The 60,948-nt window shown below is 33.2% G+C and overlaps 1 protein-coding gene and 1 long non-coding RNA gene across 2 annotated transcripts; one reads left to right on the forward strand and one right to left on the reverse strand.

Annotated features, from left to right (window-relative positions):
* Positions 1-22,222: 22,222 nt before the first annotated feature.
* LOC145330017 (corticotropin-releasing factor-binding protein) lies at positions 22,223-54,440 on the reverse strand. The gene is made up of 14 exons (XM_080174548.1): positions 54,364-54,440; positions 45,901-45,977; positions 43,091-43,161; positions 38,683-38,732; positions 38,322-38,376; positions 30,579-30,616; positions 28,414-28,487; positions 27,631-27,747; positions 26,862-26,961; positions 26,128-26,191; positions 25,723-25,834; positions 23,764-23,877; positions 23,065-23,148; positions 22,223-22,339 (listed from the first exon to the last, which is right to left on the reverse strand). Exons 2-14 carry the CDS (start codon positions 45,973-45,975, stop codon positions 22,280-22,282), a joined length of 1,014 nt encoding a protein of 337 aa, XP_080030674.1. The 5' UTR covers positions 45,976-45,977; positions 54,364-54,440; the 3' UTR covers positions 22,223-22,279.
* On the forward strand, positions 28,990-30,313 carry LOC145330018 (uncharacterized). The gene is made up of 2 exons (XR_013883209.1): positions 28,990-29,187; positions 30,119-30,313. It is a non-coding gene; the product is annotated as an uncharacterized LOC145330018 (long non-coding RNA).
* Positions 54,441-60,948: the final 6,508 nt, after the last annotated feature.

The raw sequence follows: 60,948 nt of genomic DNA on the forward strand, positions 1-60,948 counted from the left end.
TCTGACACTCTACATTATTAATGTTCATTAAACTTTTTTCTACCGTTTCAGAGCCTTGCTTTTATAAATGTTGTCATCCTTGTCATCCTTTTAAAACTTAAATTTAAAACTGTAGAGGGTCACATTCCTTCCTTACCTTAATGCCCTACCTTCTATAATGAAGGGGCAATACAATTACAGAGGCTGTACAGGAGCCATAAAGGGCTTATGTTATATAAATTAAGGTAAAGGGCGATGAAGATGCTTTGTAGGGCCTATGTTATATAAATTAAGGTAAGAGGCTATTAAGGGGCGATGGAGAGGCTATGTAGGGGCTATGTTATATAAATTAGGGTAAGGGGCTATTTAGGGGCGATGGAGAGGCTATGTAGGGGCTATGTTATATATATTAAGGTAAGGATTATATAAATTAAGGTAATAGGCTATTAAGGGGCGATGGAGAGGCTATGTAGGGGCTTTGCTATATAAATAAGGTAAGGGGCTATTAAGGGGCGATGGAGAGGCTATGTAGGGCTATGTTATATAAATTAAGGTAAGGGGCTATTAAGGGGCGATGGAGAGGCTATGTAGAGGCTATGTTATATAAATTAAGGTAAGGGGCTATTAAGGGGCGATGGAGAGGCTATGTAGGGGCTATCTATAATACAAAGTAGCTTGATGTCTGTCCGTCTGTCCGTCTGACCGTCTGTCCGTCTGTCTGTCTGTCTGTCCCTTAAGATCTCGGTAACCACTGAACCGATTGGATTCTACTCTTCAGGGTATATACCTACTGGTCCTGTGGTGGTTTTAGGCTATTTTCTTGGGGGGTGGAACACCTCCAACCCCCCCAAAAAACAAAAAATCCCCCCCCTATTTTCACGTCTTGGGGCAAAGCCCCTAGAGGCTAGGGGCGAAGCCGCTAGTGTTATATAAATTAAGGTAAGGAGCTATCAAGGGGCGATGGAGAGGCTATGTAGGGGCTATGTTATATAAATTAAGGTAATGGGCTTTTAAGGGGCGATGGAGAGGCTATGTAGGGGCTATGTTATATAAATTAAGGTAAGGGACTATTAAGGGGCGATGGAGAGGCTATGTAGGAGCTTTGTTATATAAATAAAGGTAAGGGGCTATTAGGGGCGATGGAGAGGCTATGTAGGGGCTTTGTTATATAAATTAAGGTAAGGGGCTATTAAGGGGCGATGGAGAGGCTATGTAGGGGCTATGTTATATAAATTAAGGTAAGGAGCTATTAAGAGGCGATGGAGAGGCTATGTAGGGGCTTTTTTATATAAATTAAGGTAAGGGGCTATTAAGGGGCAATGGGGCGATGGAGGAGCGATGGAGGAGAGATGTAGGGGCCATCAAAGTACAATGTAATATAAATTTGTGGAAGGAGTGATGAAGGGGCGATGTAGGAGCGATGGAGGAGCGATGTAGCAGCGATGTAGGGGCCATCAAGTTGCAATGTTATATAAATTTGGAGAAGGAGCGATGGAGGAGCGATGTAGGAGCAATGTAGGAGCGATGTAGGGGCCATCAAGTTGCAATGTAATATCAATTTGGAGAAGGAGCGATGAAGGGGCGATGGAGGAGCGATGTAGGAGCGATGTAGGGGCCATCAAGTTGCAATGTAATATAAATTTGGAGAAGGAGCGATGAAGGGGCGATGTAGGAGCGATGAAGGAGCGATGTAGGAGCAATGTAGGGGCCATCACAGTACAATTTAATATAAATTTGGAGAAGGAGCGATGAAGGGGCGATGTAGGAGCGATGAAGGAGCGATGTAGCAGCAATGTAGGGGCCATCAAGTTGCAATGTAATATAAATTTGGAGAAGGAGCGATGAAGGGGCAATGGAGGAGCGATGAAGGAGCGATGTAGGAGCAATGTAGGGGCCATCACAGTACAATTTAATATAAATTTGGAGAAGGAGCGATGAAGGGGCGATGTAGGAGCGATGAAGGTGCGATGTAGGGGCCATCAAGTTGCAATGTAATATAAATTTGGAGAAGGAGCAATGAAGGGGCGATGGAGGAGCGATGTAGGAGCGATGGAGGAGCGATGTAGGGGCCATCAAGTTGCAATGTAATATAAATTTGGAGAAGGAGCGATGAAGGAGCGATGTAGCAGCGATGTAGGGGCCATCAAGTTGCAATGTAATATAAATTTGTAGAAGGAGCGATGAAGGGGCGATGTAGGAGTGATGTAGGGGCGATGTAGGAGCGATGTAGGGGCCATCACAGTACAATTTAATATAAATTTGGAGAAGGAGCGATGAAGGAGCGATGTAGGAGCGATGAAGGAGCGATGTAGCAGCGATGTAGGGGCCATCAAGTTGCAATGTAATATAAATTTGGAGAAGGAGCGATGAAGGGGCAATGTAGGAGCGATGAAGGAGCGATGTAGGAGCGATGTAGGAGCGATGTAGGGGCCATCACAGTACAATGTAATATAAATTTGAAGAAGGAGCGATGAAGGGGAGATGTAGGAGTGATGGAGGGGCGATGTAGGAGCGATGGAGGGGCGATGTAGGGGCCATCAAAGTACAATGTAATATAAATTTGAAGAAGGAGCGATGAAGGGGCGATGTAGGAGCGATGGAGGGGCGATGTAGGGGCCAACAAAGTACAATGTAATATAAATTTGGAGAAGGAGCGATGGAGGAGCAATGAAGGGGCGATGTAGGAGCGATGTAGGGGCCATCAAGGGACTAAGATATATATAATAGTGAAGGGGCCATGAAGAGGCGATATTTAATTAAATAGCCCCTTGGGATTAGAGGACATATCATCTCCTCTTTAGAAGGGGCGATATAGGAGCGATAAAGGATCATTTAATCGCCTCTTAGGGCAAGGGGCTATTAAATCGCTCCTTTCAAGGAGTCATAACATCGCCTCTTGTTATATGGGGCTATTAAATCGCCCCTTTCAACGAGCCATTACATCGCCCCATGTCATAAGAGGCGATCAATTAAAATCATCGCTCCATATGGAGGGATGTCGTGAAAAGGAGTATACCCGATTTTAGGCTATTTTTTATATTTTCCTAATTTTCCCCATATCTTTGGCGTTTATGGTCCGATTTTCAAAATTTTTTCAGTTAAAGATATGAAAATTAAATTTCCCGTCATTTGAAGAAAACAACAATGACGGTCAGACTGCCTTTTTGCAGGTTTTTGGCTATTTTTATATTTTTCACATTTTTCCCCTTATCTTTGGTGTTTATAGTCCGATTTTCGAAATTTTTTCAGTTAAAGATAGCAAAATTAAATTTCCTGTCGTTTGAAAAAAAACACCAATGACAGCCAGACTGCCTTTTTGCAGGTTTTTGGCTATGTTTATATTTTTCACATTTTTACCCATATCTTTGGTGTTTACTGTTTATGGTCCAATTTTCAAAAATTTTTCATTTTAAGATATTAAAATTAAATTTCTGGTGTTTTAAGTAAAGAAACAATGGCGGACAAACTGCCTTTAAGCAGTTTTTTGGCTATTTTTATTTGTTTGACATATTTCCCCATATCTTTGGTATTTTTGGTCCAATTTTTAAACTTTTTTGCATTAACAGTTTCAAAATATTTTTTCTCAATATTATGTGCATCTATATATAATTTACTTTAACCGTCTTTATCATACAAAATAAAACAAGGTTTCGTGTTTATTTTCTCCAATAAATCTATTCTTGATTTTAATAAATACACTTTAAATCTACTTCTACGTGTTTCCATCCACAATTTTTTGTGCTTTGCTACTTATGGATGTTGTCATCCTTGTTACATTTCATACACCAAAATTCGCTAATTTTCAAATAACTTAACCTGTTAACACCAAAGAATAAGGAAGTGGGGAAAACCACCCCCTTTCTCCAACCAATGGGGATTATTTTACCTCAACTAAAAAAATTGAGGGGTCCTTCAACTCCTGATTTTAATTTTATTTTTGGGGAGGAGGTTTATTTACCTCCCCCCTTCCAAGTTTTACGTTCTTAACCCAAACATCCAAAGCGCTATTAAAATTATCCACTAAAATCAGGGCTCGGCGGCCGCGTGTAAGCCTCAGTTAAATCGTCATATTATAACTTTAAAATTCACCTGGATGTCTTATCGTGTTCCTAAATAGACAATCCATTTTTTCGGAATTTTTTGCACATAAGCGGGCTTGAACTTAGGCTCATGCGCGGCTGCCGAGCCCTGAATAAAATTTAAGGTTTTGTGAAATGTCTATTGCAAAATATGAACACAGTAATAGTGTCTGACTGATTATGACGTAACAAAAAAAAATAGCCAATGAGAGGCCACTATAAATTTTACTATTGATCAATAACGGCCTCTCATTGGCTAATTTTTTTGTTACTTCAAAATCAGTCAGACACTATTACTGTGTTCGCAAAATATTAATTTAAAGAATAAATCAATCAAAAAAAATACATAATTTAATCAGAATTAGTTACTATCTATATTTTGGAATGGATGGGGAAAGGGACGGGGGAACGGGAGAGGGGAAGGGATGGGGGAAAAATTTTGCTAAATGTTCAAAATGCCCTCCCCCCCTAGACAAAGGGCTTCGCATGCCCCTGCACAAAAGCAGGTTTAAACTTAGGCTTATACGCGGCTGCCGAGCCCTGAATAAAATTTAGAGTTTTGTGAAATGTCTATCGCAAAATAATAATTTAAAGAATAAATCAATCAAAAAAATACATAATTTAATCAGAATCAGTTCTTATCAATAGTTTGTGTTATGATGTCATTAGAATAGTCGATCGACAATTTGTCATTAATGCAGGAGTCTAAAAGGACCGATAGATTGATGTTCATCCCCAATAATGATAAACAAAATTACCCCTACAGTAGAGTAGATTATAATTAGTGGATGAAACGTTTGGACACTTAACTTAATGAACCGCCCAATTAAAATTCAATAAAAGTCTCCAAAGTTGTTATGCAAATAAATAAGGAAACTTTATTATAAAACTTTGGGGAATAGTGTAATAAACAGTCCAATGTCCCATCCCTCTCTTCAGCAATGGCTACTTTTCAAAATGCTATATTGTCAACAAAAAATATTTCATTTGTTTCATTAGAATTATAGCATGTCGGTAATATGTCAGCCATGACCACTTTTATTCAATTTTATATAAATCAGTTTTTTTGGTATCCGTTAAAAACTTGCTAACCCCTTGAACCAATTTAAAGAATTCTCTACGGAGGTCCAATCCTTAGACGGTTTAAGTCTATTTTGATTTTGAATTAAAGTCTTGGGATGGGTTTATGCCAATTTTCTTCACTCCTCCCTTTGGATACATCCTCCTATATGCTAGGAATGTAGCCGATAGCAGTTAAGAAATGATACAATTTTATATCTTTAAGTTTTGACAGGGGTATGTCAAATTTAAAATTGCTGATTGATTTGAAGTCTCATGTGTAAACAACAAGGAATAACCATTTCCATAGAAACTCTGTCAACTCTTTTATGTAAGCAACACCACTCTACACCCCCTTTGTTAGCTTGTTACACCCCTTACATATCAAGGTGGATGCTAAATAAAAATTTACACCACATTAAAATATAGGAGTGTGTAAAAAATATATTCTTATCAGATAAGCATGAAAGAGTTGGTTGTCTGTTGGATGTTACTGTTACCTTACCTAATACCGTGGGTGTTTGGACAGAAAAGGAGACACTGGCTGCACTTGTTTGTTGGACCTGACGTTACATTTTCATGGGCGCTTACGAGGGACCTAAATAATTGTAGAGATATTTTGTATATTCTTAAAAGTACACTTGTAAAAATATAGGTTTTTTTTGGTCATTCAATTATTACACATTAAAGTTTGATTATCATACCGCCATTTTTGGCTTTAACATAAAATTTTCAATAGGATTCAAGTATTTTCATATTCTTATATTAGGAGATTAATATTTTTTGTGTTATTTTAAGTTATTTGATATGTTTTTCTTACTTTTAAAATAACAGTAACTATAAATTCTAAATACAGGCGAGTAAATTAAAAATCATGGATCTTAAGGGATAAGACAATGGACAATAAATTGATTTACATCACCTTTCATGATAAATAAAGCCTTTCTGTTGATCAAATTATTGGAACCTGCTAGTTTAAATCAACTTTTCAAGATTTTCAAATTTAAGTGAATAAATCTTTAAGAAAGTAACAAGGCTGGCAACATTCATAAAAAGCGAAGCAATAAAACGGTAGGACAAATGGACATTAACAATTGTATGTAGTGTCTGAACTGAATAATCAGAATATAAATGTATAAGAGTCAAGGCAAAATTGTAAGTAAATTTGTTGAAAAACTGCTTGATACAGGATAATGTTTATGGACATACTTACATTTTTAGGAATTGATTATATAGTTGCTTCGCTTATAACATTATACTTTGTCCCAGGAATCAACATACCAAAAATCAGATCAATCGGTTGATTAGAATACATTGAAATTTGTTGTTAAAAAAGTAAAAAAAAATCAATATGTTTATAATGAACATAAGGGCATTCTTGTAATGATTATAGAGTTGCTACGCTTTCTAAGTCGTACCTAACTATTAAAGGAATCACCATGCAAAGTTTGAAATCGATAGGACAATTCTAACATGCCTAAATTAACGAAAAAAGCTATCTCTCTGTGACGACCGGACGTACGGACCGACCATAATTATAGAAAAGCTTCGCTTTTAAAAGAGTATTTTAGATTAGTTAACAGAAGTATCACTGAAGAGTTTATGTTTTAGATAGAACCAGTGGCGTGCACCGTGATTCACCAGGGTTAGGGTGTGTGAAACAAGAAGCATTTCCAATATTAATTTTACGGAGGGCGCTGACACCTCCCTTCCGCACTTTTCACGTTGTGGAGATAAAAATAAGTTGCAGAAACAAATGAAAATTTTCTTAAACTTTTTTTATTCTGGTATTTTTTTGTCGCTAATTAAGCTCATCTTTGTCTGCTAGAAGACACAGTGGAAAGTGTGATGTGTGACGTCATAAAAATATGCATAAAAAGGAAGGATGAGAGGAGAAGTGGGAAAGGAAACCCCTAAAAAAAAGATTGATAATAAACTTTTTTTATGACGTGCACAGGGATTACCAAGGGTGGTAAGCGAAGCAAACACGAAATCGATGAGGGATTATACATACCCCCTTATTGGGTAAGAGGGTAGATACACCCCACTGTACCCCCATTCTGCAAACCATATGGAATCAAAAGTTTTCAAAATTAGAAGTGTAATTCAGTGCCCAAAGTCCAAGATAGCCAATACCTTTATACCTAAAAAAAAGTATATTTAAAATTTTCCAAATTGTTCTTGAAAATTTAGCTAAAATGTAGTCAAACTAAAAAGATTAAAAGGTCAGACAGGCTTTAATGGTCTCTCTATTATTATCCCATTCAAACAAAATTATATCAAGCTACTATTTTTCAAAATAATTTATAACATTTTAGTGTAAGATGTTTGTATGTGATTGTGCGTGTGTCTTTCTGATCGGTTCCTTGGATTTAAAGATATACGATAGAATGAGTTTTCCAGTATGGCTTTGAAATCGATTAATATTCGCTGAAAAATCATGTATCTTATCGTATTATGTCCAGTTTTCTACAAATATAAAAATGTAGAATCATAATATTAAATCGAGTTTTCGGCATCTCGGGGCTAACAAAACAGGCTTTAATCTTAAAATTGTACATTTTTATAACCGCGGAAAGCTGTTTATAATACACTGCAATAATTAACTATTATTGAATTGTTTAGCCATTGAAATATCCAGGGATATAATAGAATAAGACAATAGCTAATAAATTGATGTACATTCTCAATGATAATACATAAAATTATTCCTTCTGTAGATTACACTAAGTGTTTAAAACGTTAGGACACTCAACTTTATGACCCAACCAATCAATATAAATAAAAGTCCTAAAGTTATTATAAAACTTTGGGGACTACTGTATATAAATAAACAACCCAATTTCGCCTCAATTCATGTGAGCTATCAATGTCTTATATTTGGGAGTGGGGACAAAACACCTAATTTAAAAATGCCTAACTAAAAATGCCTAACTAAAAACACCTAAGTTTAAAAATACCTAATGTTAAAAACACCTACGTTAAAAACACCTAATTTATAAATGCCTAATTTATAAATGCCTAATTTAAAACGCCTAACTAAAAATGCCTAACTAAAAATACCTAATTTTAAAAATGTCTAATTTTAAAAACGCCTAATTTAAAAATACCTAATTCTAAACTATCTAAACGCCTAATTTAACAATGCCTAATTATAAAATATATATTTTTTTCACTAAAATACTTAAAATTTTGATAACATTAATCCAATTGGCTGAAGGATCTTGCTAGTCATTGAACCAATATGATTCATCTTTACAATGAAGCTTCCCGTAGTTCATGGTTTATAACGCTTTTGGGGAGGTTACCAAAACCTTCCAATGAAAAATAGCCCTTTCAAACCCCCCCCCCCCTCCTCCGTTTTTTTTATATTTCTTTAATCTTTCTTTATAAAACTAGAACTAAAATGGGGGATGGTCAGGTCAACTATCACCCCCCAAGAAAGCGACGCTACGGCTACTTAGGTTAGGGAAAAAACCAATAAAAATTCATTTTCTTTGTCCTCCAACCTTTGATTTTACTAATTAATTTATTTCTCATGAGTCATGTGAGGTGCCACAAACTAATCATAAAATTTTATTTTTAAAAGGGAAGCTTTTCTATAATTAGGGTCGGTCTGTCTGTACGTCCGTCCAGTTTTCTATTTCAAACTATATTTTGAAGTTTTAGAGGGGGGTTGTAACTCCCTCCCCCCCCCCCCCCCAGACTTATTGAATTCCCCTCCGCACTGCAATTGCTCCTAGAGGACTCTAGGGGGCGTAGCCGCTGGTTTAATATATTCACTAACAGTTTTAAGATATGCTTAAAATTAGGTTTTTTCAAATTAGGTATTTTAAAATTAGGTATTTTTAAACTTAGGTATTTATAGTTAGGTGTTTATAAAATTAGGCATTTTTAAAATTAGGTGTTTTGTCACATTAGGCATTTTTAAATTTAGGTATTTTTAAATTAGACATTTTTAAATTAGGTATTTATAAATTAGGTGTTTTGTCACATTAGACATTTATAAAATTAGGCATTTTTAAATTAGGTATTTTTAAATTAGGTGTTTTGTCCCCACTCCTTATATTTGTGTATGTGTATTGCTTTTGATTTAACAACCTATTGTGCTTTTGACATAATAGATTTGTAGGGGCATGTGAAGGAAACGAAGTTGCGGGTTTCGTCGTATTTTCACAGTAGCTTTTGAAAGATTATTTCAGGTTAAGTTATGATAGGTGATTGTCCCGCAGGTTTGGGCAATTGTCCCCGCAGGGTTAGGTCCCACCCTTCCCACCCCCGCAGGAAATAGAAATAAGAGAAAAGGTATTGTGAAAATATGACGAAACCTGAAACTTCGTTTCCTTCACATGACCCGATTTGTTAATATATTCAAAGGCAAATACATAAAAGAATTGCGTTTTGAACCAATGTGGTAAATTATAATAAACAAAACTACCCCATCTGTACATAATTATATTAATTGTTGGACAAACTTGAAAACGGGTAGTTTGTATAATCTAAAAAAGTCCCCAAAGTTTGAATCCAAATAATGTGGGGACGTGTCTATAAAACTTTGAGGAACTACATAATTTACAGTCTACTGTCCTATTCCTCATTGATATAATTTTGTAACTGAACAAACTACAACTTCTTTTGGATCTACTGCAGTTCACGGTAAAATATTGCTGGTAACGCAATTTTCCAAAAATCTATGAATTTTAAAGGCTGCTAGCTGCCAAACGGCTGAACGTACAGATCATACCCGCACACCATTTTTAGCGGCATAAGAAGGCCTACAAATAATCTGGAATGCACAGAGAAAGCTTCACTGAAGAAAAAACGCGTAAAATGGGTCTTTTTTTGCACATTTCTCTGCACTGCGAGACAATTATGCATTATTGATTTATGGCTATTCCAGATTATTTGTAGGCCTTCTTATGCCGCTTAAAACAGTGTGCGGGCATGATCGTTCAGCTTTTTGGCAGCTAGCAGCCTTTAAAATTCATAGATTTTTGGAAAATTGCGTTACCAGCTATATTTTACCGTGAACTGCAGTAGATCCCTTCTTTTTACTTTTTTTTTGCAAATGTTAAGCATTATGCGGATGTAAATACACACCCTGTGATGCCCAAATTTGTAAATTTTCGTTCAAAATTCTACAATTTTTATGGTGATCACTTACAGTTTGGATCAACATTGCTATTACATATGGATGTATATATGTACGTGGATATTATGACAGGGGAAAAATTGCCGTTAATTTGGACATTTATTGGTCAATTCGTTCATCCAGTATGAGGGGAGGGAATGTTGTCAAGGATGTGGAAGGGGGAATCGTTATTTTATCCTGCTGCGTGTTTCACTTTATTAGAGAACACGAAAATCTTGTGTAAGATCCAAGTAATAATATATTCATTGTATTACATTATATTATTTAGATGAGATTATAAACAAGGATGACAGTATGCAATTATACGAAGCTTAACATTGGACATTATTGTTATTTGTAGAGTAATTATGTAAAGAAAAACTTCGCTTAAAAATAAACTCTTTTTGTGTGTAAAAATCCATTATCTTGTGACTAACGTTTTTATCAATTAATGTTGCATTAATTGTTTTTAAAGAGACAAAAATGTGTTTTTTGAATCATTTCCTTTTCCTGTCCTTTGACCTTTAGTAATTACAGGGATCTTAAGGGATAAGACAATGGATGATAAGAATAAATACATCTCTAATGACCAATACTGCTAATGACGATACACAAAATTACCCATCCTGTAGATTAAAATTAGTGGTTGAAATGTTTGAACTTAATGAATCATCCAATCAAAATTCACTGAAGTCCCCAAAATTGTTAAACCAACGAATAAGAAGACGTTGTTATGAAACTTTTGGGACTAGTGTAATAAACAGCCCATTATCCCCCCTCTCTCTCTCTTTTTCTGGTAATTAAGTCTTGGTAGCGGGGCTTCCGTACATTTATTATGTTTTCATTTATCTGGTGCTTTCCTTCAACGTGCCTGTTGAGAATTGAAACCCCATCTTTAATTTTGAAATAAATCTAAAATGAGGGGATGGAAGGGTCTCCTTAAACCTAACCCAATAGCCATCATTCTCCTTTTTAAAAGCGAAGCTTTTCTATAATTAGGGTCAGTCCGTCTGTCCCTTCCTGATTAACTCTTTCCTTTCATTTAAATATGTTAAACTTTAATGTCCTAATGTATGACGATTCCTATGAAAATTAGGTACGATTTGGAAGCGTAGCAACTCTATAATCCTTACCAGGAAGTCACAAAAATAATGATTTTTTGACAACAAATTTTTGTTTGTTATGATGAATTCTTCGATAAATATATGTATACAATGCACATGCAGTTTAATTAATTATTTAAATTGTGTTTGGTGATATTATAAAAGCGATGAATCACCCAAGCCCCAAATAAGGCATTACTCACCCTCATCCCTAAAAGAAGCTTTATCGGGGCAAATACAAATTTTTATTTCCTCCCCCAGATGAATTCTTATGCACGACCCTAATTGCATATTTATTACACATATTTATTTTTAGGTCAAAGGTTTCGTGAATTTTACACTTTTTTTCTTCATTTTTAGTAGCGAAGCTACTCTATAATTTGAAATGTCCGTCTGTCCGTCTGTCCGTCTGTCCGTATGTCCGTATGTCCGTATGTCCGTCTGTCCGTCTTAGTTTGGGGGAAACGTAATTTTCTCGGCTCCTATAAAAGATAAAAGGCTGAAATTTTTTGACAACGTTCCCATTATCAAGGAGCACAATTAACTATAAAACATCAATGTCGATAGGACCGCTTTTTAGCAGGTTTTAGGCTATTTTTGTATTTTTCATATTTTTCTCCATATCTTTGGTGTTTATGGTCCGATTTCCAAATTTTTTTCAGTTATAGAATCAAAATTAAATTTCCTGTCGTTTTAAGAAAACAACTATGACGGTCAGACTGCCTTTAAGCAGGTTTTAGGCTATTTTTGTATTTTTCACATTTTTCTCCATATCTTTGGTGTTTATGGTCCGATTTCCAAAATTTTTTCAGTTATAGAATCAAAATTAAATTTCCTGTCGTTTCAAGAAAACAACTATGACGGTCAGACTGCCTTTAAACAGGTTTTAGGCTATTTTTTTATTTTTCACATTTTTCTCCATATCTTTGGTGTTTATGGCCCAATTTCCAAAGTTTTTCAGTTATAGATATCAAAATTAAATTTCCTTTCGTTTCAAGAACACATCAATGGCGGTCAGACTGCCTTTTTGCAGGTTTTGGGCTATTTTTATATTTTTCACATTTTTCTTCAAATCTTTGGTGTTTATGGTCCTTTTTTTTAAAATTTTTGTAGTTAAAAATATCAAAATTAAATTTCCCGTTGTTCTGAGCATCCAGTATGTAATTTACTTTGACCGTCAGTCTGTTAGTCATAGTACTGAAATATAAATAAATATTAAGAAATTAACAAATGTTGAAAAGGTTTCGTGATTTTTTCCTAATATGCATGCTTTTGTCAACTAATATCTAAATTCTTATTTAATTGTTTATGCTTCGCTACTTATGGATGTTGTCATCCTTGTTTGTTTATTTATATATGTAAGTATCAATAAACTCCTTTGTAATTTTATTATAAATATCATACATCTATCCTACTTTATTTCCTTTATCTAATTACTAGACTATGCCTCTAGACGTCTCTAGTGGCACTTTAAATGTTTAAATAATACGATACCCTGCAATGTTGAGAAGAAGTCAAATTTCTACGATACTTTGCAATGTTACGTAGGAGTCTCTATTCGAATAGAAAAAAAATTCGATTTATTGTGATTTCTCTTGGGAGGGTGGTGGTATTCTCCCCCAAAATAGTTATAAACCTTCACAGGACTTATGAGAAGATACCGTGTTAAGGAGAACCCGATCGGTTCAGCGGTTAACGAGATCCTTCGGTACAAGCACACAGAGAGACATCTTGTTACTTTAGTATAAGGATTTCAATTCATCTAAACATCTATCTAAATCTATTCATCGATTCATTAATCTATTCACCTACTATAAAACCTATTCATTCAATTGCCCATTTTGACTATTTAGCCTTCCTTACTCATTCGAATACAGATCCTCTAGATGCCATAAGGGTAGCCGCTAGTATATTATATACTATACTAGCAGCTTCGCCCCTAGCCTCTAGGCGCTTTGCCCCAAGAGGTTTAATCAACCTATTTTTTTATTATTTAGATTTAAAAAGAAAAAGTAAAAAAAAATTTTTAGGGGGGGATTTTTCATTTTTTGAGGGGTTTGGGGTGTCCCACCCCCAAAAAATAGCCAAAACCATAACAGGACCAGTAGGTATATTCCCTGAAGAGTAGAGCCCAATCGGTTTAGTGGTTACTGAGATCTTTAGCTTCAGACAGACAGACAGACGGACAGACAGACAAACAAACATCGTTGTACTTTGTATTATAGATTTCCAAAGTTTTTTTTGTCTGTAGCAAGATTTGGATAACCACTGAACCTATTGTGTTCTCCATTCTATGAAAGCTTCACATGAGTCTCAGCTTGGTTTTAGGCTATCCTAATTTTTTAATTGAGTCTTTGAAGTCTAGTTTTAGGCTATTTTACAGAGCCTCTAATTGCTAGGGGTGCAGTCACTAGTATTCTATATCATAAGAGGAAAAGGAAGATTGAGTTTCAACTAAAAAAAAGATTTATAATTAGCCGCTTCTGTGTTCATGTTAAAATTAGAGAAAAAAAACTTTTGATGGTTAACATACAATGCAGCAGGAAAAAAAACAGCACATGTATTTGGGATATTTATTGACCATAATAATCCTTATACTAAAGTATCAGGATGTCTGTTTGTTTGTCTGTTTGTCTTTGTGTCTGTGTGTTTGTACTGAAGGATCTCGCTAATCGCTGAACCGATCGGGTTCTCCTAAACAGGGCAGCTTCTTACAAGTCCAGGGAAGGTTTATTTTCTTGGCGGATGGGACACCTCGTCCTCCAACCCCTCCAAAAAATGAAAAATACCCCCCTCCTCCAAAAATTTTTTTTTATTTTTTTAACTAAAATTAAAAATGAGTGGCGGGAACCACCCCCCCCCCCCTAAAAAAAAAAATCCATCCCCCAAAATTTTTTTTTTACTTTTTCTTTTAAAATTTAAAATAAGAAATTGGGTTATCAAATTCGACTCCCCCCTCCTCAAGTGCCCCTAGAGGCCTCTAGGGGCGTAGCCGCTAGTATTAAATAAAAGATTAATAACATTTAATCCTGCACCTCAAAAAATAGGATTGGACGTCCTTGGTATTGTAGATAGTAAACATTGAAAAAATTATTTATTGATAATTAAGTAAATTTTTGAAAAAATCTTAACGATTCAAAATTAAAAGGTTTTTTCTTTGAATCTTATTCTACCCTCTAAAAGATTTATATTTTATCCTGATTATAATAAAAATTGGTAAGCAAAGTTGGGGTAACTAGCCCATGATTATCTGACAATACCTGCTGTTTTGTATCCACACTAGTTGTGTGCGTGTTTACGGTTCGAAGACTGCGTTTCGCATATGTCAGAAAAGAAGGAATAATAATTGGTGTTTGGAAAAAACCTAGATAAAAAGTAACAGGATACTTCTCTGTCTTTGTATCTGTACCAAAAGGCTCGGCTTGACTGAAATGGTTCTCCTTTACAGTGAACCTTCTGAAAAGTTCAGGGAAGGTTTATAAATATTATATGTGAGAGGGAACCTCCACCCTCTCAAGAGAAATCGCCCCTGGAAAAAAATATTTTTACCTTTTCTTTTTAATCTAAAATGAAAATTGGATGCTCCTGCAGTGAACCTACAGGCCGCTAGGGTCGTAGCCGCTAGTCATTGAAATAGAAAGATATCGGCACGACCTTTAATGTCTAAAAAATGACTGTAATTTTCAGAGAAGCTTCATAGTTGTCAAACTCCTAGGAAATTGTTGTGAGATATATCTTTTTTAAACAAGGAGGGTCTCGTCCAATAGAAGCGACCGTTGTTTAACACGTAGCGTATCTGCTCGTCGCCATGAAGGTAATGAGTTCTAATCACGGTTCAACACCACGTCATGACTGAAGTCGTTCTGCTGCTATGTCAGATGAGCATTATTAATGATTAGAGAAACGGGAATGCCTTGGCCCAAAACAGACACAAATCATTACCATGCACAGTTAGGACTTACTGACAGAAAGGCTTTTATATATGGGTAATATTTGCTACTTACTTTTATCGATCTTTATCGATTAAATTAAAATCTTGACATGATGTTTCTTGTGGGACACCCCCAACCCACCCCCCCCCCCCCGAAGCCGCTAGTATCTTAAAAAACGATTCATAGATGATAAATTTTATTTCTAATATAGGTACAGTTGCCTTTTTCCATGTAAAACATAGAAAACTGCACATGCAAGTAGGCGCGTGCACAGACTTTGACAGGGTGTGCGCTAAGATTAAAAGAATAAATTAAGAATAAAAGTTAGCTGTGTGTAAAATTATCAACAAAAAAATGTAAAGCTTATAATAGTAATGTCGGCGACTCCCCTACGGTCTCCAAAGGCACTTGAGGGATAAAGGTGAGTCGACCCTTAACTCTAAATTATATTTTTAAGAATATAAATTACAGTGTGGCATGTTTTCTAGGACACAGACAATGACATCCTATCATGAAAACTTAAAAAACTAGGAATCAATATAGCACCCCAATCAACATACAAATCTTAATGAAACTTAGTAAAAATATGTAGGATGCAAATTTACTTAATTCCTGAAAATTTCAGTTGTCTGTCTTGAAAAGGAGTCGAGAAAATTATAAAAACAAATAAATCTAGGAATCGATTTAGCACCCCAATTAACAAACAGATGGACAAAACAATGTATAGATTAGATGCGCATATGTCATGGGAATCTTTACTAAAAATTTCAGCTGCCTATCTTTAATAGGAGCCGAGAGAATCACGTTTCCCCCACTTTGTCTCAGACAGACGGACGGACGGACATTTCGAATTATAGAGTAGCTTCGCTACTAAAAACTAGAGCCTAATGTGCAGAATTGGAATTTTCTATTTCAAATGCACCAGAAAGAATCGTCAATAATTGTTAGACATTGATTGTGTAAAAATTATCAATAAATGTTTAATTATTGTTATACTGTGTTTATCAGGGAGGGAGGGAACATTGGATTGTAAATTATACCGATACTCGAAATTCTTTAACACGTCCTTTCATTGGTTCGCTTATAGTTTTGGTGGACTTTTATCAGTTCTTGATTGGTAGGTTCAACTTAGCATAATTCAAACTTTTAATCTACAGAAAAGGGTAGTTTTGTTTATCGTCATTTGGAATATGAATAAATTTTTAGCCCGTTATCTTTTGTCATGATAAACTTTTTTTTGATAATTTCTGGTCAAACAAACGAACATTAAGAAATATATGCTGATGCGTTTTCAAGCTAGGGTCGGTTGGGTAATTTACAGGGCTCATTGTGCAAAGTTTTTAATCGAAAGGACAATTTTAATATGTCTATATCAACGATAGCCGTTACAAATAGACTGACAGTTGCTTTTACATATAGAAAATTTTCACTTTTAATTTTTTAAAAAAATAACCATCCTTGGAAAAAATAATAAATGTCGTCTTGAGTTATAAATCTGCCAAACCAAATATTCTCTGTTTACTTTTAACATTTCTGCTAGGATTGACACAAATAATTATATAATCAATAAAAGTACAATTTTCATGTTTTTCAACAAAACATATGATTAATATTATTATTATTTTAGTGTTAAACATTATTAAACAATTTTAAATATGAAGCGAACAGTTATTTATAGGTTTCTCTTGCTAACAAACGGCCGGGGTTCGAAATTCGACACAACCTTTCATGATAAACAAGAATCATTAAGTCCAAAAATGACATTAAGGATACCAGAAACTTTTCTATAATTGGACCATTTGGCCCTCGGGAATTAAACCATTCCAAAGAGGTGTAAAGGGGTAGTTTCACGAAAGGCTTTTGAACTTGATTTAGTGAACCGCATATTTTTTCCTGGTTAATAGGTTAAACTACATTTATATGGCCTATATTTTAAAGAATTTTAATTTTCTACCACGTAGTTTTGAAAATATCAAGACCTGAAAATCGTCTTTTTAAATTGCATAAATCACAAAAAGACGATTTTCAAGTCTTGATATTTTCAAAGCTACGTGGTAGAAAATTGAAATTCTTTCAAATATATGCCATATTATCTAAATATAGTTTAACCCATTAATTAGCAAAAGATATGCGGTTCACTAAATTAAGTTCAAATGCATTTCGTGAAACTACCCCTTTAAAAAAAAATCTGTTATATTTTGTTTTAGGTGGAGGTGTAAATCAAACTCAAACTTTAATATTGCAAATGCAATATATAGGGGATGTAATTAAAATAGCCCAAAACCAACCCAAAACATCCTTAAAGCTTCCCTTGAAAAGTACATCAAATTCAGATCAGTATTTTACGAGATCTTTAGCTTCAAATTAAAACCATTAAAAATTTAGTACTTTTAAATATAGGTTTAGCTGCTGCGCTAATAGTTTTGAGGAGCTCTGTACGTATTCGGAGGAGTAGGAAAATAGCCTAAAACCAAACCCAAATATTTTAATTTAATAGCATAAAACACTACAAGACGTTTCTACAAAATATAAGACTGAGTCAATATATTCAGTAGTTATAGAAATCTTAAGCTACAAACATAAAAAAAACATTACTACTTTATAGGATAGTGAAAATGAGCAGTATGGAGGCGTTGATGGAGCGAATCCACTCGCAGGTAGATTTATCCAAAACCCTGTTGGATACCGCCAAAACGGTCAGAATTGGACTCTTTCTTTTCTTTCTCTCCCTTTATAATTGTCTCCTTTTTTCTTTCTTTCTATCTCCTTTTCTCACTCTCTCTCTCTCAACGTTTAAGAAAGAAAAAAGTAACTATCTATCTATCTTATGATCAAAATAATTTGGTAGATTTTTATTTTGCTAAAATTGTCATTCGCGGATTTTTCGAAGGGTAGTCAACTTTGGCGCCGTTTTTCGGCATGAAGGAGGTCAGCTACATAAAAATGGACGCCAGATTCGGAATCTCTGACCCCAAATTGTATGGAAAAATGGTCTTTAATTTTTCATATAGGCACTATGGGGGCTATAATATCAAAAACCATTTTTTGTGACGTTGAGGGTGGTCCAATTTACTTACAATTTACTTGACACTCTACAAGTGTAAATGTTCTTTGTCCCACCGTTACAGAGCTTTGCTTTTATGTATGTTGTCCTCCTTGTTAATTGTTAAATTATTTCTTTAGATGTAGACGAAAAAAAATTCAATAAGCATATACTATATTCTATCCTATTTTGTAAAGTTTTTTGTTTGTTTGTTCGTTAAAGGGCGAATATAGTTTCAATATGATATGAGCTTATATGAAAGGTGCCATTACATACTTTTAAAATATCTATGTTAAATTTAAAAAATCAAAAAAATCCTTAAGTAGATTTTGCAATTTTTGCTTTTACTTCAACTTCAATGATAAATGAGAAAGTCAACAAAATCGTTTATTTTACCCCTTTACAAGACTTTTTTTGACTAGTTTTCTTAAGTTTAATTGATTATTACATTGGCATGCATCTTAATTGATAATTAAAGTGTTTATTTTTTTTATATTATATACTATTTTATTGATTTTTTAAAAAGCATAAAATAATTTGCGTCAATTTGCGTCTGGAGTAATTACTAGGGTAAATAATACGTTTTAAAGTTTTTTTTCTGTATAAAGATCAATGATTAATTCTTGATGATATAATTACCCTAGTACGCATTTTTCAACACACACACACAAACGCACCGATCACCAGATTTTCTCCAGAAAAAAATATAAGAAAAAAAACACTATTCACCTATTATTTTTGTCCTCTTTAAATTAATTATAACAATTACCATATAATTTTCATACTTACATGAAATAAAATTTCTCCTGTAAAGGTTTTTTTTAAAAAATAAAATTCATATACTTTACACTTTGTTGGGGAATATTGTCAAGGAAGAAACAATCCACAATACAAAAAAATAGATTGATAACTGGTTTCCACTTTTATTACGACTATCATTTAACGAAAGCTTTTTAATTCAACCTTAAACAGAAGCCTTGTGTGATGCTAGGGTGTTTGGAGTTCTTAGGGAACCACACTTATTACATAAATTTATCCTGAGAATGTTACAGGAGTAATAATCTAAAATTTGATACCGATAGGACAATTATATCATGCCTTTATTAACACTAACTAAAAAATAAAATCTTATTACAACTTTATTCTAAAATAGCTTAAAATTATAATCTACAAATTTGACATCCAGGTTTAATTATGTAGGACGATTCTATGCTTGGTTGATCAGACCAACAGATTATGTAAAGAAAAACTTCGCTTAAAAATAAACTCTTTTTGTGTGTAAAAATCCATTATCTTGTGACTAACGTTTTTATCAATTAATGTTGCATTAATTGTTTTTAAAGAGACAAAAATGTGTTTTTTGAATCATTTCCTTTTCCTGTCCTTTGACCTTCGGTAATTACAGGGATCTTAAGGGATAAGACAATGGCCGATAAAGTGATGTACATCCCAAGTATGATTCACAAAATTATCCCTACTGTAGATTAAAATTTAAGTGGTTGAAACGTTTTAACACTCAACTGAATGAATCAAAGTCCCCAAAGATGTTCGGCCAACGAATAAGAAAACGTGACAAAGACCCAATTGTGTCAAAAATGATCTATGTGACGTCATAAAAATGAGGGAGATGAGAGGAGAAGTGGGAAAGAAAACCCCTACAAAAGAGATGGATAATCCCTTATTTTTATGATGTCCCATGGATAATTTTTGACACAATTTAGAAAACGTTATTATAAAAATCTTGGGACTAGTGTAATAAACAGCCCATTATCCCCTCTCTCTTTCTGGTAATTAAGTCTTGGTAGCGGGGTTACCCCTTTATTATGTTTTCATTTATCTGGTGCTTTCCTTCAACGTGCCTGTTGAGAATTGAAACCGCATCTTTAATTTTGAAATAAATTTAAAAATAAGGAATGGAAGGGTCTCCTTAAACCTAACCCAATAGCCATCAATCTCCTTTTTAAAAGCGAAGCTTTTCTATAATTAGGGCCAATCCGTCCGGCCCTTTCCTGATTAACTCTTTCCTTTCATTTAAATATGTTAAATTTTAATGTCCTATTGCATGACGATTCCTATAAAAATTAGGTACGATTTAAAAAGCGTAGCAACTCTATAATCGTTATCAGGAAGTCACTTAAAAATGGTGATTTTTTGACAACAAATTTTTGTATGGTATGACGAATTCTTCGATAAATAGATACAATGCACATGCAGTTTAATTAATTATTTAAATCGTTATTGATGATATTATAAAAGCGGGGTACGATGAATCACCCAAGCCTCAAATAAGGCGTTACTCACCCCCTTCCCAAGAAGATTTATCGGGACAAATACAATTTTCAATCTTTCCCCCCAGCTGAATTCTTATGCACGCCCCTAATTCCATATTTATTACACAATACACATATTATATTTTTAGGTTAGAGGTTTCGTGAATTTTACACTTTTTTAATGTATTTTTTGTTTATTTATCTAATAAACTCCCTTGTAATTTCATTATAAATATCTATCACACTTTATTTCCTTTATCTAATTATCAATTCATCTAAACATCTATCTGAATCTATTCATCAATTCATTAATCTAGTCACCTTCTATAAAATCTATTCATCTATTCATTCAATTGCCCATTTTAACTATATTAGCCTTCCTTACTCATTCGAATAGAGATCCCCTAGATGGCATGAGGGTAGCCGCTAGTATATTAAATACTAGCGGCTTCGCCCCTAGCCTCTGAGGGCTTTGCCTCAAGAGTTTTGACCAACCTATTTTTGTGTTATTTAAATTCAAAAAGAAAAATTTTAAAAAAAATATTTTTTAGGGGGGGGGGGGAGAATTTTCTTTGCCCTCCTTTTTTTATTATAGTTTTTAAAAGAAAAGAAAAATATATTTTTTTTTTGGGGGGGGGGGGTATTTTTCATTTTTTGGGGGATTGGGTGTGCTTAAAAAAGCTTAAAACCATCACAGTACCAGTAGTTATATTCTCTGAAGAGTAGAGCCCAATCGATTTATTGGTTACTGAGATCTTAAGTTTCAGACAGACAGACAGACGGACAGACAGACAGACAGACAGACAGACATCGTACTCTTTGTATAATAGATTCCAAGTTTTATTTGTCTGTAGTTCAAGATTTTAATAACTACTGAACCTATTGTGTTCTCCATTCTATGAAAGCTTCACATGAGTCTCAGCTTGGTTTATAGGCTATCCTAATTTTTTAATTGAGTCTTGGAAGCCTGGTTTTCAATCCACCAATCACAGATGTCAAAATTAATTAACCTAAATTGTATTTCCGCTTTTAGATAAAGAATTATACAAAAGGAATTTTATAAGAAATCCTTAAAATTTAATGCAAATTTCAAATCTAACATTAAAATTCTTTCCAACTTATATATCTTAATGACCATTGTCCAACTATTTTTGTATTATCCACCAATCGGATTTAGATTTGTTTCTTAGTCGTGGCTGCCTAGCCTTAATATTTAGCTTTATTTTAAGAAGCACAGGAATATTTTTGGCTTGATTACTAAAATGGTTACATGTAGATTGTAGATGTATATTTTTTTAGAAAATAAAAAAGTATTTTTTCTCCATTATATCCATTATAATATTTAAAAAAAAAAACTGAAATATGTAACAATTTACTAATATGTGTAAACTTTTATTTGAGATAAAATATAATACAATTTGATATTATTTCATTTCTTACAATTTTGATATTATTCATATTCAATAAGCTAAAAATATTTGCTGGTTCTGTGGTTATATTTAAACCAGAGAAAAGTAAAACTGTGAAAAAGCTCAAAGTGTCATTTGTGACGTCATAAAAATCCATCTCTTTTATAGGGGTGTCTTTTCCCACTTCTCCTCTAATCCCTCCTTTATAGACGTGCTAGACGTCACACATGACACTTTGTCTCCAAATTGTTGTTAATTTGCCGGTTGAGCATAATTATTGTGGACACGTGATTATTGTGTTCTTGCCGTTCACCAAATCTTCTTCTTCTGCCGCCTAAGATAAAAAATGGCATAAAACCATCCTGGGGCCTAAGTAAAGCTTCTCTAAAAAGAAGAAGCAAATCAGTTCAGTATAGTTGTTGACGAGATGTTAAGCCACTTACAAGAAATAGCCAGAGAGAGAGAGGGGGCAATGTGCTGTTAATTACACTAGTCCCCAAGGTTTTACAATTTTTCTGTATTCGTTGGCTTAACAACTTTGGGGACTGTTACTGAATTTTGATTGGTTGGTTTAATAAGTTAAGTGTTCAAAAGTTTTAACCACTAATTTTTAACTACAGAAGGGATAATCTAATGGACACCTAAGAGGTTGTATCCAACAAAACCAATGTTTAAAAAATCTAATAAAAAATTAAAGGGGGAACTGGAACATTTTCTTTTACATTTAAAAAAGTAATCCTTAAAGTCAAGTGCAAAAGTATTAAAAAAGTGTCAGTATTTGGAGAAAAAAAACTTTTAGCATTTTTAATCTTTATCCTCTTATAAGGAAAATAAGAAATGGAACAATATTTAGAGCAAAATCCAGGTTATTTACACGACCTTAACCTTCAAAAGTCGGACCCCTTTTTCACACCTTTTCGGGGGGGGGGGGGGCGCATACCCTGACATATAGGGGGTGGCATAGCTTGACATATTGAAGGGGCATACCTGACATATAGGGGGGGGGGGGAGGGGGAGGTCATACCTCGACATTTAGGGGGAGGGGGGGGGGGGTCATACCTTGACATAAACTGTGACAGAATTATGAAACTTTCCGCTGGAAACCAAACGAACTGTACTTGATCCACACAAAACTGTTAACCCCTAAAAAAATACTTTCATTTTATTTTGTTTAAATTCTAATTACAATTACAAGGGCTATTTCATTTTTTTCAGGGGCGAACTTTTTCTAAAACTGACAAATTTGTTCCTCTGTCTGTAACCCTGTAACGCATCATAGGAAATGTGTTTCAATTATATGATATTTGTAGCTTCTTTTGACCAAAGAGCTTCTACTTTATAAATAGTTTTGTCCTTCCTTCCATCCATTGATATTGGAAGTTGGGAAAACGTAATTTACGTTGAGATATGCAATTAAATTTTTTTGAGTAGATTGTTCATTTGAATAACCATCTTGTATAAAAGTTAGCCGCTACGCCATTATAGACCTCAAGGGGCCCCTGTGATGGGAGGAAAATTCGATCCCCTTACTTTGAATTGTTGATTTAAAAGAAAAAGTTAAACAAAATATTAGAAGGTTATCTTTTCTAGGGCAATTTCTCTCTGGAGGGTGGTGGTACCCTTCCCCAAAATAGTTATAAACCTACTCAGGACCTATTAGAAGCTACATATCGCTTAATCGGTTACAAACAGACAGACAGACACACACACATGTATCCTGTTACTTTATAATGGTGTATATGAATGATTACTACTTACAGATTCAACAGGCAGGCTTTTATGTCCACAGATGGTCTTCGAGGTGAGCATGTTTGAATCCAAGTCCATGGCTCCACCTAGCTCGATGTAATCAATATTTCCCCTCTCTACACACTGAAATAAACAATTTGTTTTATCCATAAGTAGGTCAGAAATAACAAAAGAACAGATCAGTAAGTTTTTGAAGGAATCTAAAGGGATAAAACAATCGGCCGATAACTTGATGTTCATCCTCAATGATGATACACAAAATTAAACCTCCTGAAGATTGCAATAAGTGGTTAAACTTTTGGACACTCAACTTAATGAACCAATCAATCAAAATTCATTAAAAGTTCCAACGTTGTTAGGCTAACGAATAAGAAAACATTATTATGAAACTTTGGGGTCTAGTGTAATCAACAGCCCAATGTCCCCTCTCTTCCTGAAGATTTTGATGAAGAAAAGTAGAGTTTTGGTTGGTTAGTTTATTAAGTTGAATGTCCAAACGTTTAAACCACTATTCGTAATCTACAGCAGGGGTAAATAAGTGTATAATTATTAGGATGTTCATTAATTTATCGGCCATTGTCTTATCCCTTTAGATTAGCAAAGAGGAAGGTTAAAATAATTTGGCTCCTCAAAAATTCAACTAAATCTAATTGTAAAAATAGATTCAAATTTTAAATGATAAGATTTTATATAGCCCATCCTACTATTTAAAGCAAGTTAACTATAATTATTTTTTAAGCTTTTTATTTTTTCTATGAACTTGCTTTAGCCGAATGTTGAATTAAATTGAACTAGATTTATTATTGTTCCAAATTTAGATATTAAGATATGATAATCATTGTTGAATTTCAGAGAAAATTTAAATAATAACCCGTTAAAGTTTGACGTCAAAGGGTTACTTAACAGGAAAAATCCAGTCTTATTGATAAATTGAATAGCATATTCAAATACTAAAATAGATATTATTTCAAATTAATAAAATTATTGAAGAATAAGTCAATAGGTAAAATCAATATTTAATATTAGAATTAAATCATAAAATTTAAATTAAAATTTGTTTTATTAGGGTTCAGAAGAAATGAAAATGCCAGGGAGGGAATGGACCTTGAGCTGGATATTACACTGGTTCCCAAAGTTTTATAATAACAATGTCTTATTCGTTGGCTCATCAACTTTGAGGATCCTTATAGAATTTTTGTTAGTTGATTAAGTAGAGTGTCTAAACGTTTCAACCACTTATTTAATATACAGAAGGGGTAATTTAAATATCATTATACTGTTTAGATCTCTGGAAAATACACTCATAGTTAAAACAAGGATATTAACATCCATAAAAGCAAAGCTCGATACAAAGACGTCCAAGCCTTTTAATTTTCTTCTTTTCAAAAGCTGTTATTTTTTTTTTTGGGGGGGGGTGGATACTTTATAAAACATTGGAGTAGGGCTACACTTCATCTAGAGTTTATTTATGTAATTTGGACAGACAAAAAAGACAAAGACCAAATTGTGTCAAAGTTGTGTCAAAAATGATCCATGTGACGTAATAAAAATGAGGAATTATCTATCTCTTTTTTAGGGATTTTCTTTCTCAATTCTCCTCTCATCAACCTCATTTTATGACGTCACATGGATCATTTTTGACACAATTTATTCTTAAGCTAGATTAATGTTTATTACATGTTTCGTACTATGATCATAAGCTGTATGGCTTAATTACAATATTGCAGGAATCTAAAGGGATAAGACAATGTCCGATAAATTTAAATACATTCCCAATAATGATACTCAAAATTCCCTCTTATGTAGATTAAAATTATTGGTTGAAACGTTTGGACACTCAACCGATCAAAAATATTTTAAGGTCCCCAAAGTTGTTAAGACAGCAAATAAGAAAACTTTGGGGACTAGTGTAATAAAAATTCCAATGCCCCCCCCCCCATTTAGCAGTATTGTCCTTGTTTACTATACCTGAGTTTCAACAGGAGCCAGCTGGCTTCTCTTATTCCTGCCAGGTTGTCCAACATCCAGGGATAAGAGGGCAAAACTCGCGGGGAAAAGCAGGGTGGTCAACGAACAATTTCTAAAAATTTAAAGGTTTTGTTTAACAGCGAAGCTTGCTTAAGTCCATATTGGTTTTTGTTGGTTTCTGTTTCTTTAGGATGGGTTATATTTTGTACAGGATCCCCTAGTCAAACTCATATTTTCATTTCATTTTGTGTGAACACACCAGCAAGACAAAAATAAAATTTTCAATGGTTATTTATCGCACCGTATTTTAAACAGCTTTCCGCGGATATAATACTATACGAACCGGTTCTAATCCAGCGGATATTAATCGTTTTCGAAGCCATACTGAAAAAAAAGATTCCTTACCTTGCCTGTCCAGCGTTAGAAAGAGTAAAAAATCCCTCGACTTCTGACATCAAAATGTTACAGACTAAAAAAATAAAATATTTAATAAATCAATTTTAAAAAATCACGAAACCTTTGTCAGAAATATTTATGGATTTATTATTACTTGGATCTTACACCAGATTTTCATGTTCTAAAATGGAGTGAAACTTGTAACGGGCTAAAATAAAAATATAACCCTTCCATTCCACCCTGATACTGGATGAACAAATTGGCCTACAAGTTAAGTCCATATTAGCAACCGAAATTGATGACAATCTTCCCCAGGTCATGATATCCAATCTAAGTATATTCTAAATTCATTCCACCTTTAAACAAAAAATTATTCTCGTATTGCATTCCTATTAAAAATGTTTTTAGTTTACTAAAAGAAGTCATTTAAAAAAAAAACATTTATAGTTTCCATAAATATTTCTGCTCTCAAAAAATATTATTATTAATGTATTATATAGAACATGAAAAATGAAAATAAGTTAAATCAAGGTATCTAAAGGAATAAGACAATTGGAAATAAATTTATGCACATCCACGATAATAATATAAATGTAAATTACAGTTAGTAGTTGAAACGTCTGCGGAACAAAAGTTGAATGTTGAAACTTTTAAACCACTTATTATAATCTACAGATAGGGAAAATGTGTGTATCATCATTAGGGATGTTAAATCGGCCTTTGTCTTATCCCTAAAAACTCACCATCTTGATTATGCCTAGCTCTTAGGATGACCTTGAACCCCTGGCCCTGTTCTGGAACTCTGAAGGACACTAGACCTGCATTCTGACTGCTTACCAGCATCTAAAACATTTTTTTATCACAAAAAATACATTTTATCAATACAAAAATCTACTAGAATAAAGTGTCTATTGATTGCTACAGCTAGCTCTAATTTATTTATAATTTAACCCTAAAAGGTATATGGGTATAGGCTAAAATATCCAATACCTGATATTTTAAAAATCCAGGTCATCCAGAATACAAAAATAGTCATTTACCCTTTTATTGTGTGCAGGGGTGTTGCCACACTGTGTAGATTTATATAATATTAATATTTACCCTTTTATTGTGTGCAGTGGTGTGGCCACACTGTGTAGATTTATATGATATTAATATTAACCCTTTTATTGTGTGCAGGGGTGTGGCAACACTGTGTAGATTTATATTATATTAATATTAACCCTTTTATTGGGTGCAGGGGTGTAACCACACTGTGTAGATTTATATTATATTAATATTTACCCTTCTATTTAGTGTGGCCACACTGTGTAGATTTATATAATATTAATATTAACCCTTTTATTGTGTGCAGGGGTGTGGCCACACTGTGTAGATTTATATTATATTAATATTAACCCTTTTATTGGGTGCAGGGGTGTAACCACACTGTGTAGATTTATATTATATTATTATTTACCCTTCTATTTAGTGTGGCCACACTGTGTAGATTTATATAATATTAATATTTACCCTTTTATTGTGTGCAGGGGTGTGGCCACACAACGTGGATTGTCTCAATCTTAATGGTAGTTGATGATCAGCCTCGGAGGGGATAACATTTCCATTCAACTCCCATCCATCGAATAACTGAAAATAAAATAAACAAATTCGGATTTATGAAAAAGAGCTTTCAGTATATGGAAATGCACGTTTGAAGGTTGATTTACAGACAAAATAACAAACTGGACTTGTAGAATTGGTACCTAACCCTTAAATTTAAACCTGTTTAAATGGTTTGAATTTTTGTTTTTAAAAATAGGGATTGCCATATTTGGGTCAAGTGTTGACTTCCAGCTGATTTTTAAAATTGTAAAAGGTTGATTTATCTGAGACTTACAGGCGGCAGCAAAGCCATGATCTTTACAAAAGAAATACCTTATCTCGTAAGGGCAGGATTCTCCTTTGATATTTTAAGTGATCATCTAGATAATCCAGAGCATCATCAGCTTTTAATTAGATGCGATATTCTAACACCCAAAGATGTTAGGTTAATTAACATCTACCGGACAACCAACCCTTTGGTTACACGACTTTTGTCTGTGAAGTCCTAACCTATGAGTTGCGCCTGTTTATGGGCCAAGGCATTCCCCTTCTTCTAAATATTTATGCCTTGCACCTGACATTGTAGCAGTTGGAATCTTCGTTAACGCCTTCAGTTATAACGCGATGTTGAGCCCAGATTCGAACCTATAACCACCCTGACGACGAGCGGATGCACTACATGTTGAGTGGGGGTTCCAAAAAAATTCTCACCATGACTAACCCGTCCCTGCAGTCAATGTTCATGTCTACAATCTCCATTTCTACCCTTGTTTCTGGATCTGACACTAAAATAAAAACAAGGATAACAACATCCATAAAAGCGAAGCTTTAAAATGGGAGGACAAACGAACTTTAACATTTGTAGAGTGTCAGAAATGAATAAGCAGAATATCAATGCATAAATCTAAACATAATTTTAAGTAAATTTGTTGCAAAACTGCTGAAACCATGATACTGTTTAAGGACATACCTACATTTTAAGGACTTGATTATATAGTCGATTTGCTTATAATATTGTACTTTGTTGTCCCAGGAATTAGTATACCAAAAATCATATCAATCGGATAATAATTCTGGTATTGATTAAAGAGTTGATATGCTTTCTAAATTGTACCTAACTACTAAAGGAATCACTATGCAAAGTTTGAAATCGATAGAACAATTTTATGATACCTAAGTAAACGAAAAAAGCTATCCGTTCCGGACGGACGGAACGACCCTAGTTATAAGCAAGCTTCGCTTTTTTAAAAATTTAACAAACTAAATCTTCCAAAATATTCTGAAAAATCCTCTAATAAATAAATATTCTAACTTAAAAATGGTTTAAAGTTTCAGTTCAGCACGGTTTTTTGAAATACTCGTTTGTTTTGAAAAATCACCAAATTCAGTTTTGGAAACAGTAAGCTAAAATGGAGATTACTTTTCAGTTCAGCACAGTTTTTGTTATATGTGCCATGCTTATCTTTACCTTCATGATAATAATTGGTAAGATTTTACATTATTTTTTCAGTTCCTATTCTATAAAATAGTGATGTTTATTTTTTGTTTTTCATTCAAGATCCCTTTCACTTTTCTGTAAGGGAGGTTTAAATAGGTTAATGATATTTTTAGGCTATTCTGATTTTAAATCTATGTCTTGGGCTAATTTAAGGCTATTATTCTATCCCCTCCCCTATAAGTGAACATTTAAATCAAAACAATAAGATATTTCAAGACATTTTATTCATCTTTTTATATCTATAATACAAAGAAGAACAATGTCTGTCTGTCTGATTGTTTGTTTGTAACGAAGGATCTCGCTTACCGCTGAACCGATCGGGTTCTAGCTTCTCCTAGGTCCCAGGAAGGTTTATAACTATTTTAGGGGAGGGTACCACTATCCTCCCAGGAGAAATCGGCCCTAGAAAAAATACCCCGTGCACAAAAAAATTTCAATTTAATTTTTAAACTAAAATTAAAAATGGAAGGGGCAATCCACCCCCCCCCCCCCACCGAAAAATAAATCCCCCCAAACAATTTTTTTAAAATTTTTCTTTTAAAATCTAAATTAAGAAATTGGGTTATCAAATTCAATTCCCCCTTCTCAAGTGCCCATAGAGACCTCTAGGGGCGTAGCCGCTAGTATTATATCAAAGGCTGAATTGAAGAAATATTAATTGTAAAAATACAGTTTAATATTTTTTGGTATTTTCTTGGCAATTCCTCTTGGGCGGGTGGTGGTACCCTCCCCCATATACCCACCCATACACCCTCCAAGGACCTATGAGAAGCTACCTTTTAAAGGAGAACCATATTGGTTCAGCAGTTAGCGAGATCCTTCGGTAAAGACAGACATACACACACAGATCCTGTTACTTTTTTTTATAAGGATGATACTCTTTTTCAGATGTCAATCTAATGTTAATTATGTTTATAGGTACAGCAAGAATCTATAATCGGTTTTTCTGTGGGTCGGCAGACGAGAGCGAGGACGAAAGCGAACATAGCAGCAGCAGCCAAATTCAAAATAAATTGAGAAGAAGAAATTATTTCAACAGACGCTAATTTTTTGTACAAGCATATGCAATTTTTTTCTTATGTTAAATAAATATAGATTTTAAATGAAAGTGAATTCTCCAAATCTTTATCTACAGTATTTTAAAACAGGGAGGGAGGGGCATTGGGTTGTTAATTACACAAGTACCCAAAGTTTTAAGATAACGTTTCCTTATTTGTTGACAGAACAACTTTGGGGACTTTTATTGAATTGTGTTGGTTGGTTCACTATGGGTGAGTATCTTAACGTTTCAATCACTAATTGTAATGTACATTGGTGATGTACTTCAATTTATCGGCCATTGTCTTATTCCCTTACCTCCCTGATTACAAATGATTACCTATATATAGTCCACATGTATCGAGTTCGCCGGCGGACCTAAAAATACATAATATAATGTTATAAAAAAAACAAGGATGCCAACATTCTTAAAAGCGAAGCTCTAAAATAAAACTGTAGAACAAACGAACATAAACACTTGTATAGTGTCAAAACATAATATTAAGCAGAATATTAATCTAAAGGTATACAGTATACATACATAGTATTGTATATAAACTTGCGGCAAAGTTGCGGAAATACGGAATTCTGTTTAAGGACATACTTACATTTTTAAGACTTGATTATAGAGATTCTTTCCTCTAAAGTTCCTTCTCGATTATGTTAAAATAAATTGAAAAATGCATTAGGAATGAACTATCCGCGCCCCATACCATTGATTTATTTAAAAACTATTGGGTTTCTGTGCTTGCTTGGCAATTTGAGGGAAAGCACCACAAAGTATCATGGAGGTACTTAATATGTATGATGTCAACATCTAAAAATGGTTTTAGCGCATTTTTCTTATACTCTGTTTCGGAACGCAATCCTAGCCGTTCTCGAAATCTTAATCTCAAGCCCTCCGAATGACCAACATGTGAAGTTTACAAATGTGTATTTATTACCATGAAAACAGTGAGTCTAAAACAAAAATATAAAAATTAATTACATAATATTAATGGTTTATTATTTTTGTAAGATCGAGGTTGCGTGATTTCAATTTAATTAAAAATATAAAACTTCTAAAAAACCTTAAATTGGCACGAAACATATTAAATAGCATCAGAAATTGATAATTTTAGATTCAAATGATCAATAAAATTAAGGAAAATATTCGTATGTCAAAAGTTAGCAGTTAAATGGTCTATTTGTTGAAAAATTAATGTTTTAAATTTCTTCGTAAAAATATACCATACTACGCTTATTATTAAGAATTAAAGATAAATTCTTACCACATTATGATGTCAAACTAAGCAGAAGGCTTATTTGAGATATTCCACACATCAGAGCGCATGTATATTCAAGCAATACATTATTTTCAATCACGTAGCTCTTCACGTGGGACTAATCAAAGGAAAAGTGCGCGTTTCTTTTGTCTGTTTACAAGCCACGCGCCGCGCGGAGATAGTTAGGAATGCCGCGTAACACACTCATTCTCTAGGAAATTTGGTGTAAGGAAACAGGGATTTATGGGTTCGAACTTGCCAGGGAATACAAGAAATACATACTGAAACACACCCGTCTATTCACTGGGAATCGAACACAATACCTCATCTTTGCAATATGCGTGCAGACAGTGTCCACAAAATCACATTCTCACAACACATAAACCACAAGAGTTTAAAATGTCATGGCCATCAGGCCTGAAATTAATTATGGTAACTTACGAACACCACAATAACTCAAACCGACTCCACTACCACATAAGGATAGGAATAAGGAATGGGAAAAGCATTCAACATTCATGAAATGCACATTTACCACTCACACATCTCATTATATCATGGCCTCATAATCTCAATAAAATTAGAATTACAGACCATGTAATTGCAAATACATGAATTAATAATAATCAGCACCTAAACTTCAATTAGGCACCTACATAATAAAATAGGTAAATGATTTTTATACTAAAAATCGCATCAATAATTAAATAATCAACTCAAACTTTTTTTTCATCAAAAGAAAGAAAGATTAAATAATGACATTTTTTCTACTAAATCTTTTTGCTAGAAAAGAAAAGTAAAATTTCATAAAAACTTCTCAATAATTAGCATTTTCCAGCGGAAAAATACTCGGGCTTACATCTAAACATTTTTAAGATAAGATAGGTAAGATCCTTAAATCTAACATGTTTTAAAAAAATAGATACTTAAATCTAAATAAATATGACTGTAAAAAATCATCAAACATCGGAAAATTAAAATTTCATAATTTTAAATCTTCGTGAATCAAAATTGCGTAAAATAAAATTGCAATTGAAACATGCAAATTAAATTTACCAAAATAAAACAAAAGCTCAATATAAGAAAAGAACTTCTCTAAATGCTGAGTTTGCAATTTCTCTCTGTTTTGAAAAGAAAGCAACTTATAAGTATTCAAACAGTCATAATTAAGGCAATTTGGGGCCTCAGTTAGAATGAATCCCTCAAGATACAAACTAACAAATCATCAAATATAAAAATTGCCATGTTCCAGCTATCCTGTCGGACGTTATGTCTTTCCATCACAATTTTTGATACTGCATAATTTCCAACAGGATTTCTGGCGCAGGGCTACATCAACTGAACAAACATAATTAGTGATGTTTAATTCAAATTAAAATAAAAAAGAATCATGAATAATTCAAGAAACTTTAAATCATCAATCAAAGCAATCAAATAAAATTATCTTATGCTTTAGTTCTGCCGTTCTGTGGTATGTCTGGCCGAGGAAACAGAGCTAAGATACACCATAGAGCGGTCTTATTAAGCTTAAATCTTCGAACTCAAAGAATCTACTTAATTCAAGGCCAAAAAAATCTGCATTTTTTCTTTAGGTACATCAGTTCAAAGGTAAACAGTAATAATTTTAATATACATGTAATATTAAATTATTTATGTGATTATAATAAATCTTAAAGAAATATTTGTATGATGTAAAAAAATCTCATTGTGTTAATTTTTTTTTTTTATCATATCGAATTTCAATCAAACAAGGATAAAATGTTTGTATTTGCGTAGGCACCTAGGAAAATTTCCGCGAAAATATCCCTGGTCCCGGAAAGACTTAAATCATTGAAAAAACTTGTGAAAACGTATGAAAAACTTAAGTTTGCATTTCAAATGAAAAAAATCTTGCGTCGATTTGAAAGTTTAAACGAAAATGTATCGAAATTGCGTTTTTTGTCTTTCAAAAAAAATCTTAAGAAATGGTTAATTTCTTTTTACAAAAAATAAATACATTGAAGCAGTATTTTAATATATGCGATAAAAATGAAGGTAGAGTTAATTTAAAATATGCATAGTTTATCTTAAATTAATTCTGTGGCATTCAGATAAAATAATAATCAATATTTTAATAATACCATACATCGTGTTCATTATTATAAATGCTTAAACATGAACGAAAAATATATATACCTAGGAAAATAATTGCTAAAAGTATTTTCTCAAGGTTTAAAATTGTCCGAAATCGCTAGGTACGTATATTACTACGAATCTCTGCTCTCGGAATGAAAAAAAAATCTTTACGCGTGGATTAATAGGAATCCCAGCTCCCGGAGTGAACAAAAAAAACTTTTGTACATGAATTGTTAAGAATCTCTGCCTCCGGAATGAAAGAAAATCTTTGATTTGCTTACAAATTTAAACAAATATCTTGATTTTTTGCGATAATCTTTTAAAATAATAACGAGGAATATCTTAAACATTATCATAATAATATTACATGTTGTGTTCTTTACTTTAATGCATTATTTCATATGAGAATCTGAGAAATAACATTTTTTAAGTAGACGTGAACCATAAAAAAATACATTTTTCGAGGTATTTTAATTCTGCAAAATCATTTGGTAGTTATTACACACGAACTTTTGCTTTTCAAAATCATACTTAAAGAAACAAAATCTTTTTAAATCTGATTTAAAGTCTAAACAGTTTTGTAGAATTTTTGTGCTTAGGTATGAACAATAAAATTAGTTGAATAATGAATACTTATTCTTTACAGAACCCATTTGGTTCCCTTCACAAGCCTAATATATAACTTGTGATATATTTTTTTCTTTAAAGATCATTTTCACATAATAGTTCATGTTGTAGATTAGATATGTGTGGTTTGAAAAATTTCAATGACTTTCTGGCGGCAACACCCGCCATATTTCCACCCGCCATTGGCAGGCCTCTTACCCTGCGTCGGGCGGCCATCTTGGCAGCAACCAAGTCGATTCTTGATTCATAACACCACCAGGGCACGTAATAAAAGTGTGGCTGTCATAAAACTTAGAATCATCTACTGGCTTTTGTCCGGCCGGAACCGAAACTCCCGTCGGCTCTTGTCCGGCCGAGACCGAATTTCTTATCGGCTCTTGCCCAGCTGGAACCGAAACTCCCGTCGGCTCTTGTCCAGCTGGAACCAAAACTCTGATCGGCTCTTGTCCAGCCGGAACCGAAACTCCCGTCGGCTCTTGTCCGGCTGGAACCGAATCATTCAGCGGCTCAACACCCGCCGTAACAAAGTTATCAACGACTACAGTATCGTTACCAATATCATCAGGAATAACTGCAGCACAACTAACATCATTATCAGTAATAACCACGGCAACACTCACCGTAGCCAGGTTGTCAACGGCTGCAGCACTAGCAGAACCAAAAGGTTCATCAGCCGCGATACAAGCAGAACCAACAGGTTCAATAATAGCATCACAAGCAGCACCAACAGTCGGCTGCGGCTGAACATCTGAGCAGACAACATACCTACTCTTTGCTAAACCATTAGCACTAACAGCAAAATATCCAGATCCAAACAGGCTGGAGTAAAGCATGGTTTCTCCTACTGAACGTTCAGAGTAGGGAAACATCGATGGGTGCAGGTGCCCTACGAGCAAATCAACCTGCCCATTAACCAAAGTAAAATCTTCAGGTTTCATATCAAACAAAACAGCTGCCTCCACAGGATTCATGGAGCAGATCGCCTCTTTTGGACCAATGAGAGGCACTACCACAGGTTCTAATATGTGATAATTTTTGTGTCGATCAACTAAACATAACTTGACCGTCGGGAGATGTTTAACTTCACCGTCAGCTAGAGAAATTCTTGCTGAACGTCCAGTAAAAGGTAACTGAAGTTTATTAACAAGTGACTGGGTTACCATTGTGGTAGTTAAACCAGTGTCCCACATAGCGTTCACTGGGACCTTCTGGCGATTAATGTCAACGACGTCTAATTGTTGTAACATTAACATTAGGTTCGCCTCAGGGGAAGTATGTACTTCATAGACGGCGGCAGCCATATCAACACTCTCATGCAAAAGGTTGTTATGGGCCTGACCACATTTGTCCACTTTGCAGCCGCCTATTACATCTGCCTTCGGGCAATCCACAGATTTATGCCCTTTTTGCAAACAAATCCAACAGCATCCAGCACTCTCCACAATACTCTTCCTGTCTGACACTGACAGGTCATGAAATTTTGGGCACTTGTAAAGTAAGTGCATGTCATCACAGCCATTAACAAAACATGACTGCTTCATCTTAGATTTACCAGGTTTACCTACGGCGGTAGCGGCTGTCGCAGGGTTACCTTTCTTCTTAGAGGGGGTGTCCATATCAGTCGAACACCTCATTAAAATGGCGCCACGCTGTTCTTCAATAATCTTTAACAGCTTTGGGACGTTTGGGACATCCATCGAGCCCAATGATAAATTGAGCTTATCTTGAAAATCACGTGGCAACTTCTTGGATAACATCTCAAGAAGTATCACGGTCAACCACTGGCTGGTGGTGACCTCATCATCTTCATCATCTTTAGTCAACTGCTCCAGCTGGCTAACTGCACCGCCAAACTCTGCTAAGACTATCACAATCTGGTTGGAGTCCGACGGTTTAGACTTCTTCTCCCATTGGTTGAAAAGGCAGAGCATCTGACGTGTTTTGGACTTAAAACGTGCGTCAAGGTAGGCCCACTGAGATTCATGCGATTGAATCTGAATTAACTGGAGTCTCAGCTCTTTATTTTTACAGACCTTTTCACTGCTTAACAATAACTGTAAATACGACGGGTCTTGTCCTACAGTAAGCTTTTTAAAAGTGTCTTTAAAACTTACATAGGAAGCTTCCAGGCCGTCGAAAGATGGAAGAAGACGTTCGTCGACACGATTCATATATCCTGGCGTGAACATAGAACCGGCGGCGAACTGTGATGTGCCAAACGGTGACACAAATGGCGATGCTGTCGAGGCACCCGCCGTCGTCGTGGGTGGCTTCACAGGTTCAAGCTTAACCTCAGCCAGCCGTTTCATCAAAGCAGACAAAGTGTTTATAATTGCATCAGGTAAGGGAAAATATGGCCCTTTAATAACTTTCACAATCTTCAAACATCGATCATAAAGTTCAGCCTGATGGTTAGGCAAATTATCACCAACAACATCAACAACACTTTGAATGTCACTAAGCTCTTCTATAGCATCAAGAGCATCTTTCAAGGCACTATAGTCTTTTTGTGCAGTAACTATATCAGAATAAATGTCACTAAACTCATCAAGCTCTTGGATTCTCAAACCAAGCTTGCTAAAACCGACCATGATGCTATCGAATGTCTCGAACTTGTCATGGACAAGGATTGACTCCTTAGTGAGATGTCTAACATTAAGTTCTGAAGTATCACTGACCAACTTCATCACTCTATTTAGCTCACTGGTTAGGGCATCAACGGCTGGACGCAGCCGCTTACTCAATTGTTCACCTTTATTCTTTTTAGGACCCATAATTGTCACTAAAGTTAACTGTACTGATTATGACTATAATAATAATGTGTGGTAAGGTATCACAACCAACACATTCACAAAACTCCACAGATTTTTCTTAGCAACATCTGTTTCTGTCTTGTTTTCATTGTTTCGGAACGCAATCCTAGCCGTTCTCGAAATCTTAATCTCAAGCCCTCCGAATGACCAACATGTGAAGTTTACAAATGTGTATTTATTACCATGAAAACAGTGAGTCTAAAACAAAAATATAAAAATTAATTACATAATATTAATGGTTTATTATTTTTGTAAGATCGAGGTTGCGTGATTTCAATTTAATTAAAAATATAAAACTTCTAAAAAACCTTAAATTGGCACGAAACATATTAAATAGCATCAGAAATTGATAATTTTAGATTCAAATGATCAATAAAATTAAGGAAAATATTCGTATGTCAAAAGTTAGCAGTTAAATGGTCTATTTGTTGAAAAATTAATGTTTTAAATTTCTTCGTAAAAATATACCATACTACGCTTATTATTAAGAATTAAAGATAAATTCTTACCACATTATGATGTCAAACTAAGCAGAAGGCTTATTTGAGATATTCCACACATCAGAGCGCATGTATATTCAAGCAATACATTATTTTCAATCACGTAGCTCTTCACGTGGGACTAATCAAAGGAAAAGTGCGCGTTTCTTTTGTCTGTTTACAAGCCACGCGCCGCGCGGAGATAGTTAGGAATGCCGCGTAACACACTCATTCTCTAGGAAATTTGGTGTAAGGAAACAGGGATTTATGGGTTCGAACTTGCCAGGGAATACAAGAAATACATACCGAAACATACTCAAAATGCTTAAAATGTATACAGATACTATTAGGGACATGTACTAGAACATATCAAAGTTTGAAGGTCATATCTCAACCAGGTAGGGAGTACTGGCCCCCGAAAGTCGACTACAGAAGATCCAATTTTCTTTTTGTAAAACGTAGAAGATTTAGGCATAAGAAAAATGCGCTAAAACCTAAGTTTTGAATGTTAGACTTCACTGTACTTTTGATATAAAATATTTTTTGGGTGTTCTATTAATTGCATTAAAAAAACGAAGAAAATAAGCCATTAATCATTAAATTCTGATAACTATAATTGGGGTAAAATTGCTTTCAAAAAAGTTCTCATAAAAAAAAACACACTGTATATCCTATTATATAAAGTTTTCAATGACGACTGAACCGATAAAGTTCTAAATTTTAGTGAAGATTCACATGGTTTTCGTAATTTTTACTTATTTATATATGGTATAAGGCTATTTACCTGAAAATCCAAGTTTCTTCATCTCCAGCTTTTAAACTAACTACAGTCATACATTCTTAAATTAAACAGGTATTTTAAAGAATCAGATTTTTTAAAAAGAAAACTATTATTTTAATTAAAGTCATTACATAATTTGTAAATGATAATATTTATTTATCGCATTATAGATAGCTTTCCATGAAAAGTCATAAGAAGGCCAAGGCTAACAAAACTGGTATTGATTAAATGATTTGACTTTCAATATTCGTGGAAATTTCCTGTAATACGATACTTATCATAATTTTTCAGTATGGCTAAGAACTGGTTCTAATCCAGCGGATATTGATCGGTTTCAAAACCATACTGGAAATGTAATCTTTACCTGATACATAATTTATCCTGTCCGCTTTTTCATCATATAAAGTCTTCTGTCTACAAAAAAAATAATTAACAAGAACAAGCATGTCCATAAAAATATTAAAAGTTAATAAAATCTTGGTGGAATAACAACCAGTAGGTTTTTAATAGAACAAGGATGACAACATCCATAAAAGCGAAGCTCTGAAATGGAAGGACAAACGAACATTAACACTTGTAGATTGTAAGAGCTGAACAATCAGAATATAAATGTATATATAAGGGTTAAAGCAAATTTGTAAGTAAATGTGTTAAAATACTGCTTGATACAGGATAATGTTTATGGACATACTTACATTTTTAATAATAATAATAATAATAATAATAATGTTTATTTGGTGCTGCCAGGTACCCCCTAGCTTAGGAGATAGCACATACAATACTCTAAATTGCTGCTATCTATCGACAATTTAGAGTTTACATTATGATGTTTAGTCTCATACAAAAATAATATAATATATACTAAGTTTAATTATTAACTAAATATAAATTAGTGGAATAAAAGAAAAAATTTTTAGGATATGCACCAGGAGCTACAGGAGTACTATCTTGACCAAAATGGGGATAGTGTATTTGATTCCTGGAGCCCCTTTTTAAGGAGGACAAAAAGAAAAAAAAAGAATATAAAACAAATTAATTGTAAAAAGGGAAAATTGAAACTTTAATTTAGTTAAATTGAGTTGTGAGGATGGTAAAAAAGAGAAAAAAACACAAATAAACATTTATATTATGTAAGAGAAATCAGTAAATAATAAGAAAGATGGAGAAAAAAAATAGATGAAGGAATTTAGAGAAAAGTAAAACAAAATAAATCAAATATAAAAAATAATAAGATGGATCATTGTTGTATATAAGTTTAATACTATATTTTAAGTTTTAAAATATCATTGAAGTTTAATAAGTAGAGATTTTATTTAAAAAGAATTTTATTTAAAAAGTAAGGAGGAAGAAAAAAAAACATAAAAAGGAAAAAAAAGCAATACTTCAAGCTATGTCATTGTATTATTTTTCAAAAAACAGAAAATTTCTTAATTCAAAATAATATCTTTTTATAGAATGCCACTTTGACTTTTGCCCTATATTCAACCCTCCCCTCCCCGCCAAAAAACAACACTTCCCTCCCCGCCAAAAAAAGACAACCCCCCCCCCCTCTTTAAAAAAATCACCAGGTTTTTTATGAAATCAATTTTTAAGTTCTATTTATGCACTCAGAACAGTTTTCTCTATTACAAATAAAATTAAGTTTTTCCAATAAAAAATCTTTAAGTTTCATACAAAATTGTTTTCTTGACATAACTGTGCTAAAAGTATACATAACCTCATCATTATTATTATCATTTTCAGGATTAGGATTAGTATTAGGAATAATGATTTCATTCCATAACTTTGGTAGATCAGAGTAAGGGAATTTTTAAAAAGATTCAAGTCTAACAAATGGAACATTGTACTGTTGATTATTTCTAAGAACTCTTGTTGTTCTTGTGCTATTTCTAATCCATAAGTTATCAAAAGAACATGGAAGCCTATGATTAACGTAATCTAACATAAATTGTAATTTAGAATAGACAATTTGTTGAGTTACAGGAAGAATTTCTAAATTTTTAAATAAGATTGTAGTATGTGCATTATATTTTGAGTTGGTAATTATTCTCAGTGCTTTTTTTTGCTGTTTTACAATTTTATCAAGAGTTGATGCTGCTGCACTTCCCCAAATTGGGGCACAATATGTAAGATGACTATGGACAAGTGAATTGTATAGAGTTTGCAATGCTTTTCCACCAATAATATGTTTTGCAGCATTTATAGCAAATAATGAGCGTGAAATCTTTTTATTTATCATATCAATATGATATTTAAAGTTTAGTTTAGGATCTAGATAAACACCTAGAAATTTAATTGCAGGAGTTTCACTCCTTGAGTTGACATATGAAAGTTTGTGTATCAAATTTGGATCATTTTGGTTATCATTATTGTGATCGAGATTAATGCTAATGCTATCAAAGTCAATTGTTGATTCATCTTTAGTAAATATCATAAATTTAGTTTTTGATGGATGTAGGCTTAACTCATTAGTTCTAAACCAATAAGTTATTTTTCTTAATTCAATATTAAGAATATTAATAATATCATGAAGGTTTTTACCCGAAATTAAAAAACTGGTATCATCAGCAAAAAGTAATGTAAATAGAGTAGTACATTTAGCTAAGTCATTGATATAAATTAAAAATAGTAAGGGTCCTAAAATAGATCCTTGAGGTACACCTTTGTTAATATATTTCATATCAGACTTTTCATTGTTGATGTAAACAAATTGTTGTCTATTTGCTAAGTAATTTTTAAACCAAGTCAATTCTGTACCATTGATTCCAAGCTTAGAAAGTTTGTCCAGCAAGATTCTATGAGAACAGCAATCAAAAGCCTTTTGTAAATCACAAAAGACTCCAACTGTATACTTTTTATCATTACTATTCTTTACAATTTCTTTTATTAGATGAAAAATGGGCTGTATGGTTGACTTTTTTTTCTGAAAGCTATATTGATTTTTGTAAATAAGGTTATTTTCATCAAGATATGCAGTAAGTTTATTTGCAACTATTTTTTCAAGAACTTTTGAGAAGATTGGCAGAAGACTTATTGGTCTATAATTAGACATGTTACTTAATAGATCAGATTCTTTTGTTTTAAGTTTGAAAATTGGCAAAACTTTGGCTATTTTGAGCTCATTTGGAATGTTGCCTGACTGTAAGGATAAATTTATAATGTGAGTGAGAGGAATAGCAATATTTTCAATGATTTTTTTCATAAGTTTATTAGAAACACCTAGCATGTCTTGGCTTGATTTAGACTCTAGGCCATTTACAATTGTTACTATATCTTTAGGCTGAATATGAGTAAATGAAATTATGGAGTCAGATGCAATGGTATAATAAGTGCAGTCTCTATCGGATGGATTTATTTTAGATGTAATATCATCTGCAATGGTTGTAAAAAATTCATTAAATTTGTTAGAAATATCTTTCCCCTCCTTATAGTAAACCCCATCACTAAAAATTTCAGTTATGACTGAACTTTTGTCATTGTGCTTCCTTATTGCTTCCCTTAATATTGACCATGTTTTTCTCAAATCATTCCTATTTTCTTCAAAAGATTTTTGAAAATACAATTTTTTCCCTGTTTTAATTGCTTTGTTATAGCATTTTCTATATTCATTGTATTTAGAAATGTTTTCTTGAGTTGGTTCTCTAAGTTTAATGTCATATAACTCAAATTTTGTCTTTCTAGATTTAAGTAAAGCATTTGTCATAAAAGGTTCAACTTTATGAATATTTTTATTTAGTTTAACTTTTTTAAATGGGAAATGTCTTGAGTATGACTCATTAAAAATACTATAGAATTTATTATATGCATCTTGAGTACTGTAATTATTAGGACTTGATTATAGAGTTGCTTCTCTTATAACATTATACTTTGTTGTCCCAGGAATCAATTTACCAAAATTCAGATCAATCGGATGATTAGATCACATAAAAATTTGTTGTTAAAAAAGTAAAAAAAATCAACATGTTTAAAATGGACGTACGGACATTTTGATAATGATTATAGAGTTGCTACGCTTTCTTAATCGTACCTAACTATTAAAGGAATCACCATGCAAAATTTAAAATCGATAGGACAATTCTAACATGCCTAAATAAACTAAAAAAGCAATCCGTTACGGACGGACGTACGGACGGACTGACCCTAATTATAGAAAAGCTTCGCTTTTAAAAATTATGTTTTACTACACTAAGTCTATTATAGTAGTAGATTTGGTAAACTTTAATAAAAATAATCACAAAAGCTTGTAGGGTGAAGTTATACTTGATGGAATACAAACGGACTTACATACATACCCTAATTATATATGTAGTATCTACGCTTATTAATTGTTTTAGACTATAATAGAGGCATCGCCACTAGGGAAGAGGTGGTCACTTTTAATTTTAGTTTAAAAATAATTTTTGTTATAGGGGTTATTTTTCTTGAAAGAGAGTAGGTTCCCTCCCCTCAAATTGTTATAAACAATCCCTGGACCTATGAAAAGATTGTATCTTCTTTTATAATGGATACTAAAATGATAAAAAGCTGGATCTTTAAATGATTTTAGTGGTGAGCCAGATCGGGGTGAGTTAACTTTCCACCAATGAGAGCACAGCATTTTATGAAATGCCGCGCTGTGATTGGCTGAAATTCGGCTCACCCCGATCTGGCTCACCACTAAAATGATTTAAAGATCCAGCTCAGTAGAGCATGTATTTAGTTTTTATGGGGAGTTAATAGGGTTTAGGAGATCCCCGCAGGGCTAGGGCTAACTATAGACAAACTTGATGTACCTGTCGGACCGTTTTTGTACAGCATTAGCAAACTCTGTTGAACCCTGTAGGCCATTTATTCTTTCTCTTCCCTGAAAAGAATAGATTTATTATTACTTGGATCTTTCACCAGATATTCATATTCTCTACAATAAAATAAATCACACAGAGGGCTAAAATATATAATATAACATAAAAGATTGTTGTTTAAAACGAACACACGAACATTCTAGTAACGATTTTAGTGTTGCTCCGTTTTTTTTTAACTACCAGAGAAATTACCATGCAAAGTTTGAAATCGATAGAACAATTATAATTGTTACGTTAGGACGTTCGTATGGACGTAGAGACCCAAATAATCCTTACATTAAGCTATAAAAATTGGAAAGAATTTTAATGAATATAATAGATTTGAAATCTGCATAAAATTTTAAGGATTTTTTTAATAAAATTCGTTTTTTGTATAATTCTCTATCTATAAGCGCAAATACAAATTAAGTTTAATAATTTTGACAACTATGATAGGTGGATTGAAAACTATCTGCGCCCTGATTGGAGAAGCTTAAGTGACGTACATCATTCAACCGATTAGAGCGCAGGTAGTTTCCAATCCACCTATCCTATTGGTCTAAATTTATTAACTTAAATTGGATTTACGCTTTTAAATAATGAATTATATAAAAAACGAATTTTATAAAAAAAAAACCTTAAAATTTTATGCAAATTTCAAATCTATTATATTCATTAAAATTTTTATAGCTTACCTTACATGCCTAATTTAACGAAAAAAAGAAATCCATTCCGGACATAAGGACCGACCCTAATTATAGAAAAGCTGCCCTAAAAACATTTTTTAAAAACCATAAAATTATCCTTGTTTAAATAGTATACATATTAGCTGGTATTGAAGATATTAAAATCTTGCTGACATGCACTAGTAAGAGAAAAGATTAGCCTCTCAATTTTATTTGGATTTAGAGAAAGTAGATAAAATTAAATTTTGTACATTTATTTAAATATAATTCTTTGAAAATCAAGATATCTTTTAGTTTGATTGAATTTAGATTGATATTAAAGTTTAGGTTCACGTTGTTGTAATTCATTGCACATATTTTCAATTTGAAATTAGAGTAAAACACTAGAGGGAGAAAGAATTAAATTACTGTATCTCCCCATTGCAACCGCCTTGTGCAACCTTTCTATTGGGCCATTGAAAATCAACCAATGTTGTCGCTTATATTAACCGACACACAGCCTAGTAGCAGAAAATAATTTAAAGCAGACGAAAGAGGTCTATGAAAAAGGAAGAGAGGTAGTTGTCTGTATATACATCTATACTATAGTTCTGTTATTTAAACAAGGATATTAATATAAGCAAATTTGAGGCTAAACAATTTAGACATTTTCTAAGATTAACATTGGCATTTTTTACATTTTTGGATTTTATTGTAGACATTCTAAGTTATTTTAAATAACCCTAGGACTCACTTAAATTGAAAAAAATACTGAAAAAGCTCGAAATCGATAGGACAAATGCAAAGTTTCTAAAATAATAATAGAGTAGGTCTTTTTAGGGAAGATTGACTTGACACAATACAATCTGTCCCGATTTTGAATTACTTTTGAGGAACATGATTGCAGTTACGTCATATTTTTCTTTCCCGAAAAAGGGAAGGGGGGAAGAAAATCTCTTCAAAAGAGATGGGGAAAACCCCCTTTTCTCCCATCTCTTTTTTCTTCCCCCTTTCCCTTTTTTTTCTTTCCCCCTTCCCTTTTTCGGGAAAGAAAAATATGACGTAACTGCAATGTTCCGAAAAAGTAATACAAAATCGGGACAGATTGTATTGTGTCGATTGACTTAAGTACTCGCATAGTTTTAGACTCTTTAACTTTTAGATTTAAACCTTTTATGCTATTTTTTTCTGCCAATTCTATAACCCTTTAAAAACATATTTTTAGAGGCGAAACCTTTAGTTATTGCAAAGTGTTAAAATAAAAAGCCGAATATCCGTGTAAAAGTAAAAATCTAGCTCTGCATGGTTACGGTATTTCAGGTATAGAACCCGCTTTGGTTAAGCATTAAAAAAACCTAATTAAAAATAAAGCTACCAAATAAAAAAAAACAAGGATTATTAGCAGGGCTCGGCAGCCGCGCCTCAGCCTCACCGAAGCCTCAAAATTAAACCCGTTTGAATGCTTATGTTTTTGTATTGTTATATTTGGGTCCGATTAAGACTTTGATTTTCCAAAGTTTACAGGCGGCTGACGCACAGCTGCAGCGCCCTAATAATTAAACCTTCAGCAGCCCAGTAATAGTAATTTTGTACCTGATTTATTTGTGGTTTTGGGAAAGTGTATCCAACCATTGTCTTATCCCTTTAGATCCCTGAATTTTATACCTGGTTTATTTGTGGTGCTGAGATAGTGTATCCAACCATTGTCTTATCCCTTTAGATCCCTGGATTTTATACCTGGTTTATTTGTGGTGCTGAGATAGTGTATCCAACCATTGTCTTATCCCTTTAGATCCCTGGATTTTATACCTGGTTTATTTGTGGTGCTGAGATAGTGTATCCAACCATTGTCTTATCCCTTTAGATCTCTGAATTTTATACCTGGTTTATTTGTGGAGCTGAGATAGTGTATCCAACCATTGTCTTATCCCTTTAGATCTCTGAATTTTATACCTGGTTTATTTGTGGAGCTGAGATAGTGTATCCAACCATTGTCTTATCCCTTTAGATCTCTGAATTTTATACCTGGTTTATTTGTGGAGCTGAGATAGTGTATCCAACCATTGTCTTATCCCTTTAGATCTCTGAATTTTATACCTGGTTTATTTGTGGAGCTGAGATAGTGTATCCAACCGCTGACAAAACAATTGAGCACACAATATATATTTTCATTCCTGAAAAAAAATATTTCATTAAAATTTGCTTTTTGCTTGCTTTGGTAGTTTTTTATATTGCCTATGAAAAAATGACTTCATACTGGCCTACCATTGCTTAATTAAAATATGTATTGGCCTGCAATTGGTAATTTAGTTTTTTGGAATTTCATTGGTCATTTATAATGTATGAGGTAACTGTTTTATAGGCACTATAAACAGATTCTTGCTTTGCAAATCGGCTGCAACCAAACGGTATCTGAATTTGACACATGAGCCGCTAAATGGAAGTAAATGGCGGCTGAAGTTAGACATTACGTATTAAGCTGGTTGTATACAGCTATAGCTGCAAAATTTTGTACATTTAGTTAGGATTTTATAAGGCCTTACACCCGGGCTAACAAAACTGGTATTAATGCTATGCTTTTTATTTTGATATTCGTGCAAAATTGTCTGAAATACGTAATATACATTTTTTTTCAGTATGACTGATAGCCGGTTCTAATCCAGTGGATATTATTTGGTTTCGAAGCTATACTGGAATATTTGTTTTATAAGAGCAAAAGGAAAATACGTTCAAAATGATAAAAAAGACCATCACCTCTGATTTACGTAAACCAAAGATTATAAATAAATACTTAAGATAATGAATTATGTGATTATATTTGTAGTAGCGCTGCTACAAAACAATTGCATACAAATAGTTAGACCAGGAACGTCCAAACTTTTATTTTGAGTGATATAAAATAAGGGGTTTTAAAGGATTGAGGGGGGAATCTGAAGTATTTCTTAAAATATAGTTAGTTGATTGATATTTTTCTCCTTTACTGTATGAATTGTAAAAAATTGCTGAAATAGATAAAATCAAACTATTCAGGCTATAGCCAAATATAGAATTTTTCAATTTTATAATTGTTTAAACATATATGACTTTCTTGTTCATTGCTGCGTTGCTTGGAAACAAAATAATTCTTGTTCTTTTTATTCTGAAGGTTTTCAATACAAAAAGGCTGCGAGGTGGGAGATAAAAAAAAACATAAAAAATAGCCAGCGGCATTTTCATTTTGTGATGATAGCCTTTATAAATATTTTGATACCCATAAATGACGCTTTATGGTTTCATTCAGAGCAGGGAGGGAGGGGACATTGTTATATTTAAATTACACTAGTTCCCAAAGTTTCATAAAAACCATTTTTTTATTTGTTGGTTTAATAACCTAATGATTCGTTCAATATGTTTTGTGTCCAAATGTTTCGACCACTAATTGTAATCTACAGAAGAGGTAATTTTGTGTATCATCATTGGGGATGTACATCAATTTATCGGCCTTTGTATTATCCCTTTAGATCTCTTATTTAAAAACAAGGATGGGGTACCTAAATTAATAGTTATTTCTCGCATCGTATTATAAACATCTTTCCGCGGATATAGAAAGTACAATTATAAGATTAAGAACAGTTTTTTTAGCCCCGGGGTGCCGAAGGCACCGGCTAAAAAACTGGTTTCAATCTTATGATTGTACATTTTTATATTCGTTGAAAGCTGGATATAATACGATGCTAGACATGTTTTTTTTCGTATGAATGAGAACCGGTTCCTATCCACCGGATTCGAATGAATACGAGAAATGATTTTCTGTAACTTTTCTCGAGAAAAAATTAGATTGAACTTTTCATGTCAAACAATTTTAAGGAAGTTTATTGGTTTTGGATCTGTTTGACACTAGGGTGAAACTCTCGCCCTAAAAGAAAAAAACCCCAACCCAAAAAAATATAAAAATTATTTGGGGCGGGGGGAGGGGGTTATTATCTACAAAAATATTTATTTCTTTGAAGTTTTAATCTTATTGTTCGAATTCTTTTAAAAATAAATTCTTTTCTAAATTGTTAGGAAATTTTCCATAAAAAAAATCGAAATTACAAGAATTTTATCGTCATAAACGTAAATGTTATGCTAAGGTCAGATGGTTTTTAACCTTTATAGTTGGGATAGGAAATTACCAAGGGATAGGACAAAGGCCGTTAAATAAACTGTACGTATTCCCCTCATTCTAGATAAATATGATTTAGATTTTTAGTATAAAAGTGTTTGGTCTTAGTTTTTTATTAAACAAAATTTAGCAAAAAAAAATATTAAAATCCCAAGGTTTCTTTAAGACAAAGTTTATTAGCCAAAGAATTTATTAACAAATTTGTTGACTTTATGTTAAAAATTTACAGTCCAGTGTCCCCCCCCCCCCCCTCCTCGAAATAAAAATAAAGGTTTAAAAAGTCTGAAAGACTTTATGACATAAATACTCATTAACTGGTTAGAAGCAGATGAAACAATAAAAAAAACAATTATTTTCCTAATTAACGAATAATAGTTATTATTATCGGATAGTATTATAGACAGCTTTCCATGGATATTAAAATGAAAGATATAATAAGTTGAATGTTGCAACAGAATTTCATGTACTCTGATCAAGTGGTGTTCGCAGCTGGCTAAAATAACAATACCCCCCTTATATGCTCCCTTTACCAGAACCTTTGCCTCCTACTTGATAAATGGAGCAATAAATAAAGCAACTCTAATTGACGACAAATTTTTTACTGTAAATATATCTATAATACAAAGTAGAACGATGTTTGTTTGTCTGTTTGTTCGTTTGTCTGTCTGTTTGTTTGTAGCGAAGGAACTCTCTAACCGCTGAACCGATCAGGTTCTCCTCTACAGGGTAGCTTCTCATAGGTCCCGGGAAGGTTTATAACTATTTTCTTGAGGGGTGGGATACCCCCAACCCCCCCAAAAAATGAAAAAATACCCCCCCCCACACAAAAAAAAAATATTTTTGAAACTAAAATCAAAATAGTGGGGTCGACTGATCAACCCTCTTGGGGCAAAGCCCCTAGAGGCTAAGGGCGAAGCAGCTAGCTTATATATATGTCCTATATCCATTGGTCGAACTTATAGAGTAACTCTGCTCATAAAAATGAGTGGCTACTACACCTTATCATAATACTCAGGGAAAGAGGGTTTATTAAATAGTCCCCAATGATTTATAATAACGTTTTCTTATTCGTTGGCCTAACAACTTTTGAGATATTTATTGAATTTAATTTGTTGGTTCATTACGTTCAACATTTCAAACTCTAAATGTAATCTACAGAAAGATAATTTTGTGTATTTTACTATTAAGGAGGTACATTAATTTATTGACCATTGTCTTATCCCTCTAGACCCCTGGTGGCTACGCCTTATCATAATAATGCATAAACTAAATGATTGACGCGCATCCACACTAGGTTGACGTCAAAATAAAAACAATAATGGGAAAAAAAGAGATTTGAGACAATAATATTAGAATAATGAAAAAAAGGGTATTACAACGATTTTATTTGGATCTTTATTTTGGATTTTTTTGTGAAAATTCATTTTATTCTTTTGATTATATAATGGAATTTTTAAAGGGCTTTACAATATGTAATTAAGAGGTTAAACGAATTTAATTCGGAAGAAAATCACGAAACCTATACGTGTTTTTCAGCTGTCGTTGGGGGGCAACACTTCGTAAAATTGACGACCTCTCCATTTGCCCCCCAAATATTATTTTAGATTTATTTTGGTTGTTGGTTTTACCTTATTCCTGAAAAGAAACACTCTTTCGCATATCTACAGGCTGCCAAGCTTAAATAATACTTTTAATTAGGTACTATCACTCTACAATTGTTAGTGTTAATTTGTCAACCCGTCCGATTTTAGAGCTTTGCTTTTATGGATGTTGTCATTCATGTTTTGAAACATATCCTAAAAAAAACTTATTTTGACAAAAAAAAACTTTAAATAATAACAATACACCCATTTAAGAAAATGATTGTAATATTAATATATAGTATTATAAATTTATTTTACTAGCGGCTATGCCCCCTAGAGGCCTATAGGGGCACTTGAGAAGGGAGGGGGGAGTTGAATTCAATAACCCATGTTTTTATTTTTAAACACAGGACCTATGAGAAGCTACTCTGTAAAGGAGAACAATATCAGTTCAGCGGTTAGCGAGATCCTTCGTAACAAACAAAAAAAAGCTTACTACTTATCATATTTCATATCTATATATTCCTAGAATAATTACAGTACTAGCTGCATGCTGAGTTTTGCCCTAGAAATCTATATTTGTCTATCAATCTACAGGGTCGAGAGGGAGGGGACATTGGGCTGATTATTTTACTAGTCCCCAAAGTGTTATAATAACGTTTTCTTATTCGTTAATTAATAACTTTGGGGACTAAAATTGAATTTTGATTGGTTGGTGTGAATTACAATCTACTGAAAGGGTAATTTTGTGTATCATTGGGGATATATATCAAATTATCGGCCATTGTTTTATCCCTTTAGATCCCTGGTCAATCTATTAATCAATTTAACTGTACTATATTTAGACTATATATGATATATGTTCATACATTATCTTACTCAGGCATGCACAGAGTTTTGCTAAAAAGGTGTGCGAAGCTCACAAAATTTTTATCCCACTTGATGATTTTTAACTAACACTTTGGAATACAAATTTTGAATGTTATGAAATAGCAGGCTTGTAAAATCATAAATTTGTATATGTAAATAAGAAAATCTATCTTTTTCAAAAGAGAAGGTTTTCTACAATAAGGGTAAGTCTGTCCGTTCGTCCGTAATGTATATCTCTTATCGTTAATTTAGAATTGTCCTATCAATTTTAAACTTTACATTATGATTCATGTACTGGCATATTAACTCTGTAATAAATACTAGAAAGTCCGTAAGTCCATTAAACAGTTTGTATTTAAGCAACAAATTAATGTACAATTTTGTTTAGATAATAAATTAAAATTCCTCTTAATTAAGTTAGCCTGTTAGCAGTTTTCATCCAATTTACTAAAAAAATTTGTTTCGAAATTATACATTTACATTGTGCTTATTCAATTCTGACACTTCAGAGCTTCGGTATTTATGGATGCTGTAACTCTTGTTTTTTTAAAATCACTGCACTGCAATATAGCTATGCCTCTAAAGGCCTCAAGAGGGTCGCTTCAACCCAACCGTCTTAAGGTTTAAAAGATGAAAAGTAAAAAAACATTATTCAATTTCAGCTGCTACCAATATTAATAATATTAATTAATCTTTAATTGATTTTGAAAGGACAATCATATAAAATTTAAGTACATAAGATATTTTAAAGCAAAGCTTTTCTATAATCAGGGCCAGTATGTCTATCCGTCCGTCCGTAACGATTAGCCCTTTTCGTTAATTTAGACATCTTAGAATTATTGGAATTAATTTTAAACTTTGCATGATAATTACTTTAACATTTAGGTACAGTCTAGGAAGTGTAGAATCTCTATAATCAATTCCTAAAAATAAAAGAATGTTTAAATTCTTATTCTGCTTATTCAGATCGGACACTTAAAAGTGTTAATGTTCGTTTGTCCTAACCCTTCAGAGCTTCGCTATTTATGGATTCTGTCATCCTTGTTTTCTTTTAACAAGGATGACAACATCCATAAAATCGAAGCACTGAAACGGTAGGACAAACGGACATTAACACTTGTATAGTGTCAGATTTGAATAATCAGAATATAAAATTGTACTTTGTTTTCCCAGGAATCAGTATACCAAAAATCAAATCAATCGGATTATTATATCACATAAAAATTAGTTGTTATAAAAGTAAAAAAATCAACATGTTTAAAATGGACGTGCGGACATTCTGGTAATGATTATAGAGTTGCTACGCTTTCTAAATCGTACCTAACTACTACAAGAATCACCATGCAAAGTTTGAAATTCTAACATGCCTAAATTAACGAAAAAAGCTTTCCGTTACGGACGTACGGACGGACCGACCCTAATTATAGAAAAGCTTCGCTTTTAAAAACCTTGGCATTATAGTTTTGAATATAACAGTTAGCTATACCTTTAAGCTTAAGAATATTAAACTTTAAAAAAAATATTTCATTACAGCTCCTATCAATGTTCATAAATTATGAAAGGGACTTATATTTTATTTTTAGGATATGAATATAAAAATGAATAATGTATTTTAGCCCAGAAATACTACTTTATTTCTACGCAATAATGAATATTTGATCCATGCAGTTCTATATTTGGATTCAAATAATCTATTATGGATTAACTTTATCAATCTTGCTTAAATTTCATGTCAGAAAATGTTCATATATATATTTATGATTTTTATGTGCGCACTAAATGTTTATTAATAACCTAAAATTACCAGAGAGGGAGGGGACTTTGGATTGTTTATTACACTAGTTCCCAAAGTTTTGTAATAACGTTTTCTTATTCGTTGACTTAACAACTTTGGGGGTTTTAATTAAATTTAATGTGGTTAGTTTATTAAGTTGAGTGTCCAAACGTTTTAACCACTAATTGGATTTTACAGAAAGGATAGATTCGTGTGTTATAATTGGGGATGCACATCAATAAATCGCCAATTGTCTTATCCCTGTAGATCGCTGTAAAACAACTTTTCATACTATTATATTTTAATTTTGCGTATCTACTGGTTTTATGACTCAAACTAGTCGCATCTAGGAGCTTTGTATATGTGGTAAGACGGCAGCATACGGACGGGCATTACACAGAGTTGCTACGCAGCGGCTTATCAAATCAAGCCTTCTGCGCTAATCCTATTATCACCATTTCACCCCTGCCCGCTGAGACCCCACAGGCAGCAGTCAGATTGGACCGTCTAATAGGGGGAGGGACGCGGCCACTTGACAACCCCGCGCCCCAGGCAACTATCCTACCGGGAGGTGGTTACCTTCCCCTTGACTGCAGCTTACCCCACAAATGCCTACCGCCGCAGGGCTCCGCCCTTGTCTCCCCACACCCCCTTCAACCTAACCTATTGTTATCATCTATTTTTGTATATATAGTAATAACCCTATTGTAAATGTATTCAGTTTTAAATATATCTTTGTAGTAGTAAATACTGCTAGTTCTTTATTGGTAGAATTCTTTAAGGCTAGGGGCTCGTTTGGATTCGAACTCGCGACAGTAAGCTGAAACGCTTCAACTTACCACATATACAAAGATTTTTAAAAATACCAAAAATACATATAAAAAAATGTAATATAATCTTAGAAGTTTTTTTTCAATTTTGATAATTTAAGTATACCCCCCTTCCCCTTCCGACAACGAGAACTCTGGCCGCAGCGCTCGGCTCCCTAGCCTGCCTAGCCGCCGCGCCATTGCCTGGGGGTACTGAAATTTTCAAAAAATTGAGGAGAACGCAAAAAAATTTAAATAAAAAGCAGTTTATTTAGTCCTCGAGGCCCGAGCTAAAAAAACTGGTGTTATTTTAATTATTTATATTTAATATACTTATATGCTACACATGATTTTTCTGGATGTCTGAAAACCAATTCTAATCCACCGGATATTAATCGGCTTCGAAGCCATACAGGATTATGTTTGACTTCCTTGTTTGTTGTTGAATTTTAAAACTGATTTTTCCGTATATAACTTTATAAATGAATCTTGACTTTTAGTTATCTAACAAAAATGCTATATTTATGAGTATTTTAATGATAAATATATCTAAACATTTTCAAGATTCTCAGTAAAAGCCCCAAGAGGCCTCTAATTTAAAATCAGCTATTTACCAAGAATGTTTTTTTTTCGTCGATAGATGGTGTTAGTTATGTTTTGAGCTAATTGCAAAAATGTCCGTAGGGCGGCGTTTTTTTTTGTCGATTTATCTCCTCCAAAAAAGTTATAAACCTTCCCGAAACCCATAAAAAGCTACCCTGTTAAGGAGAACCCGATCTGTTCAGGGGTTAGCGAGATCCTTCGGTACAGACAAACAATCAAACAGATATAGACATTCTGTTACTTTATTATAAGGATAATACAAGATTACCCCTTCTGTGAATTATTGAAAAGTTTGAAGCAAGCAAACAAAATTCATTAAATAGCTAACGAATAAGAGTTACATTTGAATATTATTGCATTTGTACTTGGTATCTAAAATTAGTTTAAATGACAGAAAATATACATATACTTATACTTAATGTTAGATTGTGGAATATCTAATTTAATTTTTACTTGTTTTTATAAATTATAATATTTATTTGATAGTTTCCAGTAAGGCTTTCAAACCGATTAATTTTCGCTGGGTTGGAACTGATTCTTAACCATACTGAAAAATCATGTATAACGTTGCATTACAGAAAATTGTCTACAAGCCCGGACTTTCGGTCTCCAAGTCTAACAAAACTGGTTTTAATCTTATTTTTTTAATATCCGCGGAAAGCTGCTTATAAAATCGATAAATAACTATTAATTATTCTAATCCATATATATTTTTTAATTCACTGATGAAACAATATTTTTTCCTAAAAAAATACACAATACATATTTAGACCCTACCTGTAAGGACTATAAATGTGAAACGAGGTATATTATACGGAGTAATGCTCCTTTTATACTCTTCTCTCCTCTCGGAGTAAATCCTCTCTGGTTAGTTTAGCGGAGAATATATACGGAGAGTCACAAATCTAAAGGGATAAGACAATGACCGATAAATTGATGTTACACAAAATTAACCCTTCTGTTAATTAGTGGTGGAAACGTTTGGACACTCAACGTAATGGCATAACTAATCAAAATTCAGTAAAAGTCCCCAAGTTGTTATCCAACGAATAAGAAAACGTTATTATAAAACTTTGGGGACTAGTGTCATAAACAACCCAATGTCCTGTCCCTACCTAACGACGGAGAGTAGTCTTGAATTATAAGGGATTTAAAGGGATAAGACAATGTAAAATGAATTATAATGTACACCGAAAATTGTTTAAACAAAATTATCCCAATATCTAAATTAAATTACTGAGGAATTGATTGACACTGCTTGTGTGAACCAACCAATCCAAGATTTAAAATATGTATAAAATATTTTCTCGTATTCATTTGAATCCGGTGGATAAGAACCGGTTCTTATCTATACGAAAAAAACTATGTCTAGCATCGTATTATATCCAGTTTTCTACGAATATAGTAATGTACAATCATAAGATTAAAACCAGTTTTTTTAGCCGGTGCCTCCGGCACCTCGGGGCTAAAAAAACTAGTTTTAATCTTATAATTGTACATTCTATATCCGCGGAAAGCCGTTTAAAATACGATGAGAGAAATAACTATTCTCGTATTCATTCGAATCCGGTGGATACATAGAATATGGGTGGATAGGAACCGGTTCTCATCCATACGAAAAAACTATGTCTAGAATTAGGGTTGGGCCGGATATCCGGCAATATAATCTTTTATATTTTACAACAAAAATCTCAGTTTCTTTTAAATCTTAAATGGCTGTAATTTTCTTATTATTGAAGCTAGAAGAACAATTTTTTCTAAATATGTTCATCTTTATGTAAATTTAATATTAGAAATCTCAAAACATAAATTTTGGCAGTGGCAGCAGCACTTGGCAGCTGCCAGCCGCAAACCGACGGTTGGCAGGTAAACGGCAACGGATTTTATGAAATTGTAATATGTCATGAAGATATATAAAAAAGCCTAAGTTTAAAATTTGAAATCTTCAAGTAAAAATTTGCGGTCACAGGAACCGTTTAAAGATTTCTGGAGACCTGGAGGTTCAGGACTTGCAGGATTATACCTAGAACCTGAAATCGACTTGAACACCTATATTACATATGAGGATGTACGACTATAGGATATTTTAGTATTAGATAACATGAAATGCTTTGTTTAAGTAAAAAGATATTTTTACTTTTTACCTGATTTGCTGGCAACCTGTGCCCGCCAGGAAGGAGGTATTAATAAAATTTCAACTCTCAGTTATGTGTCATACCCATATTTCGAAAGTCAGTCAGTTATAGCCCTCTACCTTTTATACACAGAAAATGGGATAGAAAAAAACAGAGTGGGGGGGGGGGCGGCATTCAACGCCACCTCCCCGCCCATCCTCCAACCATTAGGGGTTGATATTACAGATTGAGGGTAGTAATAGTTAATTAGATTTATTTGCTAAGAAGAAAGATCATTTAATAGTTACTTAATTTTTAAGTTTTAACCTTATTTTTATCCTATTATAATTATTATATAAAGTAGTAAGCTTTTTTTGTCTGTAGCAAAGGATCTCGCTAACTGCTGAACCGATATGGTTCTTCTTTAGAGAGAAGCTTCTTATAGGTCCCAGGGTGGTTTAAGGCTGTTTAATTTTTATAATTCTAAGATGCGTTGCCACGAAAGGGACTATATCCTTTTTTGATACTTTAATATGTAGTAATTTAGCCGGTTATCCGGCCGGATATCCGGTAGTTTGGCCGGATAACCGGATAATTGCCGGATACCGGATATCCGGCATTTGAAATCAGCCGGATATCCGGTATCCGGTATCCGGCCAAAAAAATTTCCGGCCCAACCCTATCTAGAATCGTAAGATGCGAGAAATAACTAACTTTCCATTCAAGTGTTTATAATTCCACAAGTAGTACTAGCTATAGTAAATAATCCTAATATAAAAGTAACAGGATGTCTGTGTGTATCGAAAGATCTCGCTAACCGCTAGACCGATATTGATCTCTTTTGCAGTGAAATTTTTTCCAGGTCTAAGGAAGGTTTTTGATTATTTTAAAGGAGGGTACATTTACCACCACCCAAAAGAAATCACCAATTGAAAAATTTACCGCCTTTAATTAAAAAAAAAAATTTCTAAAATGTAAATTAAAGGGTCAAATTACCCCCTACACTTTAATTATTCAGTATCTCCACACCAGTAAAACTAATCCTAAATATATATAAAAAAGTTCACAAAACTGACAATCCATAGATTTTCAATATGTCAATATTATTTAATCAAAATATTATAAACTTATAACAAAAACGATTTTAAAACATTTTACAAATGCAACATATTAGTGGCAATCTGCCATAAAGATTGAAACATAAAGGTGGAGCTTTCCCTAAAAGCGTCTGCCGACCACAGAACCCCTAACCCTTTGTTTCAAAATTAATTAGAAATTAGGGTGCATACTTTTTGCTTAATTCCATTTATTTTTAAAAGCGTAGCTTTTCTAAAATTAGGTTCGGTCCGTCCGTCCGTCCGTCTCGGATAGCTTTTTTCGTTAACTTAGGCATGTTAGAATTGACCTATCGATTTCAAATTTTGCATGGTGATTCCTTTAGTATTTAAGTACGATTTAGAAAGCGTAGCAACTTTATAAGCATTACCAAAATGTCCGTACGTTCATTTTAAACATGTTGATTAAGTCCTAAAAATGTAAGTATGTCCATAATTATTATCCTGTATCAAGCAGTTTTTCAACAAATTTACTTACAATTTTGCTTTGACTCTTTGATACATTCGCATTCTGATTATTCAGTTCTGACATTATACAAGTGTCAATGTCCGTTTGTCCTACCGTTTTAGAGCTTCGCTTTTATGGATGTTGTCATCCTTGTTAAGATAAAGAGGAGGGTCGTTAGGCCCTTTGAGGGAAACCACCACAGAATTTAATCCTTTCAAAAGCAACTAACACTGTATTTACTCAACTTTCAGGCCTAAATTATATAGTAGCTGCGCTACTAAAAATATTGACAGAGCTAAAAGATATAAACTTAAGCTTAACAAGGATAGAACTATTGACGATAAATTTATGTTATTTTCGATTCGTGTTTGGCTTCGAATCCGATTAATATTAGAAGCGGTTCTCAGCCATACTGAAAATCCATGTATAGCATGGTATTACGGAAAATTTCCAGTAAATATTAAAAAAAAAACCGTAACATAATACCAGTATTAATTTTAAAAATTTTCATTTTAATATCTGCGAGAAGCTGTCTTCAATAGATACGATGAATAACTATTAAACTTCTAGCTTCCTGAGCAGGTTTATAACTATTTTGGTTAAAGGTACCAACACTAGCCTCCTTAGAGAAATCAATTATTGAAAAAAATGACCACCCTAATAAAAATTTCTCTTGAAAACTACAATTTAAAAAAAGTTGTGGGTCGACCATCTATTATTATTGCTCAAGGATGTACCACAAAATTGTTTAGGTCTCTAGCTGTAATAGAAGCCACGATATACATGATATAAGTCCATATTAAAAGCAGGACATAAAATCGGTCAGGAAGCGGTCAAACGGTCAAAGGGTCATAACACCACTATTCTCAGATGTTCATTGATATCCCAGTATTATCCAAAAAAAATTTTAGGTCTCTATCTTATGCACAAAAGTCATAATGAAGAAATTAAGATTTATTTAGAATCTTTTCTAAATTTGGTGCCACCTAACCGACTTTGACCGGACGCCACGACCGACACATACCAGATATCCTTATAAGATCAACTCTTGCCGACGTATAATTACTAAACTTAAAAAGTCATGAAGTCACAACTCTCTATCTTACCTACAAAAAAAATGACATGGAAAAAACTAGAGGGGGGTGGGGTCAATAAGGGTTAAAGGATAATGAATGATTTGTCAATATTTGCTTAAGAAAATTGTTACATGGTGAGCGGATGGAAAATTCATGTTCTTGTTAAGTATCTTCTTTGTATCCTGCGCCCCTAGGATAGGTGTTAGTGACCTCTCCCCCCTAACACACGAAAGTGCCAAATGAAAAATGACGTTATACAATTCAACAATACAAATGACCATTGATAGGCCAGTATACATTATAATTGACCAATATTAAAATATATACTGGCATATAGGGGGTAATTTTTTTTCTAGAGGCGATTTATCTTGGAAGGGTGGTGGTACCCTCCCCTAAAACAGTCATAAACCTTCCCGGGACCTATGAGAGGCTACCCTGTTAGGGAGAACCCGATTGGTTCAGCGGTTAGCGAGATCCTTCGGTACAGACAAAAAGGCACACAGACAGACAAATAGACATCCTGTTACTTTATTATAAGGATAATAATAATAATAATAAAACTTAGAATGCAGAAAAGTATATGAATCATAAAATTTCTCTAACATTCATGTTGTATTTTCAACTTATAATTAGAGATGAACTACGTTTAGAAATTAGCACGTAAAAACCAAAGCCGTTTTACCGCAGATATTAAATTGTTCCGTAGTGGCTAAAGAGTTGAGATTCATACAACTTCGGATTGTTATTGTTTGTATTTTTAAAAATGAAAGTAGCCTCCTTTTTCAATTTAGTTTTAAAAAGAAAAAGAAAAAAAGGTTTTTTTTGGGGGGGGGGGGGGTTGTCATTTTTATAGGGGCGTTTTCTTTCAAGAGGTTAATGGTAAAAATAGATATAAACCTTCCCATGTACTATAGGAAGTTACATTTTAAAGGAGAACCCTATTGGTTCAGCGGTTAGCGAGATCCTTTGGTACAGACAGACATGCTGTTACTTTTAAATATGGATAATTAATTTAATAAGTTGATTTTCCAAACATTTAAACCACTAAATGTATCTACAAAAGGCTTAATTTTGTGTATAATCATTGGGGATGTAAATAAATTTATCGGCTATTGTCCAATCCGTTTAGAAATCTGATGTAGATTATTATTATTGTTGTATAACATTTAATTATATTTGCATATATAGGAACTTTCATTAAATATAATCGTCTGTCTGAATTAATTTTATCTTTCACAAACAACCCGCTACAAAGATGTTATATAGAATTTCCTATACTGTAAATTGTAAACTGAATATAACAGGGATCTAAAGGGATAGGATAATGGCCGATAAATTGATGTTCATCCCCGATGATAATACACAAAATTACCCCTTCTGTAGATTATAATTAGCGGTTGAAACAAATTGACACTTAACTAAATGAACCAACCATCCAATTGTTAAGCCAACGAATAAGAAACTGTTATCATAAGACTTTGGGGACTAGTGTAATAAACAGGCCAATATCCCCTACCTCCCTGAGAACGTAGACACATGTTTATGGATGAATATGGTTTAGTATATCTTTACGAGTGTTCTCTACTATTTTGTTTACCTTCAACTTAGTGCTTTTAGTGTGGGAAGTACATACTTAGTGTCTTCATTTTTGAAAAATATTTAATTTTTAAAACTATTATTATACAAAGAAAGTTGCTTTTTTTTACTTCAATTATAGCCATTAAAGAGTTTTTCTACTCTATAGCTATATGGAAGAAGGCAATTAAAAACAAAGAAACTACTTTTAGTCTGTCTGTCGATAATGATATTCATAATTTCATAGCCTGAGCATAGGTGGATTAGCGAGATATATTTATATATCTGAGGTGGATTCTTAAAAAAAATTTTTGGCTCACTGCCTCACAAAATTAGTTAGGCTCGCTAAAAAAATTTGTGAAAACTCCTCCAAAATTGCATTAAAAATCTACAAAAATTAAACAAAATCTTATGTTAATAACAATTTTATGATATTATTTAATTTTTGTAGATTTTTTATTTGATTTTGGAGGATTTTTTACTAATATTTTTAGCGAGCCTCACTAATTTTAGTGAGGCATTGAGCCAAAATTTTTTTTTAAGAATCCACCTCAGATATATAAATATATCTCGCTAACCACTATACCAATATGTCAATTATTTTATAGTGTAGATTATTTTTGTCTTTTTCGGGGGCAGAGAATTATACCGTCCCTAGAGAAAATGCCGTTAAAAACAAGGATGACAACATCCATTAAAGCGAAGCACTGAAACGGAAGGACAATCGGATATTAACACTTGTATAGTGTCAGAACTAAATAATCAGAATATAAATGTATACGAGTCGAAGCAAAATTGTAAGTAAATTTGGTTGAAAAATTGCTTGATACAGGATAATGTTTAAGGACATACTTACATTTTTATGACTTGATTATAGATCTGCTTCGCTTATAACATTATACTTTGTTGTCCCAGGAATCAATATACCAAAAATCAGATCATTCGGATAATTAGATCACATAAAAATTTGTTGTTAAACATGTTTAAAATGGACGTACGGACATTCTGGTAATGATTATAGAATTGCTACGCTT

Source organism: Acartia tonsa, chromosome 10 (genome assembly GCF_053477335.1).
Source record: "Acartia tonsa isolate MP-2025a chromosome 10, ASM5347733v1, whole genome shotgun sequence".
In the NCBI taxonomy this organism is placed as follows: domain Eukaryota; kingdom Metazoa; phylum Arthropoda; class Copepoda; order Calanoida; family Acartiidae; genus Acartia; species Acartia tonsa.

What these genes read in the sequence shown, in the direction of transcription:
- LOC145330017 (XM_080174548.1), bottom strand. Translation starts at nt 45,975, where the DNA reads ATGAAAATATATATTGTGTGCTCAATTGTTTTGTCAGCGGTTGGATAC. An exon ending in CAGCTCCACAAATAAACCAG is followed by an intron (nt 43,162 to 45,900) that starts GTATAAAATTCA and finishes TATTCTTTTCAG; the next exon opens with GGAAGAGAAAGAATAAATGG. An exon ending in TACATGTGGACTATATATAG is followed by an intron (nt 28,488 to 30,578) that starts GTAATCATTTGT and finishes TTTTTATTTTAG; the next exon opens with TGTCAGATCCAGAAACAAGG.